This window comes from Girardinichthys multiradiatus, chromosome Y (assembly GCF_021462225.1).
Source record: "Girardinichthys multiradiatus isolate DD_20200921_A chromosome Y, DD_fGirMul_XY1, whole genome shotgun sequence".
Classification (NCBI taxonomy): Eukaryota; Metazoa; Chordata; class Actinopteri; order Cyprinodontiformes; family Goodeidae; genus Girardinichthys; species Girardinichthys multiradiatus.
In genome coordinates this window covers 12,537,633-12,608,272 of record NC_061818.1, presented here as the reverse complement: position 1 = coordinate 12,608,272, position 70,640 = coordinate 12,537,633, and the positions used below count along the sequence as shown (strand labels likewise).

Sequence of the window (70,640 nt, the reverse complement as noted above, 5' to 3'; positions counted from 1 at the left end):
GGGGATGTTGGAGACATAGAGTCCGAGTGGACCATGTTCTCCGCATCTATTGTCGATGCTGCTGCCCGTAGCTGCGGCCGTAAGGTCTGCGGTGCCTGTCGCGGCGGCAATCCCAGAACCCGGTGATGGACACCGGCAGTAAGGGACGCTGTCTAGCTGAAGAAGGAGTCCTATCGGCTGTGGTTGGCTTGTGGGACTTTTGAGGCAGCTGACGGGTACCGTGAGGCCAAGCGTGCTGCGGCCCGGGCTGTGGCAGAGGCAAAAACGCGGGCCTGGGAGGAGTTCGGTGAGGCCATGGAGAAGGACTACCGGTTGGCTTCGAAGCGATTCTGGCAAACCGTCCGGCGCCTCAGCAGGGGGAAGCAGTGCTTCGCCAACAGTGTTTATAGTGGGGGTGGGAGGCTGCTGACCTCGACTGAGGACATTATCGGGCGGTGGAAGGAGTACTTCGAGGATCTCCTCAATCCTGCCATCACGCATTCCCTGGTGGAAACAGAGGCTGGGGACTCGGGGTTGGACTCTTTCATCACCCAGGCTGAAGTCACCGAGGTGGTTAAAAAGCTCCGCGGTGGCAAGGCTTCGGGGTGGATGAGATCTGCCCTCAGTATCTAAAATCTTTGGATGTTGATGGGCTGTCATGGTTGACACACCTCTTCAACATTGCGTGGCGGACGGGGACAGTGCCTCTGGACTGGCAGACTGGGGTGGTGGTCCCCCTTCACCACCCCAGTCCGGTCCTTCATAAGAAGGGGGACCGGAGGTTGTGTTCCAACTACAGGGGGATCACACTCCTCAGCCTACCTGGTAAGGCCTACGCCAGGGTATTGGAGAGGAGAGTCCGGCCGATAGTCGAACCTTGGGTTCAGGAGGAGCAGTGTGGTTTTCGTCCCAGCCGTGGAACACTGGACCAGCTCTATACCCTCTACAGGGTGCTCGAGGGTTCATGGGAGTTTGCCCAACCAGTTCACATGTGTTTTGTGGACCTGGAGAAGGCATTCGACTGTGTCCCTCATGATGCCCTGTGGGGGGTGCCCCAGGAGTATGGAATCGGGGGCCCTCTATTAGGGGCCATCCGGTCTCTGTACGAGCGGAGCAGGAGTTTGGTCCACATTGCCGGCACTAAGTCGGACCTGTTCCCTGTGCATGTTGGACTCCGGCAGGGCTGCCCTTTGCCACCAGTTTGCCGGTCCTGTTCATAACTTTTATGGACAGGATTTCTAGATGCAGCCAAGGGCTGGAGGGGGTCTGGTTTGGGGACCAGTGGATTTCGTCTCTTCTTTTTGCGGATGACGTGGTCCTGCTGGCCCCCTCTAGCCAAGACCTACAGCATGCGCTGGGGCCGTTCACAGCCGAGTGTGAAGTGGCTGGGATGAAGATCAGCTCCTCTAAGTCCGAGGCCACGGTACTCGACCGGAAAAGGGTGGCTTGTCCTCTTCAGGTTGGAGGGGAGGGGCCGGGAGGGGCTCAGAGTAGAGCTACTGCTCCTCCACATCGAGAGAAGCCAGTTGAGGCGGCTCGGGCATCTATACCGGATGCCTCCTGGACGCCTTCCTCGGGAGGTGTTCCAGGCACGTCCCACCGGGAGGAGGCCCAGGGGACGGCCCAGGACACGCTGGAGGGACTACGTCTCTCGGCTGGCCCGGGAACACCTTGTGCTCCACCCGGAGGAGCTGGAGGAGCGGTCTGGGGAGAGGGACGTCTGGGCGTCTCTGCTGAGTCCGCTGCCCCCGCGACCCGGTCCCGGATAAGCGGAAGACGACGAGTACGAGGAAACTAACAACCTTTCTGGGTAAATGATTCTTAATGGATTAATTAGATGGCGGCGGGTCACACGGCTAACAAAAAGGGAAGTCCATAGTTTCTTACTGCTCCTTTAAAATCAAACATTAACTTTAAAATCCCATTAATAAAATGATCAAAATGCATAAGCATTGACGCATTATGGCTGATCCGTGTTTAAAAACCACCTTTCAAATAAGGTTTGTCTTAACTTAAAAAAACACAACACAGAACACATCATTAGCTAAATAGCTAGTCTACTAGTCTTAGCTGAGTTTTCTCAACACAAACAAAAACCAAACGTCATGAAACGAACATTATTTAGATTTTCCTCTTCTTAGGAGTTTGAGTGCTCGAATGATCCTCAAGGCTATGTTGTCTGGGGCTTAAATGCCCCTGATAGGGTCTCCCATGGCAAACAGGTCTAGATGGCTTTTAACTTAACTGTTCTTACAATCAAAGTTAAAGAGTTATGTCTGCTCGCCGCCAAGGAGATATTCGCACGTTGTGTCCCTCCATCCGCTTCTCCTGCTGGAAATCTGTGTGGAAGAGGCCACCGTGTTAGAACACAGCGTTTTGTTCAAACAGTGACATCACAGGGAGTGAGCTATGACTCCTCCTCTTCCTGGGCTGGGTTAGGCGCAAGTTAGTGTGACACTGTAAGGTGTAGAAAAGTTCATACTGGCCTCTGTTTATGTACAGTTCAGAGTTCATGTTCATCTATGTTGTAATCCATGGCTGGGGTCCCAATGCCCCTTTAACAATTTTCTAAGCTGTTTTGTTTGTCCCATGAACTATTAAAATACATTTATAAGGTCTTGCATTATCGTAATATCTTCTACTTTACTAAACTACTGTCAGCAATGTTATGTGAGGCCCAATTTATGATTCAAACTGGAAACATGTTTGTAAGGAACTTGATCTACTTCTCTGTGTGGAAACCACTGGGACATTACTAAAAAATGACACGTCTATCTTCTGTCTATTTGGTGGAGAATTGGGCAATGTAGTTAGTGCTGGTTTCGCTCTGCAAGTCTGAAAGAATGAACCGGAACCCTGTGACATTATGCTCGGGATGCCAGAGCTGCCATAAATGGTTGGGCATTGTGTTGGGGGACGGACCTACAGCAAAATGCTCTGAAATAGAGACAACCCTGAAGTCATAATGGAAGTGCCATTTCTTCAAAAAATAAAATAAAAATAAAACAAGATGTCCCCACCTCTGCATCATATCAAACAGGTCGGTCACCCACAGAACATGTAATGTTACAGTTTAAGTTTATCGACATAATTAAGTTATCATTATTACCTTTATTGAATCAGGTAATGTTTCCTTGTTTATTCCTAGCCAGTTTATAATAACTTCTCATAATCTCCTGATCTAACACAATAGAGACAACAGAGAAAAATTGTAGCATTTAATTTGTTTGCACAGATTACAAGGTTATCAAAATTAAATGATTTTCAGAAGGTAAAACATGCAGGCTGAAAACTGTAATAGTGAGTCAACAACTTCTAACTTCCATTTGATATTTAAACATATGTAAATAATCATGAGTCAAAGCTAATAAAGCGACTAACATATAGTTGATGGATTTCTGCTCAGTAATTTAACCATAGAGCCAGGAAGGCTGCATGGTGGCGCAGTTGGTAGCACTGTTGCCTTGCAGCAAGAAGGTCCTGGGTTTAATTCCCGCCCAAGGGTCTTTCTGCATGGAGTTTGCATGTTCTCCCCGTACATGCGTTGGTATTGGGTACTCCGGCTTCCACCCACAGTGGAAAGACATGGATGTGTTGCCCTGCAATGCACCGGCGACCTGTCCAGAATGTACTCCGCCTCTTGCCCATAGACTGCTGTAGATAGGCACCAGCTTCCCCACGACCCACTATGGAATAAGTGGTAGAAAATGACTGACTGACTGGTTTGCTCTGCAATCTGCTAACCTTGCAATAATAAAGTATGTGGTAATATTACATTACTATAGTATTTGTGATGTGCTAAGCAATGATTTGGTCCCACCTCTTCTAACTTGTATTGCTGTTTGTATTCTGTCCAGTGGCTAAGCACAAAATTCAGCAACTCTGACTGGTTTCCTGACTTGCAACTGGAGCACAGATATAATAGGTTGAAAGGGGCATGCACCCCGCCTACCCAGACGGACTTTTTTTTTATATGTTTACGTGTTTAAATCTAATTTATTCACAGACTTAGGATATACAAGACTATTATTAAAGACTTTTTATGTTACATATTACAGCAGATAATCAACTCAGTCAAAACCAATACATAATGTATAGCAATATAATAACTAAACTACACGTCATGCCTTTTGCAGTCACGAGTACCATTTCTGTGACTGTGACACACTGTTTTCATTAGAGATCACTGCTAACTGGGTCAAGCGATCATTGCTCATACTAGAATGATGGTATGTTTTGATGGGCTTTAGCTTATTGAAGGATCTCTTGGCAGATTCAACCGTTAGAGGCATGGTAGGAATACTTCAGCCCTCGCCTTTGTTCTTCTCTGGTAAGTCATGTGGTCAAACAAGCATTATTTCATAACTTTAAATAAATTACACATTTCGCCAATGCACTTTTTACTAAAGAAATAATATTGAAAGATAAATCACTTGGTTGTTATTTTCGGTATAGATTTGACCCACATACAGAGAACACTCAGAAGAGAAAGTTTTACAGATTTTATTGTCAGCAAAGTAGTCTGGGATGAGGACTGGAAACACCAACTGTACGGGAAGGAAGAAGAATGGACTGGTGAGCAAACGAATAATATGAAGTAACTGATTTCTTACATCTGAGAAATGGCTTACTAAATTGTTGTAGCTTGAACTACCAGGGGCAGAGAGATTTAGAGTCTTAACTTGCGAAGGAGGATCGTTCAATTGTCTTCTTTGTTGTGATCTTGGTGCCACCCAAACGGAGCTCAGGTGCCGATGTTTGAGATTGAGGAAGGGACAGGGTATGATTTGGAGGGAACGGGAAGCCGCCAGCTCGGTCTCTGTCTCTTGTCATGATCTGTTATACTGTAAATAGTGATCAGTACATAGTTGCAAGACAACAATAAGCTCTCAGTGCAGTATTTCTGTCCTTGTTGTATCTAAGGGATAAATCATCTCATTGTGAAACTGCATAGGTCCTCACACAAGATTTTAAACAATAGTTCTCATTCTTTTTTTTTCTTGTTATGCTCATGGAATCCATGTTTTCATTGTCTGATCTGCATTTGTCGCCACCTTGAAAGTTTTATTTTCGGTGATGTTGAGAGTCACAAAACTCTGGGATACACAAGGTCATCAGCGAAGCAATCAAATCTTGCCAATCCTTGTGAGCAGGTACAGACATCAAAATGCCCATTAACGCAATTTGTAGTCTAGCTGACTGCCTTGCAAACTAAGAAGTATGAATCCTGTCTAATGTAAATTAAAAAAATTAAACCAGTCCAACTGTTTAAGGCAAAGGTTTGTGTGGCGCCAATCACGCAACAGACAAAGGAGAAACGTGCAGGAGCATTGTGTCACATATAAAACAGTTCGCTCTGGAGACGTTCTCCTGTCAAGCAGTTTATTGTGTGACACCAGGTATGCGGCCGTAAAAATTTAGTTTTGCAAAGATGCGTCTGTCAGACGTTCCCTTTGTGTCCACGTGGACTCTGCACATACGTCAAGTACGTCTGTGTCTGCCCTTTAGATTGAGACCAGCCTGAAAAGCACAACATTGGCCTATTGTTAGCATGTTTTTCAAAGGATTATGAATCCTTTAAACACAGTGTGTGATTTGTTAAATCTCTATATAAAAAAATGATTTCATAGTTTACTCAAAAATATTGTTAAAATCCACCCATTCATCAAGATCTGTCAAAAAGCTGGTGGCTTTCAGAGTAGGACCCAAATGCAGACTGGCAGACAAAGGCAGCAAGGTAAGTGAAAACGTTTTAATTCCCATAAGAAACTAAACCTGAAGGAATAAACTAAAGCACCACCTGGAAAACATAAACAATTGTGATAAGAGGCAAGATCTGAAATAAAACCCAAACACCTTCAAATCATGACAAGATCAGGTACTATCTGACAAAATTTTTTTGATTCTTTGTGTTTCCGATAAGCTATGCCACAAAAAGAGTTTTTGCAGAATGGGCTTTTTTGGGTTAATAGGCATGTGATTGGCTCTGTGTTTAGCAACAGAAAGAGGGGCTTGGCTAGGGCGCAATTCATTTAAGAACTGCCACTGGACATGTGTATTATCACCCCCTGACAGAATCTAGTGTAAACAGAGACCCTTGAGTCAAATCCTTTTCTCAAGCTGGTCAAAAAGTAGTACTAATGTGAGGGTGGATTCAAAAAAACATGTTAAATGAAACTTTTGGGGGGGGGGGGCGTTTAAGTGCAGGACATAACATGGAGTTCCACAAATCTAAAATTTTGCAACTCATGTGAATCTTTTCCATTATATTGATCTTGTGATGCCTTTTTGACCTCTCATAAATAGTGAGCAATCTAGTCAAATTCAGGTGTTCATGTGGTCAGTTGTTTGTGATGTTTTATCTCCTGCAGTTTTTTCATGTGATGTTGTCATGTCATAAAACACCCTGTCAGCCTTTCAGACATCTTGCTCAGTAGTTGAATCTGAGGGCACACAGATTTCTGTCTTGCAAAAGTATATTCCTATCCTGTAAACGTTTTCACATTTTGTGATTTTATAACCACCAATTCAGTGTATTTTATTGGGATTGCAAGTGAACCAACACAAAATAGCACTCCTAGCATAATTGTGAAGTAGAACGACAATGATTAATGTTTTTCTTTGGTTTGGTATGCCTAAAGCCACCCCTGGTGAAATCGGGATGATAGCTAACCTTTCCCACAGATAACTCTGGAAAAATATTATAACTGGGAGTAGGAGTGAAATCATATGGCTCTTTGTGTTTAAGGAGAGCTACAGCAAGCACTATGCTCGGAGGGATCCAAGCTGATCCTGCACAGACAGAGTTGAAGGTTCATGAGAGTTACTGTTTCAACAAGGCTCTAATCCTGCTTGACAACTCCGTTTTCAAGCACCTCTCAAACATAACCTTTATTCACTCTCCTGTAATTATCTCCCAGACCACAGCTGCTATCGCCTGTTTTGCACACATATCTCTTTGTAGCAGCAATGTGTGACAACTACATACCTTTTTATGGTGTTTACCTTGTGACAGCATCGCCACTTCAAAAGACTTCTCAGAGAACTTCCCACAGCTTCTCTATCAGCAATCTGTCCTGGCTACAGAAATCAGAGACGCCGAGGACTCAACAACCTTAAGTTCACATTGGATGATGGATCTTTAAGAAATGAGACAACGTGTGGGGTCAGCAGCTTTCTCTTGTTGAAGTCATTGGCCCACAATGTTGTTGTGTTTGATTGTTTGGAGGCAGTTGTTCCATCTGCATCCGCCTCGCTCTCTTTGAGTGGTTGTCTGAAGGGATAAGCCTCAACTGAAGGGTCCTCTCAAACTTTATGCTGATTGTGCGGAAGACAGATGGGGGAGCAGTAAATTAAGAGTGAGATGCATGCAGCCAAACACTATGTGGTCACATTTATTCCATGCAAAATGCAATGCAGCTTACACATGCACATATTTTCCTAACAAAATCTATAATGCATAACGAGAAATGTTCATTCAGATGTATAGTTCGGTCTTTAAATCATCCTGGATAGTCAACAAGCTGTATTAAAATGCGTTACTAATACAAATAAATATTTCAAATTTAACATAACAGCAGAGAGACCAACTTCATGTCCAAGAGTGGCTTAATTTCCACCTCTTTTGCAGTACAACTACTGTAGTCAGAGGATCACTAAAGTAAGATATGTTCACAGCACTGAAAAAACACCTTTTTTTAAATTAAAAAATATAATTATTAGTTTATTTTGAAAGTATTTTTGGTTTTAAACCTTATGGCCATGAGCGGAAAACAGAAATACACTTTTGTCCCTGCCATTTTTATGCAGGTGTAACTCAGCTCTTCTAATCTGATTTGGTTTGCTGCACGTTAGGCACACTAACTCCAAACAGAAAAAGAACCTGAACTTCAAAAAACGTTTTGTATTGTTTTCACATTCTATAGATTCTTTTAAAAATATTAATACCCCTTGAACTTTTACAATCATGAACTCAATTGTGTTTCTAGGGATTTATATTGTGAAGTATAACAAAAATTGTACATATTTTCAAGGTTTTAACAAAATAATCATCTGAAAAGTGTGGCCTACATTTGCAATATGCCCGTTTGAGTCAATTATTTGTAGAAGCACCTTCCATCATTATTAAAGTTGCAATTCTTTAAGGGTATGTCTCTATCAGCCTTATCAGTTTTAGATAGTGATTTTGTTTTCCATTCTTCTTTTGAGAACAACTCAAACTCAGTCAGATTAGATGGAGAGCATCTATAAACATAAATTTTTAGGTCTTGCAACTGATTCTCAATTGAATTTATGTTTAAGCACCTTCTTCCACATGTTTGTTGTGTCTTCAATGTGGCTTTAAACTGTAGTCATGTACTCCACTAGCTTTCTGAAGAAATTCATATACACAATGCCTTTCAATTCAACAACATACTTTATCTTGTGTTGGATCACGCAAAATCCCAATGAAATATATGAAGGCTTATGATTGTAACATTACAAAATGTAGTTCCAGAGTTATAAATACTTGTCTATGTACTGTATGTGTCTGTTCTGCTGAGCTTGTCTAATGAACACATTCTGAAGTGGATGAGGACAGACAAAAGCCTCCCTTTGCCTCTGTTTCCCATTACCCAGTCCACCCCCACTCTGCCCTCTTAGCAGCGATGAGGTTAACAGTGGACTGCTAACAGTAAGACCAGATGTAGGGGTGTTGATTGCGGTGGACAGGTCCAGTAAACAGTGCCCTCATGATGCTGAGCCAAGTGAACTGTCACTTGACATAAAGGGTCAGGGCTTCACTCAAGCCACACTTGTTGACAGCCCATTCTGTGCCCTGAAAAGCTTGGCTATGTAATTAAGGTCGGGATGGGCATCAATTAAACTGGGTTGGCTGTAGAGCACTGAGTGAATGAAATGCTTGGCAATGTTTGCAGAGTGTGTGCACACTGAAAGGATAAGGAAGTGGTGCAAGGCTGAAGGTGTGGTTTTCATTTGTGGCACGTGTTCCCTAGGACCTGGACTCACACCCATCAAACGGTCAAGAATTGTGGCTTTTAAGCTTACTACCACCGTTGAAGGATAGGCAATGCAGTATTGGCATGCTGACTAAAATGTTTTTTTCTTCTCCACAGCCTAAACCATGTTTTTAGGAAGGTCTTGTAAATATTATAATATAACAAGCAATGGGAATCTTTCCTGATTCCAATTTGATTAGTTTGTTTAAAACCTACCACTCAAACTTTCTTTGTCTGACATTAAATGTGACATTTCCTGCATTGGGCCAGTTAGGATTATCAAAATTACTAGCTAAATTCCAGAATATTGGGAGATGTTTTTGGCCTGTGGGAGGAAGCCAGAGTACCCGGAGAGGACCCACACTTGTTCTGGGAAAACATACAAAGTCCATGCAGAAAGACCCCCTGGCCAGGAGCCGAACTGAGGAACTTATTTAAAGTCACACATTGGTTCTTAAAACATTCAAATTAACACTTGAACTGTGATATCACTACATCTTTTATCGGTTTGATTCTCATTTGTTTCTTTTTACCTTTTTCTCTTTATACTTTAGTTTTCCTGATTTTTTTTTGTCTTTAATTTGTAGATTAGTTGAAAGTTACTAGCCTAGTTGAAGAGTTTGTTGATTAAAGTATTTGAACTGGAAGTTGAAGTATTTTGGTACAGTATTTGGTATTCTTATATTTTGGAGAGAATTGTTTTGTGTGCAGGGCTTGCTGTTTGAGAACGGCAGTGCGCGAATTCACTCCTTCATCTATTGTTCTACGATACCACACCTCACCAGCCAGGTACTCATAAAATAGTAACTGACAGAAACTGAGAGCTGTTTGGCTTTTAATTCTTGATAATCAGGTGGTGCCCCAACTTGGTAGTTTTGACCCAAATTACTAACTTTGTTAATAATTGCCTTTGGCACTTATTAATAAGTATTCATAGACAAACCAACCTATTGTTGCACAACATTGCTTACACACCTTTTCAGGTCTTCCAACAAATTTTCTATGGGACTGACATGAGGGCTTGTTGATGGATGCTCCAAAACATTGACTTTGTTGTCTTTAATCCACCTTGTAACCAATTTAGCAGTATGCTTTGTATCAATAGGAAGACACATTTGCTCAAGCTTTTACTTCCTGGTGGATTTTTTTTTGAAGATGTTGCTTTAATATTTTCACATAATACTTTCTTCCCATGATGCTATTTACGTAAAGTAGATAGCATCACCTTCTGCAGCAAAATACCTACACAAAATGATGCTGTTACCGCAATACTTCAATGTTGGGAGGTTGTCCAGGCTTCCAAGCTTTCCCCTTTGTTCTTCCATATGTAACAATGATCATTATGGCCATGAATTTTAATTTTAGTTTCACCAAAATACAGGACTCATCTCCAAAAATGTATATATTTCTCCCTGCATACGTTTGTAAGCTGAAATCTGACCGTTTATGTGGCTTTTGGAGTGATGGCCTTTCAGCCCGTGCTGATACAGGAGTTAGTTTACTGTGGATAATGATACTCTCTTAGTAGCTTCAGCCAGCTCCTGGAAATCGTATCCAAAGATGAACTATTCTAGTGGAGGTCCACAATGTTTTCCTGACATTTTGCAGGATTTCTCTTGATTTTCCCATGATGCCATAGAAGGAAGCAGTGTGTTTTGAGGTTTTGTCTTAAAAGACATCCACATGTGCATCCTACAAACTCCAATGCTGTAAATTAATATTATAGAAGCTTGCAAAGCCGTGACATCATTATCTTAGCTTTAAAAAATTGCTTTAATGCGTTGCTGTCTTAGAGTGTGTAAACTGCTTTAGTTTGTAGTTGAGTTTTAAAACAATAAAGACTAATAATAAAGAAATAATGAGAGGAAATGGAAAAAAAATGTCATTCAAACTGACCTAAGAAAAAGTGAAAAATAAAAAGGTCATATATCTTTTTATACAGTGGATGTGAACATCTGGTTTCAGCTATATGCTCTGACAGTTTAGTAAGCAACCTTGACTTGACACAGACAAAATAACAACATCTCTCTTCATTTCTGTCTTTGATTGCAGGCTTTACAGGGAAAGCAGGGAGCTCCTGCAGGGCCAGTCTTGCAAAATCACACACCCTGCCATTTTCAGTCCTGCCAATAACCTCAAGGACCAGACCACTGTGTTCTGCACATTCAGCATACGTACAGGACACACCATCCTCAAACAGGGTGTGGACAGTAGGCTTTGAAAAAAAGCACACAAGGTGGAGTTTATATCCACCTGACTTGCTGCACACTCTGCTATTGTTCCAGCTGACAGTGGGTGTGTAAAGTGCATTTGTGAACATGTGCTGGGCGGAGCAGGCTTAACCGTGTTCCACCAACTTGTTATTAGCCCTCAGTAGTAATTATTGGATTTATAACTACTAATTGATAGTGTGTTTGAGAGCCTTTTAGCCTCTCTTTAACAGGATATATTAGCAGGTGTTGTCTAATACTTACCCGATGACAGTGATAGCATGAGCTCCCATTGTGGTTATAAGATAAACAAACACATACTTGCACGCATCAAAGTGCCTTTTTAAAGGATTCACATGCAAAAGTAAGAAATAAAAGCTGTTTGCCTCTTCATTATTTTTGTTGTAAAAAATACTACAGGTCCTTCTCAAAATATTAGCATATTGTGATAAAGTTCATTATTTTCCATAATGTCATGATGAAAATTTAACATTCATATATTTTAGATTCATTGCACACTAACTGAAATATTTCAGGTCTTTTATTGTCTTAATACGGATGATTTTGGCATACAGCTCATGAAAACCCAAAATTCCTATCTCACAAAATTAGCATATTTCATCCGACCAATAAAAGAAAAGTGTTTTTAATACAAAAAACGTCAACCTTCAAATAATCATGTACAGTTATGCACTCAATACTTGGTCGGGAATCCTTTTGCAGAAATGACTGCTTCAATGCGGAGTGGCATGGAGGCAATCAGCCTGTGGCACTGCTGAGGTCTTATGGAGGCCCAGGATGCTTCGATAGCGGCCTTTAGCTCATCCAGAGTGTTGGGTCTTGAGTCTCTCAACGTTCTCTTCACAATATCCCACAGATTCTCTATGGGGTTCAGGTCAGGAGAGTTGGCAGGCCAATTGAGCACAGTGATACCATGGTCAGTAAACCATTTACCAGTGGTTTTGGCACTGTGAGCAGGTGCCAGGTCGTGCTGAAAAATGAAATCTTCATCTCCATAAAGCTTTCAGCAGATGGAAGCATGAAGTGCTCCAAAATCTCCTGATAGCTAGCTGCATTGACCCTGCCCTTGATAAAACACAGTGGACCAACACCAGCAGCTGACACGGCACCCCAGACCATCACTGACTGTGGGTACTTGACACTGGACTTCTGGCATTTTGGCATTTCCTTCTCCCCAGTCTTCCTCCAGACTCTGGCACCTTGATTTCACAATGACATGCAGAATTTGCTTTCATCTGAAAAAAGTACTTTGGACCACTGAGCAACAGTCCAGTGCTGCTTCTCTGTAGCCCGGGTCAGGCGCTTCTGCCGCTGTTTCTGGTTCAAAAGTGGCTTGACCTGGGGAATGCGGCACCTGTAGCCCATTTCCTGCACACGCCTGTGCACGGTGGCTCTGGATGTTTCTACTCCAGACTCAGTCCACTGCTTCCGCAGGTCCCCCAAGGTCTGGAATCGGCCCTTCTCCACAATCTTCCTCAGGGTCCGGTCACCTCTTCTCGTTGTGCAGCGTTTTCTGCCACACTTTTTCCTTCCCACAGACTTCCCACTGAGGTGCCTTGATACAGCACTCTGGGAACAGCCTATTCGTTCAGAAATTTCTTTCTGTGTCTTACCCTCTTGCTTGAGGGTGTCAATAGTGGCCTTCTGGACAGCAGTCAGGTCGGCAGTCTTACCCATGATTGGGGGTTTGAGTGATGAACCAGGCTGGGAGTTTTAAAGGCCTCAGGAATCTTTTGCAGGTGTTTAGAGTTAACTCGTTGATTCAGATGATTAGGTTCATAGCTCATTTAGAGACCCTTTGAATGATATGCTAATTTTGTGAGATAGCAATTTTGGGTTTTCATGAGCTGTATGCCAAAATCATCCGTATTAAGACAATAAAAGACCTGAAATATTTCAGTTAGTGTGCAATGAATCTAAAATATATGAATGTTAAATTTTCATCATGACATTATGGAAAATAATGAACTTTATCACAATATGCTAATATTTTGAGAAGGACCTGTACTTAATACTCAGTAGTATCAATTACAGCAGCTATCAGATTTTACCAAAGTCTTTGCCAAAACCATATATTTAATAATTTTTAAATTATTTGTTCATCATCTGACATGCTAATTCTGTTAACACTAGCCATTAACATAACCTTATATCTCTCACCCCTTCTTGCCCCCAGCAGCCTCTTAATTTTTTGTCTTTTTCCCTGCCATATCTCTGCTTCTGGACTTCATATCAGGCAACCCCAAGCACTGACTATGATTTCACTTGGGTCTATCTGTTTCTGTGGTGACATGCGCTGTACAATTTTAGCGACACACGCACAACTATGGGCACACCAAGGTTTCTCACATGAAATGTGTATGGAGCCGGCACCAGACTTCCGCCAAATATAAATTCTGCCAACATCACTCTCTTGTTAAAACCAGGAAAAGACCCAATACTCCCTACCAGCTTCTGACCCAAATTCCTTATTAACGTCGATCTCAAAATAATCTGTAAAGCCCTCGCAAAAAGACTAGAAAAGGTTACTCCTCTCATAATACATCCTGACCAAACTGGTTTTATTAAAGGTAGGCATTCATCCACTAATTCACGCAGATTACTTAATTTAATAGACTATTCCTACAGTAAAAAATATTGAGACCAATATATTATCTCTAGATGCAGAAAAAGCATTTGATAGAGTTAACTGGAAATCCTTGTTTGCAACCTTGACAAAATTTGGTTTTGGAAGCTCTTTCATAAACTGGATAAAAATATTATACAGTTCCTCAGCGGCATGTATCAGAACAAATAACCAAACATCTTCCCGCTTGTGTCTTCAGAGGGGCACCATGCAGGGATGCCCACTTTCCCCCTCATTATTTGCTATTTTTATTGAACCACTCACGGCAGCAATCAGACAAACTAAAGATATTAAAGGCATAAAATGCAGGAATATTGAACATAAAATATGTCTTTATGCAGATGATGTATTACTCTTTCTCCAGCATTTGCAAACCTCTGTTGCTCAGGTAATTGGATTGATAAATTCTTTCTCAAGAATGTCAGACTATTCTATAAATTGGTTAAAATCGACAGTTCTTCCAATTAACTGTTCTTTCCACAATTTTCCTAATATACAACTACAGTCAGGGAATATTACATATTTGGGCATTAATGTGTCTCCTAGATTGGCAGATTTAACAAAACTAAACCACATCCCACTCTTAAAAAAAGTGGAAGATGATCTTGCTAGATGGAAATCTCTACCCATATCACTCATGGGCAGGGTTGCTTCAATAAAAATGATGGTCTTGCCAAAAATCAATTACTTATTCTCAATGATTCAGAATAAACCGTCATCTGACTGGTTTAGATCTCTGGATTCCTCCATCACAAAATGTATCTGGAAAGATAAGCCCCCCCATATTAGCCTAAAAACACTACACAAGACCAAAGATAAAAGAAGAACTTGATCTGCCTAACTTTCCTCTTTACTTCTTAGCTAACAGGCTACATTACATCTCAAAATGGTTTAAACACAGTCCTCTAGATGAATCCTGGCTAGACCTAGAACAGACATTATGCAATAACATAAAGAATTGCGATCTACCATTTATTAGCTCAAATATAAAACGGCATGTATGCTTCAAAAGTATTCAAAAGTGAATACCTGGAACATACCTGGAACATATTTTTGAAGGAATTCAGTTCATCCCATTTAACAGATTAATTATACAATATGGGATGGACACGAATAAATTTTTAGAATATCAACAAATTAAATCTATAATAAAAAATAAATTTAGACTTAAAAACGTTGGGTTACAAATGCCATCATGTGTACTAGAGTTCCTAAAACTCAACCCCCCCAAATTAATGTCTAAAATATACAAGACACTGTCTAATGTAGACGAATCAATTTCCCTTCCTATTACGAAATGGGAGGTGGACTTATCAGTTAACTTTGACCAAACATTCGGGTCTCAGATATGTTCCAGAACTTTTAAACTGACAAGTAACCCCAGTTTGCAATTAATACAATATAAAATCCTTCATAGAGTATATTATATAGGTCAACGGATGTTCAGGATGGGCTTGGCACCTTCTAATACTTGGTTATACTACACAAGCAACATACCAGACAATTACATCCATCCACTATGGTTATGTACACCCTTTCAGAGGTTCTGGTGCCTGATATGTGAAGACTTATCAAAGTGTCTGAGATGTAATATTTCACCTTTCCCTTCAGTTTGCTTGTTGGGCAACCTAGATGATGTCACCATAGAGACAAATTCAGTTCACATGGTTTTCAGTGCCTTATGCATTGCTAAGAAAACTCTCCTCATGAACTGGAAAAATAAAAACCTTCTTAATATTAATCAGTACAGACATTTCCTGTTGGATTATATAAGACTTGAGACAGCCTCTGCCTCCACGTCGGATCAATCTCTCTGGGCTCCTTTAATCGGCTCCAACACCTAGAGGGGGTGGGGCGCCCTTGGCTTCATCCGGTGGGGCGTTGTGGCGGATGTCTGGGTTGGGGCATTTGGGGTGTCCCTGGGCTGGGTTCGCTGGGGGGTCTGGCGCTGGGGGCAGTGGTCCTGGCCGGGTTGGGGCTTTAGTGGCTCTCAGGGGAGACATCTGGTAGCTGCATGCAATGCTTTCGGGGGGCCTGCGCCGACGGACATAGGTCACTGGCCTGGTGCCCGTGCTGTTCCTGGGTGTGTCTGTAGTGGGCTTGGGGTTCCTGGGGCTTATCGCCCCACGGGCTGGGGTCCTGGCTGGGCCTCGGTGGTCTTGGGTCCTGGCGGGTATGTCGCTGGGGTTTTGGGCTGATGTATTCCTGGTCACCCGGCCCTGGCTCAGGGGTCTTTGATGCATCGGTGGGGATAGGGGCCTCCGAAACTGGCAGGTAGGTCCCATCTCATTGTAGGGACTCCTTCCTTCAAGGAGCACATTCTGCTAGCGGGGCGGAAGGTCTGCGGGAGGGGTGGAGCGGGGTCAGCCTGGGTGTCCAATGTCTTATGTGCTCTGGTAGTTGTTCAAATGTTGGGGTGGGTGTAGGTTTCCTTCTGAGGTGGGGATGGGTGGTTGGCCTTGGATGGGTGTGGGCATCGTTGGCTCTTGGGTGGTTCCAGTACGGTTTCTGGTTCCTTGTCTTGGTTCCGGTTACTGACACCAGTCCTTTTTCTGTCTGGGGGAGGGGGTTCGGAGGGGTCTGCATGGTTCGAGTGTGCAGGCTGGCCGGGGTTGGTCTCGGGGTGGACTGGTCTCGGCTTCTGGATGGGTTTTGGTTTTGGCTCTGTGGGCTCTCTTGTGTTTTGTGGGCCTCGGGGTGCATCTTCTTGCGGGGCTGCTTCTGGCAGGGGTATGGGTGTCAGGCATATTCTAGGACGTGGATACTGCGGGTCTTCTTTTCGTGGGGGTGCACTTTCACGGGGGGCTTTGTTTTTGAGGTGCTGGTGGGGGTGCATTTGCGCAGAGTTTTGTGTGCAGCTTTTGCTTTGGGTGCTCTTTGCTGCATTCCGTCCTCCGCTGTATGGCGTGCTGTGGTGTTGGGGCGGTGGTCCTATGCACTGCGGCTCTGACCTCCGGGCGTGGGTGCAGCAGGGTGGGCGTCGCTGTGCTCTGCGCTTGCGTCAGGCTTCTCGGCCTCGTACTGGGGTGGCATTTCCTCGTTTGCTGGACTCTTTTCCCCACCGTTTTTTCTTTTTAAATGCACACTACACCAATACGCTGTTGGTGTGTTGCCCGGTAACTGGTGCTGCCGTGGCCTTCTTCCAATGCTTCCTTGTGTGGTTCTGGCCCATGGTCGGGCGCCGGGCTGCAGTTGGCGATCGGGCGGGTGGGGCGGCAGAGCATGTCTTGTAACTGCACCGGGGCGGCTGGCTGGTTGTGCTTGGCCTGGACCGGTTGGCCTGCATGGCCCAGGTACCCGGCTGCATGTATCCCTCTCGTGGATTGGTGGGGTGGGGCTGCCGGCGCTGTCTGGGGGGGTTGGGCGGGCTTGGCGGTGTGCTGCTGTGCTGGCTGTCGTGTCCGGGGGGGATCGGGGCAGTGTGCTGGGGGATGGTGTGGAGGGGCTGCAGCCTGCTGCTTGTGTCCACTTCTAGGATGTGGGGTCACCGGCATTTGGATTGGCTGGGGGGCGATGGTGGAGATGAGCTGGATAGTGTTTCTCCCTGGGCGGTTGTTGCAGTGGCAGTGATGTAGTGTTTTTTGTGGCTGAGGGGGGCGTGGTGGGGGACACTGGCCCTGGGTGCCTGCCGCTGGCCGGCACCTCTTGGTGGGTGAGTTTGTCCTGTCATGGTGCGGGGTCGGGGGTCCTGTTGTGGGTGCGGTGCTCGGTGGGGTCTGCCCTGTTGCACCAGTGGGCGGGGGTGGCGTTGCGCGGGACCCTTGCCTTGCCGTTGCGGCGCGCTGTGTGGTGGGGGAGCGGGGTGCGGCGGGGGTGCTTAGAGCGGGGCTGCGTGTGGAGCTTGCACTGTGTGGGTGTGGCTTCATCGGCTTCTCGGCTATGGAGTTCACCTGTGGGGGTGGGCCCTTGTGGGGGAAGGGATTCGTGGGCATTTGGGGGCATGTGTTCGATATCGGTGTCCTTGTTGGGGGTGGCCCTGTGGGGGAGGTTAATGTTGGGGTTCACTGGGGGTGGGAGACTCACGGGGTTGGGATCGGAGCTCATTGGGGGGTCGGGACTGCTCCGTCCTGGGGCGGCTGGTTTGAGCCATGTGGACCCCTCTTTTGTACATAGCCCCCTCTACGGAGGTGGATGGGGGTTGTTGGGGACTGGGTTTGGGGCAGGGGCCGGGCCAGGGTCATCCGGGTCTGGGCGGTGCTGTCTGCCTGTCTCTGCCCCAGGAGGGAAGGAGACCACCTCCTGGGTCCGGGGGCTGTTTGCCCCTAGGGGGTACCGGCGCCTGGACTTGGGAGTATAGAGTATGCATGGGGAGTGTGAGTGAGTGTATGACGTCCATTGTTGTTTGTCTTTACGTTGGGTGCAAGTGATTTTATGTGTATGCATGAGGGTGGGAGTGGGTGATTGTAACTGTGTGCCTGTTGTTTTTTTTTTGTTTTTTTTTTGTGACAGGTTGGGTCTTGGACAGCTCCCTCTCCTAGATCAGCTTAGGCCCCCATATATTATGGGGGGGGCTATTTCCTCCACGCCACACTACCTGCCGGTGGTTGGAATCTCTGCCCGCTGGTGTACTTGTGGTTCTCGGTGTCCGGGGCTGGGTGTTTTGGTGTGTGCTGGCTCACTCCCGGTGGGTGCTTGGTGGTTCTCCTGGGGTTCTTGTGCTTTGGAGGGCCTTTGGATGTCTGTGGCTTGGATCTCCTCAGTGTCCGTCCAGGGACCATGGGGCAGGTCTGTGGGTCCTCACACTCGCCATTGCATATTTTTGTGGAGAAACCTTGTATACAAAAGTGCGTCCACACTCATACTCACAGGTGTTAAACTTCAGGTGTTGATAGATACACAGATGTTCTATATTGGGCTGTAACTCTCACTAAGTACATTTTACATTCATAAGTACCGTGTACTAGTTTGTTAAAAAAAAAAAACAGCTGCAGGTGTATAAGCAAGCAGGGTGTAATCTTGTATTCTCTTCATCCTTCTTTCTCTCCTCCACTCTTTCCTCCTTTTTCCCCCATCTCTCTCTTTTTCGAGCTTCTTTTTTCCTTTTCATTTCAGTCTCCGTGTCCGTAACAATTGAAATTTTCCCAAAGAAGTTTATAAGAAAGTTTATTTTATAAATATCAAGCAGAGCTTTAAAGCACTAGCTGTGATTCTCCGCTTGTGAAAGTAAATCTGTTGAGCAATTTCTTGGCACTCAGTCAACAATTCTAAACGCTGCTCTGCCGGACACGACACGGTTAAAAAAATTAAAAATTAAAAAATAAATGTAAACACTTGCCACATTGTTGGTAAGTTAGCAGTTTGTTTACTCAGTTTGGTAATATGTTCCAAGGTAAAAATAAGCACTTGTAATTAAATTTTAAGCAGTTGGAAAGGGTATTGGTGTAACAGGAGGACTTTCTTAAGCAAACAGAGAGCCTTATTAGTCAGCAATGTCTCTTCCCTGGCCTGAGTTAAGTCTCCATGGTAACCAACTGTTTTACTGGTTGTAGTTTCTACTATTTTTATTTGTACAGTCAAACATTTACCCCAGCATCAGTATAAGAGTTTCGCAAGAGACCCACCATTTTGTTGTCTTGACTGAGGGAAGTTAGCCCGTCCTGCTGGATTCAGAGGAGTTGCCACGGAGATGAGCAAAAACAAAAGCACAGCAGTCTTCTACTTGCAGGTGTACTTGCTGCATGCATGGTTTCAGGTCAGTTCGCCCCTTTGCCAATTCATGCCTCCATTTTGTACGACATTTCGTCACTTTCTAGTTGTTTTTCCTTGCTAAAAAAAACATAATGTACCCATGCAATGAAACCATGGTGAATGATTTTGTTTTTTGATGTAGTTTATTGTTTTCAAAAATTATGGAGTTGAATAGTAATAAAAAATACTGAAATCTCTAGGAAAAAATTATAATATAACATGAGAGATTATGTGATACATTGCTGAGAAGACATGTAATTTTCCATAAACAGAGAGGATCAAAATAATCAAAACTACAAACCTATAAAATTGTGAAGGGGCAAAGTGGCCAGCCCCCGTAGGTGCAACTCTAAATTATTCTTTCCGTTATCCAAGGGACAAACATTTGTGGCAAAAGGCAGTGGTGTTGTGAGCTCTAAGACAGGCTCAGCTATTGACTCTTCTGCCCAGCTTCCTTATCAAAGCACACCACATTTTATGTGACCACACTTACTCAGCTGAATCGGCCCCCACTCCACAACAAGCTGTCAACAATCGTCCATACATCATCTAATGCTACTCATGTCTTTGTTGAAAAAATTAAAGAACAAAAATTAAAAACAGCTTAATTTTACCGTGTTATACCATTGTAGATGTGCATGCAGCTACTCTTAAAGTTAAAAGCTTCTCCCTAAAGGATAAACTCACTGAAATCTGTGGCTTCTTAATTCATCTCCAGATGACACATCCATGACAAGCTGTTTGCTTCTAAATGTCTTGACAGCTCCTGCAATTTAAGTCAATCAGTTTAGGAAAAATGTGAAAGTGTAGAGAAATGTTGCACTTTATGAACCTTTCAGAAAAACTCATCAAGTAGTTTTCAATCCACAAATGTTCGACCATGAAAATAGCACAACAAACTTTAAATGTCTATTTTAATGGAAAAGTTTCAGACTGACACAAGACCTGCATCAACAGTGGAATATTGCCACCTGCTTCATTCTGTCTGTCTGTGTGTCTTTGTTTAGTTTCTTTCTTAAAACCATTTCCTTACAGTAGATAATGGGTAAGAAATTGAAAATTACTTTAAATTACAAGTTGTCTAAGCATGTACAAAACATCAGGAGTTTTGCATGAGACCCATCGTGTAGTTTGGACAAAAAGATTGGTATGTATAAATGTGCTGTAACAGACAGCATATTGTTTCCTTGAAAAAGTCAGGTACAAAACAATCAAAATGACCAAGGACCAACATACTAAAGGAGCAAAATGACAAGTGCCTTAGGCCATTGTGTGCTTCATTTAAACTTCAAAATCAAGCATGCTTATTCATCATTGGTTAGCTCGACCTTTTCCAAAGTTCTGTGGACAGTTAGGCATCATTAAGCTATCTCGTACATGCAAAGTTTCATTTGCATTGTAACTCATGAATAATACTTCATCGTTGTAGGGTCACTGGGGGACAAGTCAATGGGGGATAGGAAAGGTACACCCTGGATAGGTCACCAGTCCATCACATGGCAACATAGAGACCCCTAGAGATACACATAAAACAATTCTACCATTTTATAATTCCATTTGTTTGATGCCTTATTTTAGCGACTGCACTGAACTAGTGCATCACCTTCTGTGCAACTTAACTGTCTGAAGCTGAGCTACATTGCTCCTAATTAGGTCTTGTCTTGCTAGCTTTTCTTGATAGTAGGCATCATCTTTTTTTTACCACATTGAGCATGGCTAACATACTGCAACAATTTTTCATCCAAATTTGCAACTGAGCCTGCTTCAGTTCACTAGGTGGCAATAGATAGGAGGAGGACAGGGCTCCTACCAAGGCCCTGGAGATAAGAAGAAAGACGCTCACCATATCTAGCAAAGCTGCCAGCTAGGGCTACCTCCCATGCCCCAGCAGAACTTATGGATACTTCCTGGTGAGGATAGATATACACAACGCCTGTCCAACTCAGCAGGTTGTATATAAAAGTTGCTTCTCTGCGAAAATCATACTGGTTACAACGTGCAATGGAAAGATGTATGGAGTTCCTTTCAAAGATGTTGGGAAGCTCAGCCCCTGCTGTCTGATACTCTTGACAGTTTGATGGAATATAAACCACTTTTTAAAGTTTTTTGAGCAAATAAACTTAAATAACTTTACTCAGAAATATTGATTAACATTTACCCACATTAAAATCATGGAAATTGGTTTGCTATTTTTATTGATTACATTCTCCTGAACCTTTGATGTCTTACAGCATGGGCATCATCTTTCAACTGGTTTGCTGACATGAGGACATTGGAACCAAGTCTTACGTTGCCCAGAGGACTGGTTCACCTGATACACTTGAGGGGATCTGCCCTATCACAAGGACATAATGAGGGACTCTCCCTGAGGAGAGGGACTTGTTACCCGTCTGCCGTGACTCACTCGTGCTGGCCATGTGCCACCTGTTTGTGTGTATTAGAGAGAGAGACGGGTGCAAGGTTCTGAAACAGAAAGCAAGACCAAGAGAGGGGTTTATCAAAAACATAAACAAGGGGGTAAACTGAAACTTCAAGTGAGAGTAAGAACAGGCAGAACACAGTTATTTTTTTGCAAACTGTAAAGCATGGCTTCTACTGACACAACATAGCTGATCCCTCCTCCTCCTGTTGGCTTCATGTGGGTATTGAGGTTATTTAGTTTTGTTCATTTTATAGCACAAGTGGAACAGACACAACAACTGTGAGTCACAGTAGAACTAACTGGTTGTACATTCATCCTCTGGGGCTGTTTAACCCGTGCTGTAATGTCTAACTCGAGTGAGATTTCAGAGCAGGGTTTAAAAAGTAAACACCTTGTTAATGAATTAACAGCCAGTCATGGTTTGCATGCATGATTATTAAAGGTCCACTGCCAGGTTGCAGAGGTAGGGTTGTCAATAGAGATATAAATATTTGGTTTGCGAGGGAGAACACAACTTATTTAGCAGGAACGGCTGAAAATCTCTTCTGTTTTTTCCCCTCCTCTGTTTTGCATGTCCGAACAGAGCGTACCTGCATGCGTGACCTCATGTCTGGAAAGGAGCTTTCTAATCAGACTCCTGGGTGTTTCTCACCTACAGCTGCATGCCCTCACTTATGTTTGCGGTCTGTCCATCTCTGCTCTGTGGGTTTGTTGTTTTTCTTTCCCAGTGACACCTGGGAAAGCTGTAGGGGAAACAAACCACTGCCAACACATTCCAGCTCCAAATGCCTGGCATCAGCTATGCTTAACAACGGTCTATTAAATGAGCTAAAGAGCGCGGTTAGGCCCTAATGATCGCAAAAACATGTTAAGAGTCATGTGATACACTGTTCCAAAAATATTTTCAATAGAAGATGTATCTTAAATAGCCCTCAAGAGTTTAGCTAGTTTCTTTAAATGTTTTTAAAGTCTGAAAACATTTGCTTGTGGATAAACCACAGAATATACTTTAAATGAAGGAATTATCAGTTTTCCAAATAAATAATATGTTTGTGAATATACTGTGGAATATACTGAAAAAATATAGAATATATTGTTCTTAACTTATGGAATTTGTTCATAGATATAACAAGGTTTTTAATGTCAAATCACAGGAATGATCTGTTTTTTGGGAACAGAAATTAGCAACCTGTTTACTGATATATATCTTACAGAATGCATTTATTGACACCCCTGGTAAAAATGTGAAAAATATTTTATAACAACTTCATATTTTACTGCATCAGCATCACATCAAATTGAAAAACATGAACCTTTAATTTGAGTAAATTCATTGTGAACTAATTTTAAGAAATAAAAGCATTTTTGGTTTATCACTGTTTATATGATCCTTTTATTAGTAATCCATGGCTTTCTGTTTTTCTGGGGTATATCACATGCAACAGAGGCCTATCTGGATGAGGGGAAGAAAGGTAATACAGGTCCTTCTCAAAATATTAGCATATTGTGATAAAGTTCATTATTTTCCATAATGTCATGATGAAAATTTAACATTCATATATTTTAGATTCATTGCACACTAACTGAAATATTTCAGGTCTTTTATTGTCTTAATACGGATGATTTTGGCATACAGCTCATGAAAACCCAAAATTCCTATCTCACAAAATTAGCATATCATTAAAAGGGTCTCTAAACGAGCTATGAACCTAATCATCTGAATCAACGAGTTAACTCTAAACACCTGCAAAAGATTCCTGAGGCCTTTAAAACTCCCAGCCTGGTTCATCACTCAAAACCCCAATCATGGGTAAGACTGCCGACCTGACTGCTGTCCAGAAGGCCACTATTGACACCCTCAAGCAAGAGGGTAAGACACAGAAAGAAATTTCTGAACGAATAGGCTGTTCCCAGAGTGCTGTATCAAGGCACCTCAGTGGGAAGTCTGTGGGAAGGAAAAAGTGTGGCAGAAAACGCTGCACAACGAGAAGAGGTGACCGGACCCTGAGGAAGATTGTGGAGAAGGGCCGATTCCAGACCTTGTGGGACCTGCGGAAGCAGTGGACTGAGTCTGGAGTAGAAACATCCAGAGCCACCGTGCACAGGCGTGTGCAGGAAATGGGCTACAGGTGCCGCATTCCCCAGGTCAAGCCCCTTTTGAACCAGAAACAGCGGCAGAAGCGCCTGACCTGGGCTACAGAGAAGCAGCACTGGACTGTTGCTCAGTGGTCCAAAGTACTTTTTTCGGATGAAAGCAAATTCTGCATGTCATTCGGAAATCAAGGTGCCAGAGTCTGGAGGAAGACTGGGGAGAAGGAAATGCCAAAATGCCAGAAGTCCAGTGTCAAGTACCCACAGTCAGTGATGGTCTGGGGTGCCGTGTCAGCTGCTGGTGTTGGTCCACTGTGTTTTATCAAGGGCAGGGTCAATGCAGCTAGCTATCAGGAGATTTTGGAGCACTTCATGCTTCCATCTGCTGAAAAGCTTTATGGAGATGAAGATTTCTTTTTTCAGCACGACCTGGCACCTGCTCACAGTGCCAAAACCACTGGTAAATGGTTTACTGACCATGGTATCACTGTGCTCAATTGGCCTGCCAACTCTCCTGACCTGAACCCCATAGAGAATCTGTGGGATATTGTGAAGAGAACGTTGAGAGACTCAAGACCCAACACTCTGGATGAGCTAAAGGCCGCTATCGAAGCATCCTGGGCCTCCATAAGACCTCAGCAGTGCCACAGGCTGATTGCCTCCATGCCACGCCGCATTGAAGCAGTCATTTCTGCCAAAGGATTCCCGACCAAGTATTGAGTGGATAACTGTACATGATTATTTGAAGGTTGACGTTTTTTGTATTAAAAACACTTTTCTTTTATTGGTCGGATGAAATATGCTAATTTTGTGAGATAGGAATTTTGGGTTTTCATGAGCTGTATGCCAAAATCATCCGTATTAAGACTATAAAAGACCTGAAATATTTCAGTTAGTGTGCAATGAATCTAAAATATATGAATGTTAAATTTTCATCATGACATTATGGAAAATAATGAACTTTATCACAATATGCTAATATTTTGAGAAGGACCTGTATTACCTTTCTTCCCCTCATCCAGATAGGCCTCTGTTGCATGTGATATACCCCAGAAAAACAGAAAGCCATGGATTACTAATAAAAGGATCATATAAACAGTGATAAACCAAAAATGCTTTGATTTCTTAACATTTGTTCACAATAAATTTACTCAAATTAAAGGTTCATGTTTTTCAATTTGATGTGATGCTGATGCAGTAAAATATGAAGTTGTTATAAAATATTTTTCACATTTTTACCAGGAGTGTCAATAAATGCATTCCGTAAGATATATATCAGTAAACAGGTTGCTAATTTCTGTTACCAAAAAACATCATTCCTGTGATTTGACATTAAAAACCTTGTTATATCTATGAACAAATTCCGTAAGTTAAATTTTCATTATGACATTATGGAAAATAATTAACTTTATCAAAATATGCTAATATTTTGAGAAGGACCTGTACAGGTAACAAAAAAGCTAAGCTGATGCAGTGATGCAGAGGAACTATTTCTCCTCCAAATGTTCTGGGAATCTTGTTAAACAGCATGGAAATATGAAATATTAAATAAATACATAAGAGCCAGTCAACTGAAATTGGGTTGTCAGTATTTCGGCAAGATAGTGATCCAAACTACATTATCAAATCAACACAGAAAAACCTTTAACTCAATCTCCAAAGCACTCTGTCAGAGAATTGCAGGGAAGAGGGAACTCATGGGACCACCAAGTCTCCTTAACAGCCATTAGAGTGAGTGATGCCAGAAAATCTTTTCTGTCCCACCAACAGAAATGTAAACATGTGGAGTTTGTGAAGTTCAATGCTCCAAGACTGTTTTACGCAACACAGTCATTTGACTCCTAGTCCTGGGTTATTCGCTGCAGGTTGTCCCTTTCGTCTCATGTTATTCTGCAATAAAGGCCACTAGAACCACACAAAAACAAAAAGAGGGGGTTTACAAAACTCTCCCTGGACTGTAACTGGGACCAGGTGCTTTGATCAGATGAGACTTGGGATTGAACTATTTGGTAACATACATTCCATGTAGGTTTGGCGTGAAGCAAAAGATGATTATATCAGAAATCACCCCTTTCGGTGCATGGTGGAGGATCTGTGATGCTGCCAGCTTGATTTTGTCCCAAAGGCCCTGGGAACCTTGACAAAGTGCATTGCATTATGAACTATTCAAAATACTAGGAGATTACTTAACCAGTAAACTAAAACTGGGTCTTTTAGCAGGATATTGATCTAGAATATATGTATGGTAAAAATCTCAGAGACATTGTTCAACAGACACAAAATTCACCTTCTACGTTGGCCTTATCAGTCTCCAGACCTAAATCAAATAGAGAACCTGGATTGATTAAAGATCTCTATCTTTGCATGCTCCAGCTTTGTGAAACATTAATTCGGTAAATGAATAAGTGCTAATAGTAAGTAAATATTCAATGTAAAATTGAACATACATTTTGAGGTTTGAAATGTGTAAAACTGCCTTATTCAACAGATGGCTGTAAAAACAGCCTTCTGGAAAAACGTTCATACTAATAGGTTACATCATTTTGCACACTGAAAGCCAAGACAAATACAGGAGATTAAAAAAATTTATAAATGACAAACATTTATGTTGTTTTTCTGGCAGAGAGAGTTGTTACTGTTATGTGAGGAAAGCTGTAAATACTTTGCCGTTCGCTCTCAAACAATTTTTTAGAAGAAAAGCAGAACCATCCCCATTTTTTCCAAACTACAAAACCGCAAACTTCGAAATAATAAATAATTGCTCAATCTTAGCTGCCGGCCCTCCTACCTCCAACCTTCCAGTTCCCCCAAGAGGGAGGCAAGTGCGTCAGAGAGGGGTTGGAAAAGAGGAGAAGTGCGGCCTTTCGACTTTCAGGAAGGAAACACATCTGGGGAATAAGGAAAGAGAGAACGGGTGAAAAGAGGAATTAGAACGAAGGAAGAGGTAGCTGGCCAAAAATAGTGAGCCTTTGCCTTACCAGTGCCCGTCCCACACCTCCTGCCACTTAAGACTTAGTCAGCCTTGACCTATTCCCTAGTGGGTGACTAAGTTCTCCACTGAACCCCCCCAAATCATGAGCCTCACATCCTTCAGAGTGCTTCACGTGAGAACCTTCACTCTATTAAGGCAAGCGTACAGCTGCTCTTGTTGGACCCCACTCTTGGGTGTGCATGACTCAAGATGAAACATGTTCTTGGCTGAAAATAACTAAACATGTTTGAACAATAAAACTTGAAACTGATACAAAGAATTTTGAATGTTTTAGTACAAAAAACAGAGACAAATTTAAGTTGTCATAACTGCATCCAGTGAAGAGATCAGGTAAACATTTGCATTCCTCTGGTTAGAGAACCATCTAGAAAAACAGGAACTCCAGCCACACAAATATGCTAAGGCCAGATCTGAGGCGATATTGTGCCCAGACTGGTTTGGATAGGAAGGACCAAATGCAAGGGTGATGTTTCACTTCATTCAGGTGTTCACCACACACACAAACACACACACACACACACATAGTGGACTTGGTACAAACTCCAGCTTTGGGTTTGGCAGAGCAAACAGGAAGAAGTGGGCAGAGTTTCAGTGTGATTGGCTACCGCAGTTTGATTTACGAGAGGAACAAAGAATGGAAGGAAGGAGGCAGGAGTGAACTGTGAGATATACAGTGGTGTACGTGTGGAACAGCATGTTAATATTAGAGGGAGGATTCTGACAGAAACCTGTGAAAGGTTTGCTGAGCTGGAAATCACAAAGTGATGTGAAACAGTCATGAAATTAAAATGGAAACCTTTTAATAATACCTAAAAAAACAGAGACTTATATATCTAGATTTATGCACCATCCCTTGAAAAGCCACAAACCTTAATGTATATTTCATGGATGCTTTCTGGAATAGGCCCACACAATGTAGTTCAAAATTGTGAGTGGAATGAAAATGACACATGGTTTTCTATTTTTTGTGTGTTCTATGTGTATTCAGCCCCCTTACTCTCATACCCTACAATAAAATCAAGTGCAACCAAACTGCCTAATTAGTACATAGAGTGTGATTATATCTCACGTTAAATCCACTTTTTCTTTGAAGATCACAGATGTTTAAACAAACAACATCATAAAGACCAAGGGGCACACTGGAGAGGCAGCAGCATCATCATGCAACTGGTCAGAGGAGATGGGAAGACAGATGATGCTAAATAAAACCTGGATGAGACTGCAAACAAGCTAAGGTAGGGGTGGAGGTTCACCTTCCAGCATTTAGATAGATAGATAGATAGATAGATAGATAGATAGATAGATAGATAGATAGATAGATAGATAGATAGATAGATAGATAGATAGATAGATAGATAGATAGATAGATAGATAGATAGATAGATAGATAGATAGATAGATAGATAGATAGATAGATAGATAGATAGATAGATAGATAGATAGATAGATAGATAGATAGATAGATAGATAGATAGATAGATAGATAGATAGATAGATAGATAGATAGATAGATAGATAGATAGATAGATAGATAGATAGATAGATAGATAGATAGATAGATAGATAGATAGATAGATAGATAGATAGATAGATAGATAGATAGATAGATAGATAGATAGATAGATAGATAGATAGATAGATAGATAGATAGATAGATAGATAGATAGAATTAGCTGTAGGCAGTTGTGCAACTATCAGCTTTCTAAAGCCATTCCTTTCTGTCGACTAGAGCCATCTAGTGGTGCTTTACGGAAATTTAAAAAGATGAAATGATTAAGAACTTACACTGGCTCTGCTTTGTTTTTTTGTTTGTTTTTTTATAAACTCCACCATAGAGGTTATGTTTTAGTCAGCATTTGTCTGTCTGTCTGTTTATATGTAAAATATCTCAGAAATGTATGAAAAGATTTGGATGAAATCTTCAGACAAGCTGTATATTAGACAAGAAACAGATAATTAGATATTGGTAGTTATGTGGAGCATCGTTAGGATTTTGTTTTTGATGCCAGACCATGGTGCAATAACTTGGAATTCCCAAATAGTTTGTCATCCTGTCAGCAACTGACATGCAGTGGCCAGAACTCATCTCATTGTCATCAAAAAGCTGACAATGACCCATATTGCCATGGCGGAGGTCTGCACTCAAACCAATCTTTTATAATTGTTACATCTCTAAATCTATGCAGTGCTTTCAAAAGTATTCATACCCTATGAGCTTCTTCGCTTGCAGTCATGTTACAGCCATACACATCAAATCTTTCTGTTGGGATTTTCTATGGTAGATCAACACAAAGTATAAGAAAATCTGAAAAGTGCAGTGTACATTTGTATTGAACCCCTCTGAGTTAATACGTTGTAGAACCACCTATATCTGCAATAACTACTGCAAGTCTTTGGGGGTATGTCGCTACCAGCTTTGCACATCTAGCAACTGAACATTTAGCAAAATCTTCATTGCCAATTAGCTCAAGCTCACTCATAATGAATGGGGGATATCTGCAACCATCACTTCACAAGTCTTCCTACAGATTCTAAATTGGATTTAAGAATGGACTTTGACTGGACTTTAATACATGTATTGTAGCTCTGGTGTTATGTTTAGCGCCGTCACGGTAAAAGGTGAACGTCTTCCCCAATTTCGAGTCTTAAAAGGTTTTAATCCTAGAACACCCTGTCAGTGTTGTCCAGCTTCTATGCCCCTGCTGAAGAAAAGCATCCCCACAGCATGATACTTCCACCAACTTGTTTCACAGTGGGGTGGGATGGTGTGTGGATTTTTCCACCACACATAGTGTTTTGGCTTAGCAAACTTGACTTTCATCTTAACTCTTCCATAAAAATAAAAAAATGAAAGATCCTAATTAAATACATTAAAGTTTATGATTTTAACGTGACAAATTGTGGAAAATGGGGTGTGAATGCATTTTTTAAGGCACAGTAAAACAGAAAAAGCTTCCTGAAAGCTCGTATTGTTATTTTGTATTGTTTTTATTTGATCTGTTGATATTTCAATTTGACAGATTAACCCTGTTATCACTAATATTAAGATAAGAAATCATAAACCAAGCTTCCTCTCGGTTAAATAAGCAGGTAAAATATCATAGATGATTAAATCAGCGCATTAAAACCCGATTAAACTGACGCTATTATTCTCAAATTACCATTATTTTCTGTGTCCAGACACGCTGACCCGTTACCATGGGAACTGTCCTCATACGGAAGCTCGCGTGGATCACAAAAGGGGAGGGGGAGGGGGAGGCAACGCGAAACAGACAGGAGCAGCGCTCAGAGGCCATTGCCTGACGTGGAAGGTGTCAGGACGGAGAAACAAACTCCTGAGCAAAGCAACCGGCGAAGGTTCCGTCTGTCGCTTCACGGAACTCGGCAGAATGAGTCTGGATAAAGCAAATTTGTGCGACTCGCTGTTAACCTGGGTAAGTCTGGACTTAACGAGGTTTCCAAGCGAGGCTAACCTCCCTGGGCTAACAGGTGACAGCAGGTGTTCGTCAAATTAACGTAAATAAAGTCCGAGGTTTTGAACGCGACATATTCAGAACATTTTGTTTTACCGCCCGTGTTAGCATACAAGCAGTAAGTAGCTCTGGAGACTGTGCTATTTGTTCTTTAGTCAAGCTAACAAGCTGTCAACAAATGGGGAATTTTGGTCTAGGAGTTCTGCTCCTCAAACTGACTGCGGTGTCTGCAAAGTTAGCTACGAAATAAACAAACCCAAACAGCTTACCCCAAACTTCCAACGTGTCAGCTTTCCTTTAAAGCTTAGAGGAAATCCACCTGTTTGGCATTTCTCCAGAGAGTAAAGTGACACACTGAGCGCAAGTTAGTATTAATAGCAAGTTAGGTCTGTAGTCCCTCCTAAATTCAATTCAATTCAAAAATACTTAATTAATCCCAAAGGGAAATTAAATGTTGTTGTAGCTCATATTATGAAGGTTTCCTCAAAGAGCCGTTGTAGATGCTGATGGCTGTGGGCAGGAAGGATCTTCTGTAGCGCTCCGTCTTACAGCAGATCTGAAGAAGCCTCTGACTGAAGACACTCTGTTGTTGTAGGACAGTCTGATGAAGAGGATGATCAGGGTTCTCCATAATGTTCTTCATTTTATGAAGAATCCGTCTTTTTTTTTTTTTCTAAAGTGTTTAAAAGCAATTTAAGATGGTTGGAAAGAAAGTCTGAGTCACTTACATTAGAAACTGCTGTTTGGTCTGAGGCTCTAAAGTTAAAAAAGACAATTTTATATTAACCCGCTTAAAAGAGTGGAGAGAATCACAAAATGCATTTTATTTACTCCCATTTAAAGTGGATTGGTTATCAATATTTTTAAAATAGTTGAATGTAAACAAAAATAATCTCATATAAAGATTATGGACACAACAGTTTGTAAGGCTAACATTCACACATTTTGTTTAAAAGGTAGGTTCTCAAACACCAGCAGACATTTTGGTTGGAGGTTCAAAAGTATGATCAAGGATTCCTTTGTCAGATCAGACGTTTGACATTCGGCAATGGTAACAAAGTACTTCCTAAAAGTATTCATACCCTTTGAATCTTTTTACATTCTTAACAAATTATACACCGCCACAAACTTCAGTGTGTACTTTTGGGATTTTATGTGATTGACAAATACAACACAGTGCATGACTGTGAAGTGGAAGGTGAGGGATACATGGTTTTAAAAATCTTCCTACAAATTACCTTCAATAGTCATTCATTTAGTAAATGAAGTCATCTGTGTGTAATTTCTCCCAACTTATGAAAGTCACAGTTTAAAACACTACTATGGAAAGCGTGTTCTGCTTAGATAAGACCAAAATTAAACTTTTTGGTCAACAATCAAAATAATTTGTGGCAGGAAATTAACACAACACCCCTAAATACATTATCCTCTCTGTGAAACATGATGGTGGCAGTGTCATGCTGTAGGAAAGCTTTTCTTCAACATGGATAGCAATACTGGTAAGAGTTGGTGGGAAGATATATGGAAGTAAATCAAGGACCATCCTGAAGGAAAAGCTGTTAGAGGTTTCAGAAGACATGTAACTGGGGGTTAGGTTCACCTTCCAGTAGGATAGCAACACTACATTTACAGCCAGAGCTACAGGGGAAGGACCTAGGCCCATTCAGTAAATTAAAGTATTATTGAAAAGTTCATTTATTTCAATAACTCATTCACTAAGTGAAACATTATATACATTAAATACACATAGACTGATCTTTTCAAGCCTTTATTTCTTTTAATTAGGATGATTTTCTTCTCTCAGTGAAGATTAGGTGGTTTCTGGCTTAATGTCTTTTATTTTTGATTCAAAACTGCTACTGTTTTTTTTTTTTTCTTAAACCCACCTATTTAACTTGAGCAGTTGTCTGTGTGGTTAAGTCAATGTTGTTAAAAGCTACTCTCTTACATTCTAACATTTAATGTTTTCATTCTCAGTTGCAGACATTTCAGGTTCCATCATGTGATGGCAAGCATGATCTAACGAGTGGAGTGGCCATTGCTCACGTACTCCACAGAATGTAAGCATGTCTACATGGTGTCATCATGTCGTTCTGATTAGTGCACAAGAAGGGCTTGAATTAAATGGTTTTTAAAAAATGATTTGCAGTTCTGGTAGATCCTCTCGTCATCAAACGTTAGGCTTTTAATGAGTCATTTGAACGGTTCTTTTTCAGGATGGAAAGATCGTACAGCCTAAAATTGATGTGCTTTAAAAACACATGGATGGAAGTGTCAACGTCACGCTTAAAGTGTGTTACACTGCTAGTGGTACTGGTTCAGGTGGTCCAACAGGACAATGATCTCAAACACACCATGAAACCTGTTTTGAAATGGATAAAGCAGGCCAACATTAAGTTTTTGGAATGTATGATTTTTGAATGTAAGATCTAAGCTTCAACTTTACCAGAATCTTTATTATCTATGTAAACATTAGCCTGGATTCTGAATGCATTTCTTATTATTTCCATGTCATGTGAGCTTTAATGAGCAACTTGATTCAAATCTCATTGTGTCTATAAGAACCAAGGCAGAATACTGTGTTACTATTGTTGCTTCCTGTGTGTTATAATGTCCAGAGATATATTGTGACTTCAGCCCTCCTATGTTCTCATTAACAGAGATGCCTCTTGGTTTAATGAGACGTGGCTTGGCAGGATCAAGGAGGAGAGCGAGGCCAACTGGCACCTTAAGGTAATTTGTGAAGCAGCAGAATGTCCTTAGTTTTTATTGTCTTTTGACTAAAATTAAATCAGTATGCTAACTCCTGTTTTGTTGTTCTAGGTCAGCAACTTGAAAAAGGTTCTTAAGAGCATGCTGGAGTATTACCATGATGTAAGAGGCTTTCGGCTGTTTTATCAGTGCATCTCAATGAGTTAGAATATCATAGAAAGTTTATTTATTTCAGTAATTCCATTCAAAACATGAAGCTCGTAACTATGTAGATACATTACCTACATATTGATAAATTTAAATGTGTACTGTACATTATATGCAGTTAAACGTTGGTCAGGGCCCCTGTGGCTCAGTAGGAAGAGTAGTCGTCTTGCAATCAGAAGGTTGTGGGTTCAATTCCAGCTTCCTCCTGCCATATGTCGATGTGCCCCCTCAAGTTGCCTACTGATCTGCGTATCGGTGTATGAATGTCTGAGCGTTAGTGAATGCGGTTGGGTGAATGTGGCTCTAGTGTAAAGTGCTTTGAGTGGTCTGTAAGACTGGAAAAGTGTTTTATAAGTTCTGTCCATTTACCATTTTGCATGAATTAAGGCATCAGTGCAGCGTAGCATGGAGGTGACCAACCTGTGGTTCTGCTGAGGTGTTCAGGAAGCTCGGGTTGCTTAAATACCGGCCTTCAGGTTGTATTCATTGTTGGATTTGGGGTCTTTCATCTTCTTTTGTGCAATAACTAAAAGATTCTCCATAACGTTTAGGAAAATTTGCTGACCAGTCAAGCACAGTGATACCATAGGTCAGGGGTGTCAAACTCCAGTCCTCGGGGGCCAGTGTCCTGCAACCTTTCTATGTGTCTAACACACCTGATTCAAAGAACTGAATTACCTCCTCATACCACATCCAACAGGATTAACTGTGGACGCAAGAGGAAGTTGTCTGAAAGGGATGTTCGGGTGCTAACCCGGATTGTATCCAAAAAACATAAAACCATGGCTGCCCAAATCACGACTTCACACAAGGAATGCAAGAGTTGTAGCTGATGTCCAGAATATGTTTGTAAATGGTGGCTCTTGAAGAATGGACTCCAGTCACAGTTGACTCATTGTGAACTTTCCCCAAAACGTTTGATTCACAATCTTTTCAAGACTGTAGTTATCCCTGTTTTATTAACACCTTTTTTTCTTCCCCTCAACTTTCCGTGAATATGCTTGGATTCAGCACTCTGTTAACCATTAGTGCAGTTAGCAGGGACATTTTGTGCCTTATACTCCTTTTTAGAGGGTGTCTGTGACTGTTTATTGGACAATTGTCATCTCTGTGGTCTTCCCCAGAATTGTGTTTTCCATGACATGACCATAATATCTGTATATTTTGAAACCATTTTTTATTTGTCTAATGTAATATTCAAGTTTCCAAATAAATGAATAAAGGGTTTTCATTAGCTATAAGCCATGTTTTCAATTTGAATTACTGCAGAAAACTTACTTTTTGACGATGTTCTAAATCTTTGAGCTGCACCCATGCTTCTCTACTACCTCTAGTTCTCCGTTTGGCTCATGGCTGACATTTAATGTCTTGTCTTCCTGTGCTGTAAATCAGGTGCTTGGTCAGCAGGTGTCCGATGAGCATTTACCAGATGTAAACCTCATTGGCGAGATGGGAGATGTGACTGAGCTGGGCAAGCTGCTCCAGCTGGTTTTGGGTTGTGCTGTCAGTTGTGAAAAGAAACAAGGTAAGGGGGGGAGAAGATCTCCGCCTGTGAAAAAATGATGTACAAGATGATTTCAAAATTTAAACACACAAACAACAGTGAGAGGTAAAGTACTGACGACTGTTTCACAGAGTAATCTTTAATGACTAAAAACTTGTGTTGAACCATTTGCTTAATGAAAGGATGCTCTGATGATAGAACCAGAACTGGTTTCATTTTAGGAAGGAGTGTCTGAGTTCATCTGTATTTGGCTGCACATTAACAGCTTTTGTTGTTGCCTCCCAAACGTAGAGCAAATCCAGCAGATTATGACACTTGAGGAATCTGTCCAGCATGTTGTGATGACAGCCATTCAGGAGGTGAGTGAGCATCCCGACTTATCCGCTCTGTTCTCTTTTTTTGTACTAATCCAGCTGTTACTCATGGGTGCATTTCATTATGAAAGAAGTACGGATAAACATTAGACTGAAATAATTCCCTAAATCCTGTGCTGTGCTGTTCTAAGAATAGATGTGTTTTAAGGGCCAAGGCAGGAATTGATTTAAAAATAAATAAAAATACTGAGCTTAGGAAGATTGTCTTCAAATAAAAGATATTAATAAATCTGAGCAAAACTGCTCCTGCCAATGTGATTGTTGTCAGTTTTTCTATAACTTGAGCCTCTTTTTGGCTGCTTTGTTTTAGCTTTTAGCAAAGGAGCCTTCATCTGAACCAGGATGTCCAGAGACTTATGGGGACTTTGACTTCCAGGTAAAACTCACAAAGTTGTGCATACGTTAATTGTGCGGTAGAATGAAAAGGAAATGTCTCTGCATTTCTATTCAGCCTACTTTACTTTGATACCCCTAAATAAAATCAAGTGCAGTTAGTTGCCTTCAGAAGCCATGCAATTAGTGAATGAGCTAAAGGTTCAGTCTCTACTTGAGAATTACTCCAACAGAGTTGATGCTGTAATTGCAGCAAAAGGTGGTTCTACAAAGTATTAACTCAAAGGGCCTGAATATAAATGTACGTGACCTTTTCAGATCCTTTATCAAAATGTTAAAAGTCATGTATTATTTTTCCTTCCACTTCACGTTTCTTTGTGTTGGACCATCTCGTACAATTCTGTGGTTGTAATGTGACAAACTGTGGAAAGGTTATGTGCCTGTATGTCCTCTGACTTGTATGACATGTCTTCTATTACCTCTTCCAGTCCAGGAAGTATTATTTTCTAAGCGAGGAAGCAGGTGAGAAGGAGGACCTGACCCAGCGCTGTAGAGACCTTGAACGTCAGGTTAGTTGGCTAAATGGAGTTCAGGTGCTATTTAACCAGCATTACCTGCACTGTTAAAGTTACAGTTGTAAAGCGTTGAGTTTTAATCAGTTTTATACAGAGCGATTCGCTTCATTGGTATACAGTTTCCAGCCAGAGATCTAGATTATCAGAACCTCCAAAGAAGAATACTTTAATGCAGCTTTGTTCTGCATTGCTGAAATTGTGTTTTTAAAGTGATATCTCGCAACTTTTGTGCTTTGGCCGCTATTGATTAGCCTGCAGGACATTGTCTTTTGTATTCTCTTGGCTTAGTTGTGCACCAATGGCTGAGAAAGTACTAAGTTATTTCTTTTTTTTTCCCTTGAACATACTTTCTTGTCAATAGTTGCATAACATCTAGATGAAACTGACACATTGCCTTGGGATGGATCAGTAGCCAACAATAATTTGTACTGCTCTCAGCCCACCTGTTTGTTTACTTGCTCAGCCCACACATTGGGAATTAGTCACTGGTGTTGTTTTAGGAACTATTTACTGTTACTGGCCCAGCGCTACACCATGCAATCTGTCCTTAAAGTTCAGCACAGGCTTTTGATATTTTCAGCCTGGTAATGTGTCCTGTAGAAAAGTTTAATTTAACTTCTTTGATAGGTCTAATGCAAAATGGCCTAATTGTAATCTAGGGTTATTTTCAGCAAAAAAAAGGGACTGATCCCAGTATACACAGTTTGGTTGTCTGTTGTATCCAGTCTTAGCATGTGGAAACCTTGAGGGAAGGTTTCTCTGCCTGGGAACATTGCACATCAGCTGACCGAATAGCATTGACGACAGAGCATGTGAAGTGACAGCAAAGCTTGTGTATAAAGTCCTCTTTGCACTTAGCGTGGTGAGTTTGCTGCTGTGTATCTTATGTGTTTTCTCTGGATTCAGCTGCCTGCACTAATTGAACAATGTAATCTTTACATGTATGTACTTGGTAATGTTTTGCTATTAATTTTAGTTCAGGATTTTTGGGGTCTTTACTGTTGTGTATTTGCTTCCATTTCACTGCTGCAGATTATTTCTTAGCTACATGATCTTGTCAAAACACCACATATTCTGCTAAATCTTTCCATCTTTATTTGCAGTGTGTCGTATAAAGTTTCTCTCTATTCTGTCAGCTGTCACTGGGTGTGGAGGAGAGGTTATCCTTGCAGGCAGAGATCACCTCCCTGAGACAGAAGCTTAGCCGCAGTGACTCTCTGGACGCCTCAACCACTGCCATCACTGGCAAGAAGCTGCTGCTGCTCCAGAGTCAGATGGAGCAGCTGCAGGAGGAGAATTACAGGTACAAGAGTTTGACGTGCTGTAGAAGTTGACTAACAGTTAAAGTTAAAGTGAGCCCTTACTGGAAAAAACAAAAAAGTAATTGCAATTATTATAACTTTTATTCTTTCGTGTATACGTTTGACATTAGAATTGGGTATCTTGAGTCATCTTGGTTGGTTGTGTTTCTCACAATGACTCGACTAAGCCACATTAACCACTGCGTGTCTCAGGCTGGAGAACAGCAGAGAAGACTTGCGTGTGCGTGCAGAGATGCTGGAGCGTGAGGTGGCCGACCTGCAGCTGAGGAACGAACAACTGACGAGTCTGGCGCATGAAGCCCAGGCGCTCAAAGATGAGATTGACATCCTCAGGTGAGAGCAGCTCTCCACCTTAAGAATGAATGCTGATCAGCACAACTTTATGTGCATGTTTTTGGATAATGAATTGTAGGGACCTCTTTTTCCTGAAAGAATCTGATAAGTTCTGAGTGAAGCTGCAGAAACGAACACTCGGTGGGCATAGAGTCACATGGACTCTGAGGGTTCGTGCTCTGCAGCTTGTTTTATGCAGTTCATTGATCATTTTAAAATTGCCCAACCTACAGAGGTTAGTAGTACCCTTCAAAAGTACTCACACCCCTACAACTTTTTTACATTTTGTCACTTTCCAAAGACAAATGTATTTTATTAAACAGATTGACTCAAAGTAGTGTTGAGAAGGAAAATTAAACATGGTTTAAATTTTTTTTTTTTTTTACAAATAAAGGTCAGACAAATATAGCCTCCATTTCTATTCAACAGCCCTGAGTCAGTAGAATCAAAGAATCTACAAACAATAGTTTCCAAGTCTTGTCACAGATTCATAATAAGTTCTGGTTTGGGTTTTGACTAGGCCATTCTAACTCATAAATATGTTGGGATCTAAACTATTTCACTGTAGCTCTGGCTGGATGTTTAGCATAATTGTCCTCCCAGAACGTTAATCTCCACCCAAGTCTCAGGTCTTTTGCAGCCTCTGACAGGTTGTTCTCTAGCATTGCTCTGTATTTAGACACATCGATCTTCAGCATGATGCTGCCACCATCATGTGTCACCATGGAGATGATGATTTCAGGACGACGTACATGTTATCGATAAATTTTGCGATGCTATTTGTTGATAAATTCACATTTTGTGTCTTATCTGGACAGATAGACTCCACCCAATAGGTTGAAATTAAATGGCAGTGGTGTCCAAAGTCAGTTCTAAGAGCCGGTGTGGTGCACGTTTTTCCTGGCTCCAACACCCGACTTAAATACATTTGTAATTAGCCTGTTCCTGGGAAACTGTTAGAGCGCTAACAGCTAGAACATGCAGGACATTGGCTGTTGTTGACTGGAGTCTGACACCCCTGCATTATTGGCATGTGAAGCATGTGATCATAAGAATTGGAATATAATACCAAACCAATATGGCTGCACAATATTAGGAAACAAACATGCGATATGCATGCAGTGGCGAATGTTGCAATGGCTAAATGCCTTGCAATAAATTTACAAATACTATCTGCTTTTCAGCTTATTACAAACATAGACTCTAGATAGTGAGTCTATGTTTGGAATAGTCTGTCCTGCTGTTGAAATTCATAATTTCTGTCTAAACAGCAAGATTTTATTTAAAGGTACATCTGCTGTTCTGCAATAAATCTTAGTTGTGACTTTACCATAACATTGTAATGCCCTACTAAAACATTTTTCTGCAAATATATTACCGGCATAGGCCGCCTGAACGCATGCTACATGTTTAATTAGCTCATACTTATTTCAGTATAACCAGTTTTCTACAGTATTGATATTGTGTTCAGTGATAGTGGGATATATTATGCAATCCTACATGGCTTCATACTAATTGCAAACTGATGACTTATGTCATCAACACCCACAACTTATAGTTGTCCCTGAAGGCAATCAGTACTGGATTCTATTTAGATGTGTCAGAACAAAGGATTATTAGTACAAATCAGGCCACCGTTTTCAGATTTCTATTTGTAAAACGTTTTGAACCTATGTGTCCCAGAACACCCAGTACCTGATATGAAGGTTTGAGGTTTTAATTTGACAAAATGCGATAAGGTTCAAGGGGTATGAATACTTTTACAAGACTCTGAATATAAAAGTTAAATTTCTTGCATTCAATTACTGGTAAACGTACAGTAGAGGAAAAATGAGATCAAAACCCAAAGATGACTAGGGTTTTTTTCTGTTTAGACATTAATAGTTTTTTAAAAGATGGTAAATTATTAGAACACCTATTTGGCACCTCTAATTTACAGCATTATTTACTTTCAAGGGGTAAGTTTATGGTTAACCTAAAACCATATCACTCTCTGCTTCCCTCCCCTGCAGGCACTCGTCTGACCGGGTGAACCAGCTTGAAGCGCTGGTGGACACCTATAAGAGGAAGCTGGAGGATCTGGGGGATCTGCGCAGACAGGTGCGCCTCCTGGAGGAGCGCAACACCGTGTACATGCAGCGCACCTGCGAGCTGGAGGAGGAGCTGCGGAGGGCCAACGCCATCCGCAGTCAGCTGGACACCTACAAGAGACAGGCAAGCTGTGTGCTTGTTTATCTGTTTGCCATCTGAGTGATGATAAACTGAGTCTGGCTGCTGCATGTGTTTGGAAAGATTTGCTGCCTTCTTGGAGCGCTCTTGCAGACTGTGTCTGTTTCTGATTTTCAGGCTCATGAGCTTCACACCAAGCACACAGCAGAGGCCATGAAGGCTGAGAAGTGGCAGTTTGAGTACAAAAATCTTAATGACAAGTATGATGCACTGCTGAAGGAGAAAGAGGTGAGTTATTGGTCCTTGTTGGAGAATTTAAACACGCTGTATAGATCAGCAGTTCTCTGCTGCAGAAACTTGTCAGACAGATCTTATACTGCAGACTCGTATCTGAAGATTTCTAACAGGGATTTTCCAGGGTTATTTGTTGGGGTAATATAGAGACTGCTATGATATTGGTATATTATATGCTAAAATATAAAAACTGATAATCAGTCCAGAATTACAGGGAATAGATACCTTGACTGTCTAATCATATGAAAATATTTATATAAAATAGAAGATGGTTAAACAGTGGAGTAAAACTTCTGCATCCAAACATGGAGCTGTGGTCTCTCCCCCTGCAGAGCCATCTGCGTAAAACTATGAAAAATAAACAATATTAAAGAGTTCATACTCCAGTCAGGTTTACATGAAGACACAGTCTTAGGGAAATGTGTATTTTTTTTATGTAAAAAAAATGTACAGTGTTCTGATCATCAGCACTGCATTAAAACATTTGTCTTAGAGAACTGTGGTAAAATAGTTAATTATTGACAACAATAACTGAAAAATGTCACAAATTTCCAGCAGAAAGTATTCAGTTTTATTTTCTAGTACTTGTGGTTATTCACCACATACTGACTAAACGCTTTATATTCACTTTCACAATCCCAGAGTGCCAGGCTGATATCAGGCAGCAGTTAGTGGGGAAGTCCCAGTCCAACCGCCTGGTTAGCTTAGCAGCCAGACCAGCCTGTAAGTGGAGCTACGCTGCTCCGAAAACTACTAAAAAATATTTCAAAGTAGGCTACTATTGATTAAACTGACTGCCCACATGAAGTTTTGAGGTCTACTTTCTCACTTAAAAATATCTTAAAACTACTTTTTGTGACAAATTAATGGTATAAAAACGATTAATTTATATAGTAACCTCTGCCATTACTGAAGATGCTGGTGGCAAGCCTCGATGCACACAGCTCTGCCCCTTTAACAAGTCTCCGGGAAAGCTGAAAAGACCATCTCCAGAGTAAGACCATTTACCTGGGAAAGTGAAATTACCCGGGTAAATTTGTTCTGAAATGCCACCTGGCCTTTCAGAACCCTGCAGCTTTGTACAGGCAATAGGGTGACCAGATGTCCCGATTTGTGCGGGACTGTGTCGCATTTTTCACTCCTGTCCCGGTGTCCCTGAAACAGAAACAATGTCCCGCATTTGGCTTGGTCAAATTCTGATGAGTCAAAAAATTATTCCGCTGGAGCCTTTCTGAAATATAAAGAAAGTAGAGCTGTGGTCATCAGCTGTCAATAAAAATACACAGCGGCGTCCCACGTCATGACTAACCTGCACGCCACGATGATAGTAAAATAAAACAGAAGAAGAAAAGGATTTTCTAGTATATAGTAGGCTATACAGAATATAATGGAAAAGAAAATGCATCTACAACAAAGATTGAGAAACAGCTCATAACTGGGTGAGGCCAGTGAAAGTTGATCTCTGAGGGATTTTTATGACGTTTGCTAAAGTGAGTTTTCAATTTCACACGGAGGCGAGCACAATGTGGAGCAACACTGTAAAAGTGAGTCGCACAAGAAACGCACAGCTGAAAAAGCCGCCTGCTGATCTATAGACTCACTTTAACTCAAACCCAGAGATGACTGCCAGACAGACAAGGTAACAGCAGCCAACATTACCAGTGTTAAACTTTAACTTTAAGCTTGTAAAGTTTTCTTCAAACTTGTGCTAATTCATTGTTTTGTACTAACAGGCAAAGCAGAGATTGATGAATGTAATGTGAGATCTTTGTTAAATAAAAATTTATGACGTCATCATAGTGTTGGTAATGTGTCCCACAACGTTCCTCATTCGGTTTTTGATATCTGGTCACCCTAACAGGCAATGGAAAAGGGGCTTACAACAGGACCCCTAGTTTACCCGATCAGAACTTGAAGTATTCTGGAAAACATGTTTTGAAAATGCTCTGTTTCTGTAGCGTCTGATTTCAGAAAGGGACTCGCTTCGGGAAGCAAACGATGAACTCAGGTGTGCACAGGTCCAGCAGGGGTATCTGAGTGGAACAGGTGAGTTGTGGAAGCAAATGAGGCCCAAGTAACATGGGAAAGTAATTCAAAACAGGCCTAGCTGAATGTTTTATTTTATATTAATTGGTTGGTAACAGATTGAAACATGATTGAGTTTTGTAAAGCTAGTTAATGTCTTGCTTACGCTGCTGTATATTTGTTTCCCTCTGTAGGAGACTTGTCTGACAGTGATGTCACAGTGGGAAACCTTGCTGCAGAGATCATGCCTACTGAGCTAAAGTACGACCATTTATTAAGCTCTATGTGTAGACTTGTGTATGCATTTCATTGGTGTCCTCATCAGTAGCCCTCTAAAGTTTATTTTTGGATGTTGAATGTTCAGCTGGCCAGTGACACGGTAACACATGGCACGTTTGGCCTGGGTGTTGTCAGATAAGAGCCGCCTCGGTCAATTTTAGCAGAGCTCCACCATTCCCTGATCTATTTTCCATTCCTCCCCTTATTCTGCCTTTTCTTTTCAGCTTCTTCTTTCTTTGACAGGGAAACTGTTGTACGTCTGCAGAGTGAAAACAAGATGCTGTGTGCTCAGGAGGAGAACTACAGACAAAAACTTGTCGAGGTCCAAGCTGAGCTAGAAGAGGCCCAGCGCAGCAAGAATAGCCTGGAAACTCAGAACAGGTAGGAGTTTGTGCATGAATACATTATATAGTCCAAGTTTTTCAGCAGTGTTGGATAAGCATTCCCCTCTGGGGCCACCATATTGTGCGTTCCTGGACATTAAACTGTTGATTTGGCTGAGGGAAGGAGTGATATCTGCCTAAATGTCAACTCACCCTCTGGACTGTGTGTTGAGTGGAGCTGTGTGGGCTGGGCCTGAGGACAGGCAGTAGAAAGCCAGATTGTGCCTTCAGTGTGTGTTTATGTGCAATGGTGTGTGTGTGTTTACATGCCTGTGGGCATGTGGACATGTGGGTGGACTGTTTGTGCATGTGTCCAATGCAACACCAGGCTGAGGGTGTGGGAAGCATCCTCGGCAACAGTAACAGGATGAGAGGAGTGGAGTGAGCATGCTCAGTAGAGCAGAGCGTTGAATGTCCAGGCGGCACACTCGCTGGAATGGACGACAGGTGCTTACAGCAGATGCACAAAGTTCCTCTTGAAACATCTTCAACCCACAGTGGAGTCGCTAAATAATTTAAAAGGAGATATTTTATACACCTTGTTCTAGAGTGGAGAAAATGTCCTGAGGCCTTAGTGAAATATGTGAACTGCTCCGAACTGTAAAGGACTGCAATGCCAAAGCGTCCTAAAATAGCTTGTTTTATTTTGTCTACAGCTGATTTTAGGATGTTTATTCAAGAAACTGTTTGGGAGAAAACAGTTTTAATCTCAAAAACTTACTTTTTACTTGGAATGTTGTAATTGACTTTGAAATCCGTCTGTATCATTGGAAGGAATTCAAATGTTTGTCTTGTACAGTGCCAGGAGATGACATTTGGTTTGAATCTGTGCCATTTCAATAAACTGAATTCAATTAAATACTTTTTTTTTTTACCTTGCTCACGTAATTTATGCATCTCGCATAAAAACGTTAAGAGAAATAAAAAGAAGAGTTAGGAAAGTTAACACCCTCATAGTCTCATCATAATTTCTGATACAATAGGCGAATACAATAACTACGTTCTAGCTATAATGGTTTGATCAATTAGATCTGAGTTATTGTCAAATAATTTCATGCAAGGCTTTTAAACTCTGGGCAAGGTGGAAGGATTCTGCTGCAGAACATCTGTAGGTAATTGTGAAGTAAAAAGAAAAATAGAAATCCCATTTTTAAGGTACAAGGTAAGAATTCAGCATGATTAGTAGTTAAATCTGGGGAGAAGAAATCAATGAAGAGGCAGGATTTCTTGTAGATTACACTGAGATACTGCTGTTGGCAAACACTGATTTATGTTTAAGAATACAGTTAAGCCCAAAATGTAACATACCTCTGACATACCTCCCTCTACAGGGAGTAAAGATTAGGGTGATGAACAGAGGTCTTCCAACCTCAAGATTTGGATCTTATCACCAAAGAAACTGTTAAAGTACAAGTGGAAGGGTATAAAAATATATATACCATTTTTTTAAAATAAATGTAAATGAAAACAGTTTTTATTTTCAGAATTGTTCCTGCCAGGGGTATGAATATTTTTGGGCTTAACTGTATTATATTAAGGAGCATTTTTATATATTTTCTTTCTTTGCCTTGCTGCTGTGAGCGGTAATTTTTCATTTACATTAGTATTACAGTGTGTGTGAAAGGGAAGTTGCACTAAAACTGGGTTTTACTTTTTTAAAACATACACAAAATAATTAGCTATTATTTTAAGCTGTTAACAAGTCTAAAATGTCAACTCTAACTGTGCAAATTGCTGCTATAAGAAGCCAGCATACCTGAGCAGCAGTCTGTGTGTTTCTGCCAGAATGTTAATTCTTAATTTAGCTCTGAGGTTTCCACAAGGCTGATAATGTTTCCAAATGTTGCATGTTCCATAGCACAAAGATTCAAAACTCAAAAAAATAGCATCTTTCCTGCACTTTTTTTTTTTTTTTTAGCCTTCCAGTTAGCAACTTTAGGTCTTGTTCTCAGTCAGTCAACATGTCTGAACATGCAGCGAACAGTTTCCTTTTTAGGAGCTTCTTACTCCTCTGTGCTTCCTCTGACTCCATTTTTAAACCTCACACATCTTACTTGGAGTGCTCTTCCTTCTGGAACAACTTCCACAGTGAAGGGTGTTGTCACCATGACGGGGCGCTGCTTTGTTATGGTTCATTTTATCTGTAAAAGATCCGATTTTTGAGTTTCCAACCACCTCGTTATCGGTCAGGGCCAATCTAGCTGAAGGGTATCTGACCAGCAGATTTTTCAATGTTTCCACTAGTAATATCAGTCAGTCAACAAATAAATAATTTCCAACCTCACGGAACTTCAAACAAAATGAAACTGTTAAAGAGTTGGTAGTCACCTCAGACTTCCAAACAGATGCTTTCAAAAAACATCCACATTCAATTTGATCTTATTAAATGGATGATCCAACTCTTTATATCTCTCTCCACTTGCATTCCAACCCTCTCCTCTCATCCCCTCCCTGTTGTTCCTCCCAAGGTTGAACCAGCAGCAGATCTCGGAGCTGCGTTCTCAGGTGGAAGAGCTCCAGAAAGCGCTCCAACAGCAGGACAGCAAGGCTGAGGATGTGAGTAGAATAATCTGCTCTCTTGGACTTTTTTTTACAGTTACTCAGCATATTTTCCACAAACAAGCTGATAGCTTGCTGAGACTTTCTGCCGTGTGCAATTGCTAGTTTCTACTGTCTAATCTAAAAGCTGAATATAAGGTGGATCCTGAGTAAAAAACATCTGCATGCCACACTGTGTGTACCAAGAGATTATCTGTAAAGATCACTTGTCCTTTGACGACTGCAGTGTTCGCTGTCCTTTTGATACATGTTGTGTGGGACTTTAACCCATGTTTGCTGTGGTGATTCAGCGCTAACGCCTGCCTCTCTCTGTTTGTCTCTCTCCACTTGCCCCCCTATCCTACAACTGCCAAAATCAGGCCATTGTAAGTACGGCCCATTCTCTGTCCAAACGGCCCATGATTTCACTGTGCAACAGCTTGACTTAACTACTTATACTGTATAAGCTTCACAGCGAGCGCTTCTTAAGCTGATAACTGTTTTCTTTTTCTTTCTGTTTTTTTATTTAAATGAAGTCATCCTTATTGAAGAAAAAGCTGGAGGAGCATTTGTAAGTCTTCCCCTGCTGCTGCTTGGTGTCTATTAATAAGTGAGGAATGAATCTATTGGGGCTTGACACATTTGAAACCTGTTTCAGGGAGAAACTCAACGAAGCTCACTCAGACCTCCGAAAGAAACGAGAGGTCATAGATGACCTGGAGCCTAAAGCTGACAGCAACAGTAAAGCATTTACAAAGATCCGTTTAAATTCTCTCTGCTTATTTGTCCACGTGTTGGAGTCCTGGACTCGCCTTCTAAGCATGCATGTCTTTTTCTTCGTCTCAGTGGCCAAGAAGATAGATGAACTCCAGGAGATCCTCCGGAAGAAGGATGAGGACATGAAGCAGATGGAGCAGCGATACAAAAGCTACATCGAGAAAGCCAGAACGGTCAGTCCTCATCAAGGGAATACATTCTTTTCATCAAGAGGCACCAACGTTGCTTTTTAAAGGAGTCTTCTGTCATTTCCTAATGCTTAATTCTCCTGTAAGAAATTTAAAAAGAAATCAGGAAGAAAAACAGATTTCTCAAAAAATAAAATATAGTGGAGGCATGTTGACCTGAATAATGATGGAGCCAAATAGACGAAAACAGGAGAACTTGAAATTAAGGTAGAGGTTATCCTTCAAGCAGGAGACCGACCTTAAACATACAGCCAGAGCTAAAAGGGGGCAGTTTAGGTCAAAGAATATTCATGTGTTAGAATGGCCCAGTCAAAGTCCAGAGCTAAATCCAAAATCTGTGGCAGGATTTGAAAACTGATGTCAACAGATACTGTCCTAACAATCTGACTGACCTTGAGCTATTCTGTAAAGAAAAACATTCAGTGCGTAGGTGGACAAAGCATATCATAAATAAGCAAGACTTATTTTGAATAAAGCTGAGTGCAAAAGAACAGGGTTCTACTAAGTACTGACTCGGATCTGAACACACATTTTATTTGTTACAACATTTTGAAAATTAAAATCCCAAATGTAAGTCTTTCAGGAGTGCAGAGAGGAGTCATTGGAACCTCTAGCAAGTCTTTACTGTGTGCAGGTGATCAAAACTCTGGATCCCAAGCAGCCAGCTCCGACTCCTGACATCCAGTCTTTGAAGAATCAGCTGACAGAAAAGGAAAGAAAAATCCAGCATCTGGAGGTAATCTAGCAACTCAGAGCCTTACGAGATATGTCTGGTTATTAAAGTCTCACTAAAACCAGTCAATCTGTTCCCTTTGCATAGCATGATTATGAAAAGAGCAGAACCAGACAGAACCAGGAGGAGAAACTCATTATTACAGCGTGGTATAACATGGTCAATATGTGGAAACGTGTACCAAATAAAACATGTTTTCACTTCTTGTCCAGCTTTTGTTGTTTAACCCTGTCTCTGATTCTTCCTGATCTTCCACCACAGGGCATGGCTTTGCATCAGCAAGTGTCAGGGGAGCGACTGGGGTCTCCCAACGAAGCCAAGTCTTTCCTCGCCCAGCAGAGACAGTCCACCAACGCCAGGCGGGGCCTGATACGCCACCAACCAAGATGAGGCATCCACTCTGGACTGTACTCTGATATGAAGCAAAGGGGAAAGATGAGATTGTCTTTGAACTCTCTGCACCTCAACTTGATGCCTTCACTGGACTGCTGCACATGTTCTCCACTCACATGCTGCTGCCGCCCCCTGCTGGCTTAAAATCACATAAAATGTTAATTTTCTCTGAGGAGCCTCAGCTGAGTTGGTACTACTGAATGGACCAGATGTGCATAAAGCAGGCTTTGTCACCTTTTCAGGTGATTTGTTTCTTCTGTAGCCTCCACAACTCAGTTTTTTTTTATCTTTTTTTTATTTAATATTAGAGTAAACACAGAATCAGTTTAATGTGATGGAGAAGGGTGTTTGTAGGGAATTACATTCACTACTAAAAAAGGCATAAAGTAGCAAAGTAGATCGCTATCGCTACACTTTCTGTCCAATTCTCTCCTATCTTTGAGGTTGTATTTGTTTAATATGTTAACAATGGAAGGAACCTATAGAAGAGACAGTTATCAGGATGTGATTGGGATATATTTTGTTTTTTTCTGAAATGTGTTACTCTTAGTAGAACTCTATAGAGGTTTTATCAAATACACTGGAGCACTTTTTTTCTTAGAAAGCTGGATCTGTTTTTGTGCCTTGTAAAATACTGCCTTCATGGAACAGGCTGATGATGGAGATGATGCATGTATCGATCAACCTCTTCTTCTTTTTTTTTATCTCTAATTTATGTGTCAGAGTTTCCATTTATGTTGGTATGATTTAGTTTTTTTCTCAATAGTGCATTATTTTTGTTGCGTTTTTCATTGAAGGTTGAGACAGGGTACCTGGTTGTATGTATCTCCTAAATGCACTCAATGCTTTGATCATGTCAATCCTTGTTTAACACCAGACAAGAGGCAGGATTGATGAACACTACTGATTGTGAGTCGATTTAGGGATGTTTTCTGCTGCTAGGCCTCTTTTACTCTTGAACTAAACTGAACTGGAAGGAAACGTGCGCGTTTTGACATAAAGCTGGAATCTTTGCTGTTTTCTGACAGGAAGTGAGTGGCAGATAAAAGCCACACATAAGAGCCTGCAACACAGACCACACTGATCAAACACTAAATCTGCCTTTTCTTTACCCTTTTTTGATCTAATCATTTTTGCTCCTCCCATATGAGAACTGCAGCACTTGTAACTTGACCCTGTAAATGTTTTGTACCGTTATGTACGCAGGCCACAATCCTTTTGTTGTGCACATTATTCTACTATGGGTTCATTATTGTAACAGTTATAGGGTGACGTTGGAGCGCGGCACGTTTGCATGGTGTGAAGGGGTTATCTTTTAGCTTGTATTTGTCATACTGTGGTCTGGTTGGTAACATAGTGGGTCTGAGGCAGGTTAAAGAGCTGTAGTCCTTTTTTACTGTTGCACCAGAAATAAACTGGATCGGAAGCTGAAGATCACATCTGTATGGTTTTTTTTTACATTGACTCTTTTAGGTTTATCTCGAACATTCTGTACATTTTAAGGTATCTAGTCTGTAAGAGAACATTGGTGAACAAACGCCATCATGAAGTCCAGGGAACACAGATCAGGTGGTGGGAGTATCATGCTGCGGGGATGTGCAAAGATGGTAGGGATCCTAAAAGAGTCATTACAGCAAAAACTTGTTTTACACATTATTGATTCAAGGGCCCACACCTTTCAGAATTAAGTTTAAAAAAACTGGAGAACCATTGAAGTTTTTTTTTTTTAACATCACAAAACGTGGAAACGTTCAACTTTTCCCTGACATTGTTTCAGCTTGGGCTCTTTTCTGGGAGTGTTGTAATAATTAAGCCACAATCTAAAGGCCAAGACAGTTAGTCAAACTTCTCACCTCCTTTGTGCAAGTGTCAAAAGAGTGAACTATGGGAGGGCATTGTTTATCGATCACACCAGTTTCCACAAGCACAGGTCACACAGAGCTGGTGTACGTCTGTAAGCCTGGAGTCGCCAAAGACCATGCTGGTAAATAAAAAAAAAAACAAGTTGGCTTTTTTTACTGATGAATCCTGAATTTAAAGAGTGAGTCAGCATGTTTGGACGGTTAGGTCCATAAATTGTAGCTGTATGTTTCTCAGCTGGAGTCTTAATGAAATCACATGTAATGATTCATGATCTGATCATGGTAACACAAGAGGTTAGGATTTAGAGATATATTTATTGATAGCAAGTATAAACATTTGTTGCCCTGAATTATGTAGTTTCAAATTTTTTTATGGTCTAAACTTGAGCTACTTGCCAGCCTTTTCTGTAAAACCAACCAAACTCACTTGAGATATAGTTTGCCAGCTGTAAAATGGAAAAGGGTCATTTTTGTTTTGCTATTTTGTTCTAAAACATTTAATTAAAATAAAAGGACCCTCTGAAAAACAAGGTTATATGCACACATGCCTCTGGTGATTTCACAAAGGGCATAGGGCAATTTTTTTTTTTATTGTCTTAATATATATTTAATCAAATTTCTTATATGAAGATGTTTGCAGCAGCCATCCAAAATAAATCATGATTCCAGATAAATGTCACATCAATAAAACACAGGGATGCTGCTTCTGAAGAGGACCAGGGGAAATCTTAATGACCAAGAATTCATCATCAAAGATCATCAGCAACATTTCAAGCCAAGTTGTTATAAAAACCAGGTCTGGTCAACACATGTAGCTAGGAGGATTTTCAAATCATATTCAAACAGGAAGATTCACAGATTTTTACCAGGTAAAGGTCTAAAGCTGATATTGTCAGCGTTTGTTTCAGCTTCATCTGTCATTGCAGCATTCATTTTTTTTATTTTGTATTTGATTAAATCACGCAGAGAAAATCCATACTCCATTAACCAGATGTGTTAATTGTTAGTGATAATAATTCATCGCAGATTTTTATTTCTCCATGTCTACGTTTTAACACCACATTCTGTCCCACTATGGTCACTGACCCCCTGTTTTTACTTCTATTACCACTTCTCAAGACAGTGGTAAATACAGTTCCTTTTATATATGAGAGAATAAAGAAAGGCACACGAAAACATTCTAAATAAAATGCTTTGCTTTAAGTGTACGGTCACATTTTGCAATAGGTACTAGAATACGTGACCGTCTGTGTTTCAGCACAGCGTCTCGACAGCGCCCCCTGGAGTCGCCATGTGGAATGATCACATAATTTGGTGCAACACCGGCGCAGTAGGAGGCGCTAGAGCCCCAGCGCGATTAGAAAGAAAATAAAAAACATGGCCGATCGACAGTGATGGGTGGTAAAAGTTAGCGTTGATAAATCTTTTATGTAGCTTGTATTTGAAGCTTATTTCGCATCGAAAACTAGATTTTAATGTGCTGAAACCTCCGATACAGGAGTTTAAGGTGGAAGGAAGTTCGTTTCTCACCGGGAGGCCTTAAAAAAACACGTTAGCCACGTTAGCAGGCTAGCTTGCGTTTGCTTTTGTTTCTTTCCAACTGTAACATTTGTACACCGGAAAATTTACGTTTTTTTATTTCACTTGGACCTTAATTTACTTATTTTTTGTAGCTGAAACAGTATATTCTTATGTCCGTCTTTCCTGCTTCCAAGTGGTAGTTGGCTAGCTTTTTTAAGCTAGCTAAAGAAAAACAAAGCCATTCCGAGTAGTAAGAGTCGCTCGCTTTGACTCGTCGGACTGTGTGTCTGTTTATGAAAGTTACACCAAGAGATATGGATCCTAAACGAGCCCCCGGCAAACACAAGACTGGCGGCGGAAGCAGCAGCGAGGACTCCAATCCGGCGTCCCCCTCCAGCAGCCCCGCAGCAGCGGCGCCTGCGGTAGCCAATGTGTTCGCCAACGACGGCAGCTTCATGGAAATTTTTAAGAAGAAGATGGAGGAAGAGAAGAGCAAAAAGGAGGCGCAGCTAACAGGTGGAAAGGCGATAGCCCCCGAGCAAGGACACACCTCAGTGGAAAAGAAGGCCCCTCCTGTGACCAGCTTTGTAAGGGGTCTAGCAGTTGTAAGATGAGATAGCAGTAGCTCAACTCACCCAAGCTGAAAAACTGGGATTTAATTTAATACATGGTGAAATTTTTATCCATATGTGATTTATAATTGCCACACATTCCAGTGATTTAAATAAATAAAAAATCATTGTTTATAATTAGACACCATTCACTGACAAAATGATACAGTAAAGGCTAGGGATGCTCTCACTGGTGGTGCAGCAGGAGGCTAAATGTAGTCCCTCTGCTCTGGTGTAGTTTCCTTCATTGGCAATCCACCTGCAAGGACCCCTGTAACGGTTTCAGTCTTCTATCCCCTAACCCAGGTGGGGAAGCGCCGGGGCGGTGTGTTCCTTAAGACGGGAGTGGTTGCGAAGAAGCAGAAACAGGACGCAGAGGTAAGTGGGGTTAAAACTAGGGATCCAACAGTCACATGGCTAGAAATGCACCGATCAGGAGATTCCTGGACCATACCTGTTTTGTCTGAGGTATAAGCTAAGGACTACAGCACATGGAGAAATAAAAATGCTGCACCTTTTTAGATGGTAGTTTTAAATTCGAAAGGAAAATAAAGGAATTACAGGATTATCCCAATTTATCTCGATTAATCAAGATAAGTCTTGATACTTTGTGGTAGTTTGTAGTTTTCATTTCATTTAAGGGGGTTGATAGTATTTTTTCAGCATGTGATCCGCCAATCAAGAAAATCTATCCGAACTCGCGCTGATTGGTGCATTTTGACAGTAGGTCAGAGATCAGGATCTGCCACTTTCCCCTAATGGAGTCTGCATCACAACTGAGAAACCATCACAGTTTTCCATCTGTGAATCTTATCAGCTAACAGCAGGTTCTTTAATGTGTTTTTGAATTTATTAAAAATGAAACACAGATTTGATTTATGAATTAGGACAATCTTGCAATTAATTTAATGCTGAAAATCTTTTACTACCTGTAACTTGGTCAAAATAGGAATAGGCAGGTCAGACCTGATAGGAAAAGGATGAGCCTGATCGGTGCGTTGCTAGTTTATCATATCTTTAATTGCTCTTGTTTTCATCATACGGTCAATAACCCTCAAGCCTTCTCCCTATAGGCCGAGGCAGGCAAGAGCGATGCTTGGTCAAAGTACATGGCCGAAGTGAAAAAGTACAAAGCCCACCAGTGCAGCGACGACGATAAAACCAGACCTCTGGTCAAGTAGGCGAAGGACGGTGCTTTGGGGAGAAACCCACCAAGGAGAAGCTCCAGGGAAGAGAACCTTTAATGACCTCCTCTTACTGCCAGTTGAAGTCACCTTCACTGTCTTTCACAAACTGCTTAGGCTGACACACTTTTTTCTTTATTATTTTTGTCTTATTTGGTTCTGGTGTCGATGAATCTTAGTATCATTTACATGCCTTCAAACATCGTCATATTTGTGTTAATCCATGTATGACTTAAACACATTAGATGGCCTACCCATGGTTTCAATTAAATCAAATTTCAATTGTTTCACGTCCTTCTTTGGGTATTTGTAGATAAATTGGCTGTAAAATGTCCACATTTTAACCAGTTTTTATGCTTATGAATCTCTGTAGAAACATGTCTAGTTGTAAGTTAGAGGGGAACAATGTGAAGCTCATTTTATCTGCTTCCCAGGTAAACAATATCTTCTGTTATAAAATTACATCTTTCAGTATTTAATTTTGCCAATATCTAATTTTTTATATATGTTTTTGTAAATGGAATTGAACATTTAATGTGCTTTAATTTAGTTGTGTGTGTATATATATTTAGTTGGGAGTATTGGTCTTAGTGCTAAAAGCTAAACTGTAAAATGGAACAGGTATGCGTTGGACGGTCTAGTCACTACATTTTGTAGATGCTAGTTTTATAATAATAGGCAGAGCTAATGAGTCAGAGCTTGTTTTGTTGTGATAAGTACCTTGAGATAACCTCAAGCTTCCATACTCAAGACTAGGAACTTTCATATTTTTACATGAAGTAAGAATAAACAAGAATATACATTTGTTTAGAAAAAAACTTTTACTATTTTAAAGAACTGTCTAGAGCATTTAAATATACATTTTTATACTTAGGTGTACCTAAATGCACCGTGACGGCTCATAATGAACAACATTGGGTGTGCTCAGCCAGCTTTTCAGACCTGCATAAAATATTCCATGATGCCATCATGTAAGGATCAAAGATTTTAATTAAAGTGGGCGTACGTTCTATACAGAAACAAAAGTATCGAAGTATTCAAGTACATTTGAAAACATGTACATCTCTTAAAAAAAAATTCAAATTCAATTTGCAGTTTACATTTCTTACAGGTTTCAGTGATAATTACATTATGATTAAAAAAAAAAAAAAAAACAGCACCAGGTAGACAAACTGACCGTGCGTCAGAGTGGGACATACAGAAGGCACACAGTCCATTCAGGAAACGGGTCCAGACCTTCATGTACACACATCAACACTCACCTCGGACTTCATTCATTACCTCCCTGTCCACAGTGATATAGGTCTATTTTGTAAACATTGACAAACTATTTGCCAGCTCTAAAAAGGAGTTATAAAGTAGTCTTTAAAAAGTAATTCAACTGTGGTGTTAGCTGATTTCATGAGGTGAAGCCCACTCGATTCCACACCCTTGTTAAGCATGATCTGTTCCAGGTTTCTCGTTTTTCATGAATGATCAAATCCAGTTGGATCATAGAGTCTTCCTCTTAGTGTCGCCTCCTTGGTTCTGACTGACGTCTGAAGAAGAAGAAGAAAAGTACAAAACTTGAACCTCCAGTAAAAAAAAAAAAAAGGATGAGACGCATACAGTCAGACACAGAGAAAGCTATTAGCACTCCTGGTAAAGAGGTGTCAAACACTTTCAAGTAAATTAATGTTCTCGCAGTATCATAATCTCATTTAGAAAATGTATGCAAAACCTAACATTTTATTTGAAAAGTTTTTTTTATTTACCATTAGTGCTCTTATTGGTACCCATAAATGATTTTTAAATGCAACTGAAGCTTTTAAAACATGTTTTTGGAAAAACACCTTATGATCACTGTAAAGTATAGGGGAGGGTTTATGATGCTGTGGGCCAGTTTCTCTTTCAAATACCATGAGTACCTTGTTAAAGTACATGGCATAATGAACTCTGAAATACAAAGAGACTTTTAAGTAAAAATCTGCTTGCTTCTACCAAACATACGGCAACTTCATTCTCTAGATTATCCAGAGTCCGGGTGTTTTCTATAGCATTCAGGTCTAGGGTCATAATTCTGTTGAAAGAGCCAATAGTGACAGGGTTCCTGCTAGTTATTTGTGCAGGAATTCAAGACTTCTTGACTCATCACACAATTTCACCCATTTAAAGCATAAAGACAAAAATCCCCCATGAATTTCTGTCTGGCTATATAGGAAAAAGCACACAACAAAAGGATAGACAGGAAGGAAGGAAAGAAAGATGATATAACCAGAGAATGGAGGGACAGGAGGAGTGAATTGAAGGAAGGGAAGACAAAAAGGAAATTAAAAGGGCATGGGAAAGAAGGAAGGACACAGGGAATCAAGAAAAAGACAAAGACAGTGAGGAACAAATGATAGGATGGAAGGAAAATTCTAATAAAAGACAGGACAAGGACAGAAGAAAAGGCAGAGGAGTCTATAAAGGACAGAGACAAGATCGAGTGTGAGAAACGAAGGCAAGGAAAGATGCAACCTTTAGACAGTTGGATATGGAATAAAATCTAGAAATAATTTTTTTTCCCATGCTAATCCAGACCTGGGAAATAATCAGCTTTGGAACCCTGGGTAGAATCTGCCAGACATTTATTCTTAAATGTCTTGGTAATCCAAATAATTCATCATGGCATTTCACCCCATCAAGGTTCCCGAGACTGGCCCAGAGCATCACAGAACCTCCACTCTACCTTACAGTGGGCACGGCTGCTTATATACTTAATTATTTGTTCATGCCAAACCCACCTGGCTTGTTCAATGCTGGGCATCTTTTTTATTCTTCACTTTTATTTTAAAAAAAAATTGTAAGGGCACGTTTAATTATGCAACCAGTGATTTTGTTTGAACCAATTCTTTTTGTCCATACAAAACAAATGTGCTCAAATTAAAGGTTGGAGTTTCCTAATTTTTTTTCATTGTTAGATGCAGTTTTTTCACATCTTTGTCAGGTATGCCTTAAATGTGGTAGGTGAAAGGACAACAGCAAAAATAATTCCACTAAACATGCTGCCACCAACACATGAGAACAGAACCAGGCAGCCCAAAACGAAGAACACTAGACAATTACACAGAAAAGGCTGAGGAGAGGAGATGGAGCAGGCTTGGAGGGTCAGATTTTACCTGAGAAAGCGAGCTGCAAGTGAGGAGGCAGAGCAACCTGAGACCCTGACTGGAGACTCTTATACAGATCTGAGGAGACAGGACAGGGCGACGAGGAGGGGAGGAACAAATGTCAACGAAACAGGAAAAGTGGAAGAGATAAGGGAGGAAAAAAAGGGATGCAACACAAGACATTAGGGAGCCAGGTAGGGAAGAAGCAGTAGAGGAAAGATAAGATGAGGGAGGTGAACAAAATGAAACAGTCAAACATTAATTACATTCAGACAAACATGGTGATTAAACAAATGATGCCAACATACAACATTAAACGGGGCCTACAAAAGACTTGGACAGCAGCAGAGCTACATATATACCTGCTTGCCCCACAAACAGAAAAACTCTGCCTGTTATTCAGAGGATTTCACTCAATCAATCAGAGAGTTCTCACTCACTCTGGGTCAAGGTAGAGAATGCTGCGCTGCTACTGGCTGCTGAGCTGCTGGTCGCCACATTGGAGCCCCCCGTGCCCAGTTGAGATAGGTTTAGCATCGGAGAGAACTGGAACGGCAGGGACACGGGCACCAGGCCCCCCAGCATGCCGAACCCCAGGGGAAGGGACGAGGCCGAGCCGAGCAGACCGGTACTTCCTGTCGTGGAGACCTGGGCAGAGAAACAGCCGTGAAGCTCTTAAAGGCTGGAGCTACTTGATATGTTTGGATAGGGAGAGAAGTATGGTTTGGGTCAGAACCTTACGTTCACTCATTATTGGTATGAAAGACATGTTAACTTGGGCTCTTAAAGGATTTGTTTTTAAAAATCAAAGAAAATGTTTCAAACAAGAATTGGGTGCACAAGTTTGAACTTACACTGATTGTTTCCTCATACACACAAAACACAGACTTAACTTTTAAGTCATGGGGAGGGGTCACAGCCTTTCCAGAAGCTTAATATTAGCCTGCTTTGTCCATTTAAAAACCAGCTTGATTTGTGTTTGGGATCACTGTCCTCTTGGAACGCCCAGCTGTCTCCAAATTTCAACCATGCTGTTCTGAGATGACGTTGAAAAATTTGGAGGTAGCCCTCCATGTTAACTTTACTACCCACTTTGTGAAATGGACCATCACCGCTTGTACCAAAACATCCCTATATTATGGAGCAGAGGCGTCTTTCTTGGTTGGCATCTTCTTGCTCTATGATGACCTTAGACGGGGTTCACAGTGGACACAAACACTGGTGTTCCAGCCACCTCCAGTTTAAATGGTAAATGTCCTGCACTTGTATAGCACTTTACACTAAAATCAGTCATCCACCCATTCACACACTGACGGTGGTAGGCTACATTGTAGCCACAGCTGCCCTGGGGCAGACTGACAGAAGTGATGCTGCCATATAATCGGTGCCACCGGGCCCTCTGACCACCATCAGCAGGCAAGGCGCTAGAAGCATCTTGCCCAAGAACATGACAGCTGAGACGAATGGTTTTTCAACCAACAGCCCACCGGTTAAAGGACAAACCCCAACCACCTGAGCCACAGTCGTCCTTTTATTATTGGTTTGTGTCCTGATGGGTCCTGAGCTGTTCCTCATTGTTCTGACAGCTTTCCGTTCTTCTAACAGAGACAGTTTGTATAAAGTTAAAATTTGCACACAGCTCGGTGTTCCAACAGGAAAATGATCCAAAACACAAACTAAAATGGATAAATGGGTAAAGCAGACCAATGTGAAATTTCTTGCAGGGCCCAGACCCCTAACCTGTTAAAATTTGCAGACTATGCTTAAAAGCAAAGTCCACAGCAAGAAACAATACACGTTTCCAAAGAAAAGTGCTGAAATATTTAGCAGGAAATATACCAGGACTTTACGATGACAACTGTGAAAGCCCCAAAATAAATATTGTATGGATCAGTGGCTGTAGACTTCTGACCAGAAGTATTGTATTATTAGATAAGTTTCTAACACGTATATAATCCAAACACACACCTGTGGTAGCTGAGACGAGACCGACGACAATGGAACAGACACGACTGGTTTAGCCCCCTGAGGTGTCCCACCCACAGTCCGCTGACGCTGGCCTGGGGTCACTGAGGCTGCTGCAGGGGAGGCACTGCTTCCTGAATGTTTGCTCATAGATGAGGTGTTTATAAGGCTGGTGTTGGTGGCGCTGATAACGCTGGGGGTCTTTTGGCTGCTCGAAGGAGTGTAGCTGCTTTGACCCGACTTGGCGACTCCTCCTGAAGCTCCTGAGAAGGGCGGCCGGAAGCCCGCGGGGGTTTTGGGAGTGTACTGGTGTATCGAGGGTGCTGCCTGAGAGCGAGGACTTTGAGAAATGGAGGCTGAGGCAGAGATGCTGGAGGTGGTGGTGGGGGAAATGATGGGGTTGGGGGTCCGGGGAGTGAGCTTGACGATGGGTGGGATGCTGCTGTGGGCGGACTTGGTGAGAGTAGCGTGCATAGGGGTGATGAAGTTTGACTGCGGCTGAGGTTGAACTCCAGATGGGGTTTGTGGGAGGGATGTGGGCGGTTTGTTCTGGGGGGTCTGGGGCAGGCGGGATGTCTGAAAGGTTTTGTTGACTATGATTGAGGGGGACGTGAGGGTATGTGGCCGAGACTGAGTTGAAGTGATAATGATCGTGTCTCCACTAATGGCTTTATTATTGCTGCCTTTAAGGAGGCCAGACGGAGAAATGGAGACCCCCGCTTTTGGTCCAGGGGCCACTAGTGGAGATGCAGTTGGTGGAGGACGTGGTTTAGGTGGAGAAACTGAGACGGGCATGTTTGCTTTTGTTACACCCACACTTGAAGGTCTCTGACTATTCAAAACAGTGTGCCTGTTTGGCTGTTGCGTGCCCTTAACAACCCCTGTCCCCTCCACCCTCACTGAGGTCAGGGGAGAGGACGTGTTGGCGGTGGGCCGGGACAGGGAGGTGGAGGGCGATGAAGAGGTAGAGATGTAGTGAGGTGTGCTGGAGCTGGGAGTACTGACAGAGTTCTTTTTCTGTTGCTGGAGAAGTGGCGAGGAATGGAGGCTGTGGGGGTTCATGGAGGTCTTGGGTCTTTCCGGGGATGGCGGAGTGTCCCCTTGAGCCAAACCTTTGGCTGCATTGCCAAGGATAGCCAGTGCCTGAGAGATGGAATCCAGGGAAGGAGATTCGTCGAGGGAATCCAGGCATATGGTTCCTGGCGGTGACTGAGGAGGTCGCTTGGCAACCTGGGCAGCGAGGGACGGTGTGACAACCGCTGTAGGTGTGGGGCACTGACCCCACGTTACTTCCTGAAAGAACAAATTTGGCTTTTTTCAAAACTCATTTGCTTATTTGTGTTGATATTAAAAGGCTAAAATAAAAATTAATTTGTTCTTAATAAAGTCAGAAATGTACCTTTCAAAAGTATTTTTACCAGTTAAACTTTTTCACATTTTGTAACCTTACAAAAACAAACTTCAGTGTATGTTGTTGGGATTTTAGACATTTTCTGTTAACAAATAAAAAGCTGAAGAGAGTGACATGCAATTTCTCCCTCATGAGTCAATTTGTAAAAACCTCTTTTTGCTGTAATTGCAGCTGAAAGCCATTTGATGTACAGTTTGTCTCTAACATTTTCATAGAGAATGTAATTCTAGTCCAATTTTCTTTGCAAAACTTCTCAAGTTCAGATAGTTTGCATGGGGGTGCCTTAAGAGTGGACACACAATTTTCAAGTCAAACCACAGATTTTATAATGGATTTAGGTCTGGACTTTAACATGAATATGCTGTGATCTAAACCACTCCATTGTAGCTGTATGTTTAGGGTTGTTTCCTGCGGGAAGTTGAACCTTCACCCTAGTCTCAACTTTGTTCCCCCGTTTTTACCTTTATGCACCTTTCCATCAACTATAAACAATTTCCCTGTCCCTGCTAGAGAACAGCCTCCCCCATGACGCTCCCACCTCGACTTCTATGCAAGCTGCACTTCTCATAACTTTCACTTAACAATTATGCACTACTTGGTTTTGGTCTGTCACAGAGGCAGGGTTTTTCACTTTTCCACACTACATTTTCGAGATTTTTTTTCCTGTCAGTCTTTATCGGATTATTGATATTCTAGTCCAAAAATTCACCGATTTGGGTTCTATCACCTGTGCCCCCCACCCCCACGCACCCCAAACAAATGAAACAACACAACACCTTGCCTCCAATTCAGCAGTGTGGTAAAAGGCTATTTCACTCTTTTGTGGCATCTGGACAAATTTAAATCACGTCAAATAATCTGGACGGGACTTAAATACAGATCCTTTAAGTCACTTTTTTTTTTTTTATGTTACAAACTTCTAAGAAAAAGGAATGTTTTTGCATCAGAACAACACGTGACTCTTAATTATCTTGAACAAACTATTTAGAAATGTGCAATGTTTTTAACGCTAATGTTTATAACAGAATGACACTTTGCTATTATTTCCCAGCCCTTTTGTGTCATTTGAAGCCAACTATGTGCTGTGGGCAAGGTATTTTTCTTTGTTTTCCATAAATATGCAGAGGACTGTAAATATTTCGTAGCAATGAGGGCAAAACTGGCTCTGATTTGAAAAGGTTGCAAACAAAATAAAATGCATTTAAGTTTGTGACAAAAGTGGAAAAGTTCAAGGGAAGGAATACTTTTGCAAGGCCAGGTAAAAACAAGTAAAAATTTGATATGAAAACTGCTTATGACTTACCTTGGGCTTGGCTTTCGGAGTTGGAACCATCTTTTTCTTTGCTCTAAAGGCAAACCGATAAAGTGTGTGTCAGAGTAAGCAAAACAAAGTTGGGAGTGCATAAAAATATGATTAAACAAAGAGCATCTCTCACGTAAAGCCAGTTAGATGACCGTGAGCCATGATGCTTTCTTTGAACAGCATCCTACAAATAGAAATTAAAACAGCAGGACAATGAATTAATGGATTATTTTGCGTAAAGAAATCTGCAGCTCATACAGGAAGTTTGTCCTGTGTTACGCGACAGGTGACCCTGAGAGTACTTATTCTCTGCTAGCCCAGCACACCCCACACACCTGGCTTGCATCCAGCCCTTTGGCCAGAGAGGTTTGACCTCCGTCTCCATGAAGGCTTTGAGGTAGTCTTCCAGAGACAGCGTGTTCTTGCACTCCAGCTCATAGAAGCCCAGCTTCACCTGCACCAAGTTACACAGCAAAGACCTACAAATACAAGAACACAAAGAATTCTCTAAACACAACAAGGAGCTTAAGAAGCATTAGAGAAAAAAATGCATTTCTGTATATTTTCCGGCCTCGTGTGTGGGGTGCAATACTTTGCAAGAGCATTACAGGACTGCATTGTGATTTAGCAACGTCTATCTTCAATCAACTTTGACCAACTTCCCTGGTTTGACTGAAAGAAAAGCATCGTCACAGCATCATCCTGCCACTACCGTGCTACAGAGTGAAGATTGTTTGTTTAAGTTGACGTGAGGTTGGTTTACCTTCGAGGTGTTGGCCAAAAAGTCTCATCTGACCAGAATACCTTCTTCCACATGTTTTCTGTGTCCCTTTAACTAGGACTTGGTTTATACTACGGCTTTCTTCTTGCCACTCTTCCATAGAGGCTAGTTAGGGAAGTGCACAACTAATTGTTGTCCAATTCTTCTAGTTCTCTGCAGCACACCCAGAGTTACCAAGGATTTTGTCCTGCTTCTCTGATAAGTTATCTTTTCTGTCCTGACGAGCCACGTGGATGGCCATTTCTCAGTTACTTGGACACATAGTTTTAAAAGGTGTTTTTTTAATCTGTTGAAGTTTTTTTCTTGGTTAAATAAAAGGTAAAGAAAATGGGGCATAATCTTTCCATTTTCAGATCGTAGTTTGAACAGAGCTCTGTGAGATCATCTCTAACAAACGGCTGGAAATATACTGAGATCACTAGATTTTATTTAGGGGTATCAGAGCGAGGGGTGAGGATTTCAAATGCCTGACACACCTTTCTACATTTTTATTTGTTAAAAATATCTTCTTTTCCACTTTAAGATAATGAATCACTTGGAGTTGGTCTAACACATAAAATACAAAAAAAAAAAACTAAGTTTGAGTTTGTAATGTGACAAAATACTAAAAGGTTTTAGGACTGTAAATATGTGTGCGCCCTAAGTCAAACTGACCTGAGTTTGTCATCCCAGATGAACTTTTTTCGGGGCCCCATCACCCTCTTCCCGGGTTTCTCCTCATCATCGTCTTCTGACCCATTTTTGTCTCCTTCCTCAGACTGCTGCCTATGAGAACAGCAACAAGCAGCGCTAAAACTAACAATCTAAGTGGTTTCTGAATTAATAAAAGAGATAGATGGGAAAGCTTCCTTACTTTGCCACTTTGGCAATGCAGTCCATGTTGTAACGAGCGATCTGCTCCGGCATCACACTGCACACGGCCAGTTTCAGCTTCAAAAGGGGCGTTCGTAGTCGGTCGTCCTGGGCGACAGAGATAAGCAATGTGAGAAGTCACATGGGACATATCCAGGCCAGCAGACTTACGCTAAATATAGCACACGGCAAGCAGCTACAGACACATACTCAAATATGAGAGCTCCCTAAATGGCCTCCACACGCAGTAATCTGTTACCACTTTAACTAAAATAACCAATAAAACTAGTTGTATTTGTGCAGATTTTAACACAGAGTAAAAATGTAAATTAAAGATGCAGAAAGTGTTGCATTCATATGAAACAGGAACACACCTGCACATTGAGGCTGAGCTTTTTAAGGCGTTTGAGCAGAGCTTCCTTATTGCAGGGCACGAAGGCCTCCAGGTGAGAGTAGACAGCTGACCGCACCTCTGCAGGCTGCTCCTGAACCTGCAACTCAATGCTGACGAACAGACACAGATAGGGTTTAGCGTTTCATCTTTTCACTGCAAACACTGAAGGACTAAATCATACTAACTCCAGAAGGATGTTGTTCATGTCCAGCGTGAAGAACTTCTTCCTGCCTTCTTCATCAAACTGACGGGACGCCTGATGGAGAAATTGTCAAGAGTTAAGAAACCTCTATTTCAAGAATGTGTCACCATAAAGAGAGAAGACAATGTCTTGCATCTCCAACCATCCAGGGGCTGAGACTGTTGTGAATTCTTGTTCCTTAATGGAAGCACAAGATGTGTAAAAAGCCTTTAAATAAATACATCTTTTACTGCAGTAGCATAATCTCACACTGACGAGTGTAGAAAATCCAGTCTTTAATGTGAGTTTATGGTTAATTTATTCAGTGAGATGTTATGAAATAGAATTTCTTCTCAAAATTCAACATTATCAGGTGTGTTTAGGGGCTAAAATGATTAAGCTGACAAGCAAAACAAAAACACTTTGCCCAAAATGTTACGGAGCGATTTTCTGTACAACCCAGACACTGCAGTGATGAAGAAAGGTCCATACCGCTCTTAAGTCTTCAATGCGCTTTGCAAGAGGGCCTGGCAGTCCACAGGGCAGAGGAGGAGGGGTCATCACATTGCCCTGCAACAATCGACCTGCTTTCTGCCCTGACCCGAAGGACCCGTTCTCCCCCTGTGAAGGACTGCTGGGCTGAGGCGAATCCAGCATCCCGAAGTCCAGGTCACCCATCATGTCCTGCAGTTGGTCATTATTGGCGGAGCCCAGCAGCGACATGACAGCCTGTTCGTCGGTCAGGTCCGTTATGTTGCAGTCGTTGCTTCCGGCGATCTTCGGATGGGCGCTGATGACTGTGCTGTTGGCGCCGGGCACTTTGGTGTTGGCTCGTGGCAGACCGGGAGCGGCAAGCAGGTTCTTTTTGCGCATCTCCTCCTTCTCCCTGGTGAAGCGGCGTAGCATATTGGCCAGGTGCAGGGAGTCCTTCATCAGCTTCTTCCTCTTCTTCTTCTCGGGCCGGTGAATGCTCAGAGCCGAAACGCTGCAGACACAAACAACAGGGAAGTGAGCCAAATACAAATAAAAAACTGAAAAGTGTGGTGTGTTTGTATTCAATCCCCCAAATCTTGACTTTGTAGAACCAGGTATGTCTACCAGCTTTGTCCAGTCTTCTTTCCAAAACAGACGGCTCCATCCATCCTTTCTATCAACTCTGACAAGCTTCCCTGCCCCCGCTGAAGAAAAGTATCCCCACAGCATGATTCTGCCTCTACCATGTATCAACGTGGGGATGTGCCACAAATAACCCTTCATGCTTGGGCTAAAAGTTCAATTTGGGTCTCATCTGTTCCAGAAAGGCCAGATTTGCGGAGTTTAAGACTCATAACTAAATACTTTCAACATGTTTTAGAACCTCACCCAGGCTTTGGTACTTTATTTTTTCTGGGTTTCTTGTCCTCCAGAATTCCACCATCTTGCTTTTTCCGGCGCTTTTTAATCACTCGCTCTTCGCCATCTTTCACCTTCTATAACAATGTTCAAAAGAAGAAGCATTGGGTTTACCATTTGCTGCTGCATTAGGTGTCCATTTGCAGTATAGCAACAGTTTTAATTGATGCTTGTAAATGCTCTGGAGAAAAGAAACCAACCTTGAAGCGATGATCCTCTGTGTTTGTGTTCTCCCCTTCAGAGTCCGATGCTGCCCTGAACTGTAGAGTCCCCGTGTTGATGTAGAAGCCTCCGTGTTTTGTGGTGAGAGAAGCTGGGACCAGCTCATCATACTGAAGTCAACAGAGAAATTTTAAATTAAAGCAAACCTGCCATGACACGCAATATTAAGCTACAGCAGAACAGGAAAGAAGGTTCCCAGTTAGTTTTATTGTAAATCCCACACACTAAAGAAGACTGGCATTGCTTTTTACAACGTTTTCATATTGTGTAACATGCATAACAGACTACACCACTCACGGCCTCTGAATTGTCTATAAAGGGGTCAGTTTCATCGTAACCATAACCGATGTCGATGAGATCCTGCATCCTGTCCTTTTTTTTCTTTTTTGTGCCACCTCCCTGCAAACACAAGCAGATGGATCAGAAAAACCCAGAAAACAAATTGCTACAAATCTCACAAAAAACAACCTATTTTAGCATGAAGTCACGTTTTCTGATACATTCTCCAGTAAAAGGGTATTGTCAGTTATTCTATAGCACTATCAGGTGCAGTGGTGTTTAATTATACACAAATATAAAACCCCACCCGCCCAGAAGGATTGGGAAAGGAAATTCAATGTTTATATCTTTCTAATCACCTCAGGACATGTCAATAGCAAACAAACACAAATCCATCTGAGTCCGGTTCCAACCCAGTTCACGCACTCTTTGAATATCTGCATTTGTTAAATGTCAACTTGTGAGAACTTGTTTTAACAAGGCAAAAACCAATGGATCTCACTCAAGTGTCACACGTATTTACTGCTAGACAGAAAACAAAGACGCATCTCAGGGAAAATCTGCTTACATATTTGCTCTCAAATTTCCTGGCGAGCTCCTCTACCTCCTTCCTCTCCTTCTCGTCATCAGCAAGCGGGTCGCTGGGGTCCAGGGGAGGAGTGAGGCCTTTAGGTACCGTGGAACCTGCAGGCTTTACCTGAGAAACAAAAAGAGAAACTGATTACCTCTTTTATTTTTGTTTTTAAACATCATCATCATCTGAAAAACATGCAGAACTCATTGGGCGCTACAGGGGTGCTCAATATTAAAGCTAGTGTTTGGATTGCATGACCCAAAAGGTCCTGATCAGAAACCTCAATGTGTCACAGGACTTCACACACACAAGTTTTATTTCGGCTTCTAAGTTTAGGTTTTTATACTTGTAACATGTTTGATTGCACTTGATGAAGATATACGGGACGTTATGGAGTTCTTATTAGACCACTACACATTTAAATATGATCTCTACAGGTTTATTTATTAATTTCGTCTAACAAATCTACAGTGACAGTAGAACACAGCTAATGAAGTGATGAACTATGGATTTCCACAGCATGATCTGACAAAAATACAACGTTTTTAAAAAAAGGGAACTGAAGGAAAAAAAAAAAAACTACCAATTCTGCCTAAAGGGCATATGGGTTGATGACATCACAAGAGGCACAAGAATGGAGCTGATCCTCTGGCATTAAAAAAACACTATTACAGACAAATGAATTTTGATTTATTTTGAAATAAATTCTAAAGCATTCTAGTTTCATCCCAGACTGCCTGGATCCTCCTCAAATAACTTCCAAATTCTCCTGAATGCATGCAGTGTTCTTAAATAACACTGAAATGTTTTCCTGCAGTTTTACAAACCACAAGTAAACACTCTTAAAAGGAGGAATTTGATTGAAAACCTCAAAATAAAGCAAAAAAAAAAAATATATATATATATATATATATATATAAATGGATGTACTCAAAAGAACCAATTAGTTGCCATATGCCTTATGTGATGTCACCAGAGGCATGTGCATATGTATGCTGGTTTCTCTGGTAGAAGGTCCTATCTTAATAAAGTATATGCAACGAAACAGCAAAATACATAATAAAACTTGTCATGAAATTGTTTGTTTGAGGCAATCTATTTATCTAAAGGGAGTTTGCTTGATTTAACAGGAAACTTGCTTAGTAGCTTTAATCTGGGAGTGAACACTGAGTCACAGTATAAGCAAAAGTCATTAAACTATTGTTATCAAAAGGTAGCAGAAACTGTGTGATGTATCCAAAGATTTGCTTGTGTAGAGGTTAAATTGAGGCTTGGACTGGGCTGCTATATGTTATCAACAAACACCAGAAAACAAGCTGCAGTCATCATCTCTAAAGCTCCTCATGGACCGATTGGGCATGTCAACATGACATTGATCCGAAACCAGGCTCTTCAGGGGCCACAGGCGGGGCCATCACAGAGCGCAACCTCAGGACCTTAAAACACGCAGGATCGGTCCTGGAGGCTTTCGGACAACAAAGAAATGACAGATCTATCTTCTGAGGAAATAAGGGGACTAATGTAAACTGTTTTTAAAAGACTGACAGTGAGGTTTGTTTAGACAGTTCATTGGGGGCATCGCAGCCTGCTTTGTTTTTTATGCTAATTTGTAAAAGAAAAAAAAAATTCTTGTGTTTCCTAAAATTTTAAATCGGCCTAAATAATCTTGATTTATGTTTTCCGCCCTAATAATTAGATGAATAAAAGTAAAAAAAAAAAAACAAAAACAACCATCTAAACAAAACTGCAGAGCAGGTAGCGCAGAGGGAAGCTTCACTGTATCCTTACCACCATAATGGTGTCTACGGTCACGCTTGTTGGTCTCTAACCTGAGAAGGAGTTGACTGGACCAGCTCGCCGTAGTTGAACTCGGACGAGCCCTTCTCGTTCGGCTCGCTCAGCGTCAGGTTGAGGCGGAAGGTGGCCTTCGTCTCCCCGCTGTCGACGTCGCCTCCTTTGGTGTTGCCAAACAGACCTCCGGAACCTCCCGACCCGACCGCCGCTACACCTCCACCTCCATCTTTCCCCAAAGTGATGTCGGCGGCCTCGTCCTCGCGGCGGCGCTTCTTGTTGAGCTCTGGGGTCTGCTGCGGCTGCGGAGCGCTGAAGGAAGAGATGGTGACGAACGGCACTTTCCTCGGCTCTGCCATTTGGCGCTCTGCGCTCCGGCGAGCGGCCACACGAACCGCGGGAGCGGCAGCTGCTAGGAAAGCTGAACCGGAGAGTCTCGACGGGTGCTGCTAGCTAGTTAGCTTGTTCGGAATGGGTGCTCCGGGGCAACACAGCGACTTTAGTCCCTCCTGAATCCGCTGTGATCCATGTAGTATTATCCGTGGCTCTGCCCCGTCGCATACGAGGGTCTTAAACATAAAGAAATCGCAATTTTGAGCATTTACATGAAACTGGTGTTTAGCTACAGCAGAGAAGATTTTGAAGTAGCCATCTTGATCATTATTATCATTATTCAGAGGCAGGGCGTATGAAAAGAAAGAGGAAGAGGAACCGAGATGGGCCAATGGCAACGTCGGAACACGCCCCCCTGACAGATAAGCGCGAATGTGGCGGAGATGATTGTTCTGCACAGGCGCGACGTTCAGTGGCCTCCGTGGGCCGCATGGAGGAGCTTTCTTTGAGGTAGAAGATGGCAGCTAGATGGCATCATGAGGAAAGAACATTTTTGGAAATATTACAGGGCCAAAAAAACATAAAACAAATACTTTAATCACAAAAAATCCGATTTTTATTTGTTTTTAATAATGTTAGCTAAAAGATTTACAAAGAGTTTTGTTCATTTGCCTAATTAAAACAAAGGCGTCCAGTTTGCAAATCCTTTTGGACTTGATTGGAAAAAATAATAATTAAAGAACATCTATTCTAAGCAGTCAGAACAGGAATTTGTTCACTCTCTTTGAAAACACCTTAGCCAAGTTTAATACATTAATTAAAAGCAGATTTAGGTGCACCAAAATCTCCCTTTCAGTAAAAGCCACTGAACAGATGTGTTCCAGTTTACTATGGAATTAAAAGAAAAAGCTAAAATATTTTGTGTTGTACCTAAAAACCGCACAGAATCAACCTTTTGGATACACCTGCCTTACATATACAGGTCCTTCTAAAAAAATTAGCATATTGTGATAAAGTTAATTATTTTCCATAATGTCATGATGAAAATTTAACATTCATATATTTTAGATTCATTGCACACTAACTGAAATATTTCAGGTCTTTTATTGTCTTAATACGGATGATTGTGGCATACAGCTCATGAAAACCCAAAATTCCTATCTCACAAAATTAGCATATTTCATCCGACCAATAAAAGAAAAGTGTTTTTAATACAAAAAAACGACAACCTTCAAATAATCATGTATTATTTGAAGGTTGTCCTTTTGCAGAAATGACTGCTTCAATGCGGCGTGGCATGGAGGCAATCAGCCTGTGGCACTGCTGAGGTCTAATGGAGGCCCAGGATGCTTCGATAGCGGCCTTTAGCTCATCCAGAGTGTTGGGTCTTGAGTCTCTCAACGTTCTCTTCACAATATCCCACAGATTCTCTATGGGGTTCAGGTCAGGAGAGTTGGCAGGCCAATTGAGCACAGTGATACCATGGTCAGTAAACCATTTACCAGTGGTTTTGGCACTGTGAGCAGGTGCCAGGTCGTGCTGAAAAATGAAATCTTCATCTCCATAAAGCTTTTCAGCAGATGGAAGCATGAAGTGCTCCATAATCTCCTGATAGCTAGCTGCATTGACCCTGCCCTTGATAAAACACAGTGGACCAACACCAGCAGCTGACACGGCACCCCAGACCATCACTGACTGTGGGTACTTGACACTGGACTTCTGGCATTTTGGCATTTCCTTCTCCCCAGTCTTCCTCCAGACTCTGGCACCTTGATTTCCGAATGACATGCAGAATTTGCTTTCATCCGAAAAAAGTACTTTGGACCACTGAGCAACAGTCCAGTGCTGCTTCTCTGTAGCCCAGGTCAGGCGCTTCTGCCGCTGTTTCTGGTTCAAAAGTGGCTTGACCTGGGGAATGCGGCACCTGTAGACCATTTCCTGCACACGCCTGTGCACGGTGGCTCTGGATGTTTCTACTCCAGACTCAGTCCACTGCTTCCGTAGGTCCCCCAAGGTCTGGAATCGGCCCTTCTCCAAAATCTTCCTCAGGGTCCGGTCACCTCTTCTCGTTGTGCAGCGTTTTCTGCCACACTTTTTCCTTCCCACAGACTTCCCACTGAGGTGCCTTGATACAGCACTCTGGGAACAGCCTATTCGTTCAGAAATTTCTTTCTGTGTCTTACCCTCTTGCTTGAGGGTGTCAATAGTGGCCTTCTGGACAGCAGTCAGGTCGGCAGTCTTACCCATGATTGGGGTTTTGAGTGATGAACCAGGCTGGGAGTTTTAAAGGCCTCAGGAATCTTTTGCAGGTGTTTAGAGTTAACTCGTTGATTCAGATGATTAGGTTCATAGCTCGTTTAGAGACCCTTTTAATGATATGCTAATTTTGTGAGATAGGAATTTTGGGTTTTCATGAGCTGTATGCCAAAATCATCCGTATTAAGACAATAAAAGACCTGAAATATTTCAGTTAGTGTGCAATGAATCTAAAATATATGAATGTTAAATTTTCATCATGACATTATGGAAAATAATGAACTTTATCACAATATGCTAATTTTTTGAGAAGGACCTGTACATGCAGAACAGCCTGTTGCATCAACAAAAGCAACATTTGCAACCTGAAAGTAAGAAATACAAAAGAAAAATTGGGCCTTCTAGATTTAGTGCCAATCTGTTGTGGACGTTCTATGCAATGTTAAGAACTGGTAAAACTGGCCTTTGCCCACTTCTATATTATTTATCAAAGTTTTTAGGATCTGCAGATCCTGCCCTAGAATAACAGGATGGAGTCCTTTGTTGGTCCCTCAGTGGGGTTATTCACGGTAAAATATTCACATTCATTGTTTCAGTTTCCAGATTAGTTGCCGTGCACCAAGGTGCCTGGAAGGAGTGGTTTGCATTCAGATCTCCCAGCTGGGGCAAGGACACGTTTTAACCCTGTAATCAATTTACACACAAGTGATTACTGCAAAGTCCACTGCTGCCGCAATCTTGCCCAGGAGGGATTGCAGCAGACAGCTGGACCTCCTTAGATTACATTACCAGCTGGAATAAACCACTTGCCTCCATTGCATAACAAGGACCAGAATATAACCCATAGTTAAATGTTAATCTGTTTGATGAGATTTATCATTCTGTATACTGGATCAGTCTGTCTTGTGAAGTGCCCTGGGGTGACATCTGTGGTGTACTGCTGCCTTGTAAACTGAA

General features: G+C 41.5%; 3 protein-coding genes across 8 annotated transcripts; 2 read left to right on the top strand and 1 right to left on the bottom strand.

Moving 5' to 3' along the window:
* Positions 1–30,272: 30,272 nt before the first annotated feature.
* LOC124864561 (protein Hook homolog 2-like) lies at positions 30,273–49,072 on the top strand. 3 transcript variants are annotated; one of them, XM_047359388.1, is made up of 23 exons: positions 30,273–30,462; positions 32,479–32,561; positions 33,162–33,234; positions 33,325–33,375; positions 34,813–34,945; positions 35,216–35,283; positions 35,609–35,674; positions 36,120–36,200; positions 37,343–37,509; positions 37,721–37,861; positions 39,874–40,075; positions 40,208–40,318; positions 42,283–42,370; positions 42,544–42,610; positions 42,872–43,009; positions 45,480–45,567; positions 45,930–45,935; positions 46,086–46,120; positions 46,208–46,290; positions 46,396–46,499; positions 47,149–47,250; positions 47,335–47,396; positions 47,509–49,072. In XM_047359388.1, exons 1-23 carry the CDS (start codon positions 30,418–30,420, stop codon positions 47,615–47,617), a joined length of 2,103 nt encoding a protein of 700 aa, XP_047215344.1. In that variant the 5' UTR covers positions 30,273–30,417; the 3' UTR covers positions 47,618–49,072. The 3 variants fall into 3 exon arrangements, with proteins under 3 accessions (XP_047215344.1, XP_047215342.1, XP_047215345.1); XM_047359386.1 differs by having other exon boundaries at positions 47,335–47,406; XM_047359389.1 differs by lacking the exon at positions 45,930–45,935 and having other exon boundaries at positions 47,335–47,406.
* Positions 49,073–50,843: 1,771 nt separating this feature from the next.
* On the top strand, positions 50,844–53,105 carry LOC124864099 (telomerase RNA component interacting RNase-like). 3 transcript variants are annotated; one of them, XM_047358732.1, is made up of 3 exons: positions 50,844–51,539; positions 51,873–52,012; positions 52,708–53,105. In XM_047358732.1, the coding sequence occupies exons 1-3, from the start codon at positions 51,317–51,319 to the stop codon at positions 52,813–52,815; spliced, it is 471 nt and encodes a 156-aa protein (XP_047214688.1). In that variant the 5' UTR covers positions 50,844–51,316; the 3' UTR covers positions 52,816–53,105. The 3 variants fall into 3 exon arrangements, with proteins under 3 accessions (XP_047214688.1, XP_047214685.1, XP_047214686.1); XM_047358729.1 differs by having other exon boundaries at positions 50,844–51,628; positions 51,941–52,012; XM_047358730.1 differs by having other exon boundaries at positions 50,846–51,610; positions 51,941–52,012.
* LOC124864096 (ubinuclein-2-like) lies at positions 52,971–67,768 on the bottom strand. 2 transcript variants are annotated; one of them, XM_047358726.1, is made up of 17 exons: positions 67,133–67,768; positions 65,298–65,426; positions 64,748–64,849; positions 64,429–64,560; positions 64,199–64,305; positions 63,329–63,821; positions 62,841–62,911; positions 62,636–62,765; positions 62,263–62,369; positions 62,064–62,174; positions 60,964–61,107; positions 60,762–60,812; positions 60,629–60,671; positions 57,918–59,207; positions 56,390–56,597; positions 55,959–56,027; positions 52,971–54,356 (listed from the first exon to the last, which is right to left on the bottom strand). In XM_047358726.1, exons 1-17 carry the CDS (start codon positions 67,451–67,453, stop codon positions 54,310–54,312), a joined length of 3,555 nt encoding a protein of 1,184 aa, XP_047214682.1. In that variant the 5' UTR covers positions 67,454–67,768; the 3' UTR covers positions 52,971–54,309. The 2 variants fall into 2 exon arrangements, with proteins under 2 accessions (XP_047214682.1, XP_047214683.1); XM_047358727.1 differs by lacking the exon at positions 55,959–56,027 and having other exon boundaries at positions 67,133–67,767.
* Positions 67,769–70,640: the final 2,872 nt, after the last annotated feature.

What these genes read in the sequence shown, in the direction of transcription:
- LOC124864561 (XM_047359386.1), top strand. Translation starts at nt 30,418, where the DNA reads ATGAGTCTGGATAAAGCAAATTTGTGCGACTCGCTGTTAACCTGG. An exon ending in AGGCCAACTGGCACCTTAAG is followed by an intron (nt 33,235 to 33,324) that starts GTAATTTGTGAA and finishes TTGTTGTTCTAG; the next exon opens with GTCAGCAACTTGAAAAAGGT. An exon ending in TTACAGCGTGGTATAACATG is followed by an intron (nt 47,407 to 47,508) that starts GTCAATATGTGG and finishes CTTCCACCACAG; the next exon opens with GGCATGGCTTTGCATCAGCA.
- LOC124864099 (XM_047358729.1), top strand. Translation starts at nt 51,317, where the DNA reads ATGAAAGTTACACCAAGAGATATGGATCCTAAACGAGCCCCCGGCAAA. An exon ending in TTGTAAGGGGTCTAGCAGTT is followed by an intron (nt 51,629 to 51,940) that starts GTAAGATGAGAT and finishes CCCCTAACCCAG; the next exon opens with GTGGGGAAGCGCCGGGGCGG. An exon ending in AGCAGAAACAGGACGCAGAG is followed by an intron (nt 52,013 to 52,707) that starts GTAAGTGGGGTT and finishes TTCTCCCTATAG; the next exon opens with GCCGAGGCAGGCAAGAGCGA.
- LOC124864096 (XM_047358726.1), bottom strand. Translation starts at nt 67,453, where the DNA reads ATGGCAGAGCCGAGGAAAGTGCCGTTCGTCACCATCTCTTCCTTCAGC. An exon ending in TCCAGTCAACTCCTTCTCAG is followed by an intron (nt 65,427 to 67,132) that starts GTTAGAGACCAA and finishes TTTGTTTCTCAG; the next exon opens with GTAAAGCCTGCAGGTTCCAC. An exon ending in ATCTGGGATGACAAACTCAG is followed by an intron (nt 61,108 to 62,063) that starts GTCAGTTTGACT and finishes TTGTATTTGTAG; the next exon opens with GTCTTTGCTGTGTAACTTGG.